Raw genomic sequence first — 72,089 nt, 5'->3', positions numbered from 1 at the left:
TTATGAAAAGCCTGCCATTTTTATACGACACAGGGTGCCCATCAATTGCCCTTCCTGTAGCTATAGCAACTTGCTAATCTAATTATGTTCATAGTTCTTTTAACAGGCCAAATTATGATTGTATGTACTAGAACAATTGGGCGCAATCTGACAGACGTCTCCAGAATTCCTGCTCAGTCCTTTAACAGCAAGCAGCTAGTTCCATATTAAGAGAGGGCTTGCCAAATGAGCAAGTGGGCAACCAACATAACTTACGTAGCTACCTGGACCTTCAAGTGAATGCCTTGCACAAGGCCATAATAGTCAAGTTCCTACAACAAACATCTCATGTAGGGCTGCCAACCTCCAAGTGAGAGCCTGGAGATCTCTCATAGTTACAACTGATCCAGTGGCATAGCTGCGATGGGGACATCCAGGAACAGCCACGCTGACCACCCCCGTTGAGTCACAGGGGGAGGAAAATTGCCACCCCACATTTCTGGCCTGGTTGGGGCCAGGCCACCCAGAGGGGGCAGCTGCAGGGCGGAGCAGCCAGGCCCCATCTGGGCAGGCTTCTCAGCCCATAGGCTGGGTTGGCTGCTGCCTGAGGAGCAGGCGAGTCAGAGAGCAGCCAGGCCCTTCCCTGCCTTCTCCCCCAAGAAATCTCAGACCAGTAGAGCATCTCTGTGGGCCCTCCCCTGCTTTTCCCCCTGCTTCACAAGAAGCCCAGGCCCATAGATCAGGTCTGCGGGCCCTTCACTGCCTCCCCACCCAAGGAAGATCGGGCCTGTGGAACTGCTCCAAGGGTCTTCCCCTGCTCCCCCCAAGGAAATCCGGGCCTGCAGAGCAGCTCCATGGCCCTCCCCTTCCTCCCCCCTTCCAAGGAAGCCCTTCACTTGACAAGGTTGTTGTGAGGATAAGATAGTGATGAGGAGAATGATGAAAACTGCTTTGGGTCCAAACTGTGGGGAAAGTTCAGGTATTAATAAATTCTATACTTTACTTTTTGGGACACAGTTACATGCAGCTCTCCCCTTTCTCACCATTAAATTCAAGAACCTGAAGCCAGTAAACACAGTACAAGTTTCTAACTATTTTTTCATGTTTTATTAGTAATAACTACCAGTATATAACATTACTGAGTCTTGGACAGGGCTTCCTGACCATTTTCCACAGCTTATCAGCTGCAGAAGATAATGAAGTTTTTTTTAATGTTAAGGAAAATTAAATGCTTAGACTTTGATTACAGGAAGAGTGCTAGAACTTCCTACCGTGCATTTTTGCTGATTGTCTAGGAATGGAAATTTACCCCTTGAAAATTAATTTGATTGTCTCACACTCTGCTTTCTTATGATGAAAATGCATTTCAAAGTAGGACAATATACCGGATGTCTATCTTGACTGGCTTTTGATGCACTTAAGGTGGATGTTATGTAGAGCTGCATCATGTGTACTACAATCGACTGCAAATATGCACAAAGAAATACTGTCTGCTTTGAGCTGATTGATCAGGCTGAGATTCTAGAAACACCCACATATCCTTGAGCTAAATAAGCCTATGTATACCGTTGTTTTGTTAGAATGGAGATCTACAAGTTTTGTTTTATTCAACCAGCGTTGTAACTATCTAATTTAGAAAATTCTATTTGCTTGTTATGGCTTAGATCCAGTGTTCTGCAAGCAGAGTTGTGCTTGAGCAAGTGGGCTTTCTCATCAACTTTTTCATATAGCAGGTCCCTATATGTACTTGAAACAGTACATGACTGATATAGTCATGCAAATGAACTGATATAGATGCATGATGTACTGACAAGATCATCCAAGGCTCGTGGTGGTTCCACAACAATAGCTACAAGCCAAAGGCTTGTATAAATGGCTCTGTGTTGTGCTTCCAATGCTGGGGGGCAGTTGGGGTGCTGGATATAACACCATAAAACATTTTCACAGCAGTAATAAAACATTTTGAAAGCATTTTAAGTCATATGACACTTAAAACACTTTAAAGCGTTAAAACAGTATTCAACAAATATTTCCGCTATGTGGCATGGACCATTGCTGTGTTCAGATTTGTGAGTTGGAGCATGTTCTATAATGTGATGGTGACTTTGAGATGACTTGGTGCAAAAAATTGTTCTTTGGTCATGATGGGGGTGGCGGCTGCCCATGCGGGGGGAGTGCAAAACTCAAATTTTGCCCTGGGCTCCATTCTCCCTAGCTATGTCTCTGAACTGATCCCTAGACTAAGTTGATCAGTTCCCCTGGTTGCTTTGGAGGGCAGACTCTATGGCATTATACTCAGTGAGGTTACTCCCCACCACAACCTTTCAACTCTACAAATCGCCAAGAATTTTCTAACTTGAATCTAGAAACCCTAACTTCATGCTACATTCAAAGGAAGTGTGCCCCAAAGGGAGTCTGCCCTAGACCTTATAGAATGTGAACTGGCTTAATTCCAGTTTTAATAAGAATGTGTCAACTTAATCCTAGTATTAGTTTACACAGTTTTCTTCAGTTTCTCATTTTCCTTCAACCCTGCTCAACATTGTGTACCCGGTTCTGCATATTTGTTAAAGAAAAAAAAAACATCAAGAATGCCTAATACTTCAGCTCCACTTTGGAAACAGACTAATTTATCTTCCGTATCCAAAATCTGGGGAAGAAATTTAGATGACAGTTTTAGAAGCAACATTACATTGTATCTGTAAATCCAAGACTGCAGAAGGATCACGAGTCAGTTTGCTTGCAAAAAGTGAAGGCTTTCAAAAAAAAATTGGGCCTTTTACAGCAATACATTTTATCTGTTCCTTTTTATCTCTCAGGGAAAATGCTGTTACTTTAAACTCGCCTCACATTCTGTAAACCACGAAGGAAGCAAACAGTTATTTTCAGCAAATTTGTTCCTGCTTTATCCCTGGCACGCATGCTTAAATCTGAGGTGTAACTAAATGCTGCAGCCTGCTTTTGGCTGCATAAATGACGCATGTGCTCGAAACTTTAAGTCAAGCAATATGTTATATTGGGCCTGTTTTGTATTTACCATCTCTTTGCTCTTCCCTTTCATACTTAGCAAGGCAGGTTCTGCAAAGGTGGCAAGAAAAACCACATTTTCAGTGCATCAATAGAAGATCTCAAGTTTGTTCATTAGGTCATTGCAAACTAAAGCTCTGTCATTTTTCTAACAGGAATGTACATGTATAGACAATTATGGACCTGTTAATAAAAGTTGGAAATTTTACACCAAATGGTGAAATTTATTTTAATCTACAAACATAATTATGTCCATGTTTTGGAAATGGAAAGCAAGATTGTGTCCAAGGCTGCATCCACCTGTTGTTGGATATTGTGGTATTGTTGCAGTATCACAATAATCTGCAACTGGATAATCCCATCAGTACAAACCAATCCAGTTACAAATAACTGATATAGATGTATGATAATGTTTCACATGGAAAGGGGGCTTCAGCCTTTTCTCTGTGATATTTTCCTGACCTGAAATTGTCCCAGGGGCAATATTTGGCCACTGGAGAAACTCCATGTCTATCTCAGGGCACATGTACATTCCCCCTACAGCCGAACAGCTAATCCTAGACCATTCCTGTCTGAGAAAACCATGAAGAAGGCAAGGTGGAAGCCCCCTCTCCATGCACAATGCATTAATGATCTGAGTCGGGAACACCACTGTGCAGAAACTGAGGAAAACTTGAGACTCATATCTGACTGTGAAGACCTTAGACCCAACCAGGGGACTCTGCAATAAATGAAGCAGGTATCATTCATGACATACAAATACTTTGTTCACTGTGGGTTACCCAGTTCTGTTACTCTTGGGCAGCAATGACAGTTAGCACCCCTTATCTGGCATTCTTCAGAATCCTTGAATCCTCGGCTCTGACACTGAAAATGATGGTAGTAATGGGACTTTTGGGACAATGAAGAAATCAATGCTGAGATCCTGCTACCATTTGATCCTAAGTACTAAGTACCATGTCGGAGTCCCACTGCCTATCAAACAAACAAACAAACAAAACCTTTATTAGACATAAAACCACTGCCTATCAAATCATGGCTCTTTTGGAGTATGGTTTCCTTCTGATGATGATTCGACCCATTTGGTAATAGCCACTAGCCTTGAAGACTTAAAGAAAATGGCTGAACAAATTTATGGAGGCTAGATCTATCAACAATTATTAGGTATAGAGTCAAATAAAACATCTGTGTTTAAAGAATGTGTGTCTATATTTATACTGGATACTTCATACAACAATGAATAATCAGAATGATCAAGTTCCATTTTTAAGGGCAGAATTATATATTATAGACTCAGGCTGTTTCCACACAGCCAGAAGCAGTGGCATCCCACTGGCTTAAATGAAGCCGGTGGGGCGTTGGGACTGCTCGCACGGTCCCGCACGGGCAGCCATGCCGCTGCCGCTGCCCGCAGGGGCGGCTCCACATGGTGCAGCCGAGGGTGTGTACAAGGGACTTACCTTGCTGTCTCATTCAGCGTCAGAGGGCAGCGTGGGCGTGTCTTTGCAGCCACCCAGAGCTGAACAAGATGGCAAGGCTTTGCACACACCGGAGGGGCCGAAAGCAGCGCCTTCATGCCGGGGCTGTTCGCCACTTTGCAAAAACCTCACTTGTTTAGCTGCTCCAGCGTGGCCAGGATGGCGCTGCTACGTTTTTTCTGTCCCTAGGATGCTGTTATTTGGCCGTGTGGAAACAGCCTCAGAACAGTCATTACCATGGCTGCCTCATTGTTTCTCTTTCATTGCCCACAAGTTTAACATAATAGTCCATCCACAAGTTACAGCAAACATATGTGTAGCATGCACATTAGATATTTATTTAAAGGTTCATTGGCTAATTTTCATATTACATTCTGTGCACGTACCACCGAACATGTGATGTAAACTCCATATTTACCCAGGTTTTGTTCACAAAATGCATGCATGTTGGCTTTCTTATATACCAATGTAAGCATGGATGTGCAAGTTGTATGTTCATTCATATGAGAGAGGGCTGATGTATGACATAATAATTTTTTCCACACAAGATACCATGAAAATAAAATACACAGGTGAGGGTGGGAGTTGCTGATACTTTTAGATAATCGAGTCATTTAGAATACTTTGATTGTGGTGTGTTTCTTGGTTACCTGGAAAATTGTGATGTTGTATTTCATATAGTTTCAGGTCAATAAAAGAATAAACATGAACCTGAGACTTCCAACTGTCAAGGGAGATGATTATCCCTTGAAATTTCCTGAAGGCAACAATGGATGAGGATCTGGTTGGTAAACTGAATGTTTTTTCCAGATGAATGTGGGGGGTGGACTGTACTTTATAGGCTTTTCTCTCCAGACCTCTGTCCAGTGGTTGAAAAACTGCAGCTGGCAGATTGAGTCATAGCTAATAAGACTGTTTAATTGATAACCGTGAAAGCAAAGGAATCTTTGGAGACCAGAAACAGGAAACATCTTACAACTGGAGCTTAGCTCCTGACAGGCTCAGGGAGAGGAAAGAGAATGATCTGAAGCTGAAAGCTCCGGTTGCAACCAAAAACGGATAACAAAGAATCTAAAGAAGTCCTGCACAGAAGAAGTACAACACTGTATTTAGGGCATTAGGAAACTGAGGTCAGTATGAAAAGAAATCCCGGTGTTCCTCACCTGGCTTAAACTGACATCTTAGGAAGTCCATTGTGACAAAAACAGTGACATTTGTGGAAGAAGGTTTTCTGCAGTTGCAAAAGGTCTTGCTGTTGCCTTCCCATGACCTTTGGAACTAAACTAAGAATGATTTGTTTCTCAATTTTAACATATTCTGTAGGTTATGTTAGGGATGAACTTGATATTAAGCAGCAAACTCTGGATTCCTAATGCTGTTTGCAAAATCAAGGTAGGGGATAATTGCCGGGTAGATAATACAAAGTGAGAGAATACTTAAAACTATTATATGTATGTGTTCGTATTGCTTTGAGTGAGCCATCAAGAGCTAATTTCTGTTTTCCAGTCAGTGTGTATCAGAATTCTCTTAGAAAGATCTCTCTCTCTCTCTCTCTCTCTCTCTCTTTCCCCCCCCCCCCCCCGCAGTGGCGTAGGAGGTTAAGAGCTCATGTATCTAATCTGGAGGAACCGGGTTTGATTCCCCGCTTTGCTGCCTGAGTTGTGGAGGCTTATCTGGGGAATTCAGATTAGCCTGTACACTCCCACACATGCCAGCTGGGTGACCTTGGGCTAGTCACAGCTTCTTGGAGCTCTCTCAGCCCCACCTACCTTACAGGGTGTTTGTTGTGAGGGGGAAGGGCAAGGAGATTGTAAGCCCCTTTGAGTCTCCTGCAGGAGAGAAAGGGGGGGGGGGAATAAATCCAAACTCCTCCTCCTCCTCCTCCTCCTCCTCCTCCTCCTCCTCTTCTTCTTCTTCTTCTTCTTCTTCTTCTTCTTCTTCTTCTTCTTCTTCTTCTTCTTCTTCTTCTTCTTCTTCTTCTTCTTCTTCTTCTTCTTCTTCTTCTTCTTCTTCTTCTTCTTCTGCCCCACCCCTCTCTCTCTCAGCTAGAAGCAACAAAGAGGTGTGTAGCTGAAGCTGACAGTGTCCTGTATTGGTTATAGAGCAGGGTAAGTAAGCTAGCTCCTATCCATCTTACCTCAAGATGTTACAAAAACTTTCCAGATGGCCACTTTCAATCTGCATGTGTTTTTCTCCTGGCTTTTTTTCTCCACTTGATCAGGAACTGAGTCTTGGGACCAAGCTGGGAAAAATGCCACGTATGAGTGCACCCGCCATACATTGGCAGGTAGTCATACATACAGATGTGCTTGAAAAGAGGATCTCAGCTGGGAATCTTGATAGAAAGGTAGCAGGTAATCCTTCAGGTACCTTTGCCCAGACCATTTAGGGCCTTATCGGTTAGAACTGGTCCTTTGAATTGTATTTGGAAGCAGATAAGTAGCTACTTCCTTGGCAATGCCCACTCCAAATGTGGCATCTGGAGGCAACATAGGCTTTGGGATCCTTTTTCCACTCCTGTGTTTGGTAATAAAGCAACTTGCAATCATATCAATAAATGGGTGCATATTATGAGAGCTTATAACTTGGTACCATCAACCCATAATCAGTTGTCAGAATTATAACACAGTCTTAATTCTTCATTTTAAAAATTCCTTGTTAGTAATTCTCATATTTTTGAAGAAGAAGAAAAAAAGAAAGAAATGTGTTTAGGGCTGCCAGGTCCCTCTGGCTGCCAGAGGGATAGACTGTTAGGGTTGCCAGATACAAGTTGGGAAACTCATGGAGGTGTGGGGCTGGAGCCTGGGGAGCACAAGATTCTCAGTGGGGCCCAGTGCCATAGAGTCCACCCTCCAGAGCATCCATTTTCTCCAGAGGAACTGATCTCTGTAGTCTAGAGATGAGCCATAATTCCAGGGGATCGTCAGCTCCCACCTGGAGCTGGCATCCCTATGTTTCACACAGTCAAATGAGCTTTGTCAATCACAAGGAAAGCTAGGTCAAGATAGCCATTGAATGTAATGCTTGCACAGTTTTTCTCATTAAGGGATATGTCAAAAGACCTTTATTCAACTTTTCTTCTTCCTTGGTTCTCTTTTCACTGGTCAGGCTTTGACCACAGTCCGCTTTTTCAGATCAGCTTTTCCTTGGCTCTTTTCCCTCAATGGCGTTCACAACACTGCCGTGCAACTTCTCACTAGCTTTTTTTTAAAAAAAATTCATCCAGGTTGACATTGGAACAACAACCTATTCTGATAGATTCATTCCATACTGCAGAAAATTATTCATAGCATTGTTTGCATCCAGTGAATTTTCCTTTGAAAGCAATTCACATTTGAATGAGTTAATATTTAAAATGTACAATATGGACCCTCAGCGATGTGTTTTTGCAAGGTGGTGCATTCATCCAATTCATTGTTTTATTATTCCTTTAGTAGGTACATGGTCTTGCAAAGGTAGATAGTTTACAATGAACCACTACATTTTCAAATTGCCTGGCATACAAGGTGTGAAATACCAAAGGCAAGCAAAATTACAAAGGAAAACTAATTTTAAACTTTCAGAAGTTTCAACTATGAGCTTTGATTTGCCTAAGAGCACAAATTCATGAGATTACTTCTCAAATATGCAACAGTGGACTCCTTAATCAAATCCAGGGGTTCATACCAGTTTTTAGGGGAAAAAATGTCTTAGGGGCAGTTGCTCAGATGAAGGTCAGATTCTCCCTATATTCTGCAGGGTCAGGAATAAGTCAGTCCAACACTATTTAAAAAGTATTCATTAATATAGGACCAAGTTACAAATTGGGAATGGGGTCTGCGAACTAATACTAGACCATTGATGGTCAGAAAAAAGGCAGTAGGCAACAAGAAATAATTGGGTTGTGGGGCAAAATGACAGATAGGGACACTTAACAGAATGATAATCTGTATAAACAAAAGGCCAGAGGTGGAGTTTCCATGGGGCCGCCTATGGACAAACACCCCGGGTGGCTGCCATTCACGTCACATGGGGGGTGGAAAATTGCCCTCACACCCCTCCTCCTTCCCTCCTTGGCCTGGCCCCACCCCACCAGACTGCTCATTTAGCTGCTGGGCGCCTTTCGGCCCTGCCTTGTCAGGCCCGACCCTGCCAGGCTGCTCTGGACCACCACTGCCTAAGGTAAGTGCAGAGGTAGATAGTTTACCCTAAAGGGGGGGGGTGCAAGAAGGCCCTCTCTCACCCCAAGCTCCCTGGGCTGCAGAAGGCTCAGAGAAAGCACCCCCCATCCCCAATGAAGCTGGGCCATGGAGAGCCCAGCGAGAGCTTCCCGCCCCTCCGCCTTCAAACTTAGTGAGCTGCCAAGATGTGCTGGTGATTTTGGGGTGACCAAGTGCAAAAATCACAAGGATCCATGAGGATCTATGTGTTTTAACCACATTTTGTGCTACTGTGGTGCCACGATGCATGGTATGCAGGATTATTATGTTTGGACATGTATCTAGGAGTATGAATTGTGATGTGCAGATGATTTGGGGATGACCAAGTAGAAAAATCATGTGAATCCACAAGGATCCATGCTTTTCAAGCAGGTTTTTGTGCTACTGCAACACCAAGAAGCATGGGATGTATGACTGTTTTATTCAGACATTTGGCTAATGGCTGGGGTTGTGATGTTCTGGTGATTTTGGGATGACTTAGTGCAAAAATCATCAGGATCTGTGTTTTTCAAGCAGGTTTTTGTGCCACTGCGGTGCCACAGAGCATGGGATGTGTGATTGTTTTGGTGGTGCCTGTAGACTAAGACAATTTTCTATAGTTTCATGGTGGTTTCATTTCATTCCAATGCAAAAATCGTATGAATTCATGAGGATCCATTTAAAATAATTTGGATCCGGCTTTTACCTAGATTGGTGAGTTGGAGCAAGTTCTATAATGTGATGGTGTCTTTGAGATGACCTGGTGCAAAAAAACTTTGTTTGGTCACGGTGGGGGAAGGTGGCTGCTCATACGGAGGGGGGGGGGCTCAGATTTTGCCCCGGGATCCATTTTTCCTATCTATTCCTCTGCAAAAGACCATGGGGAAACGAAGCAAAGCAAAGCAAGAGAATCAAATGCTTCTCAAGTGTGGGGTAAGTAGTGCATACATAAATGGCCCTTGTTTTTATATTAATGCTCAAGATCACATTCCAGTTGTTAAACACAGCTTCCAGTAGCCTCGATTTGCCTCAGGACCATGCAGACAAAGGAAACACCTTTCAGCCTTTACTCACCTTTGCTAAGCTTTGTCGTTAGCATGTTAAAGCAGAAAAGATATACACTTTAAACACACACTCAACAGCGGAGTCCAATTGGAGAGAAGCTGTGGCTCAGTGTTAGACCATCTGTTTGGCATGCAGAAAGTCCCAGAGTTGACTCCTGTCATCTCCAGTTCAAAAGATCAGACAGGAAGTGATGTGAAAGACCTCCGCTTCAGACATTGAAAAGCCACTGCCAGTCAGAGCAAACAATATTGGTTGGATGGACCAAATGGTCCGATTCGGAATAAGGCAACTTCATGTGTGTTCAGGCAGCAAAACCAAGTGAAGGTTAAATCTTTTCTCCCTTTCCTTGCTGGTGCAAACTGAGGCTTCCTGAGACTGGGAATGATTTTTGCCTCATCTGTTTCAGCCTAGAGAGCTGAAAGCATAGCTGCAAAACTGCAGTAGCCAAAAGGTCTGTCAAAATGTTTGAAGCCAAGTGAGCAAAACAGAGCTGTGTCTCACTTTCCTGGCAGTTGCTTTGGCTGCAGTAGCTTACATTTATTCTCACAGTGTTACAGCTAAAGTTTAAGAATGGGGTGCCAATTAGCAGCCCAAATATTCTCTAACCCTGAAAAAAGACATATGTATATTTATGATAGACTGTGCCTAGTGAGGCAATGTGATTTCCTACTGGATTTCCTACTGACTGTTATAGAATATTTTTTTTTTAAAAAAACCTCTTCTTCTATGAATATCTTATTAACCATCTTAATCTATTAAATGATTAAAACAAACAAATCCCTATTAGCATGTGGTTTTTACTGGAGCAAGGCATCTTTTGTTTACACCACAGCAAAAACACAATAACCAGCTCAGTGTAAATCAAAATTAAGACTAACAGACTTTATGCCCGACTGTTCAGCGGATTCAGCTGCCAAATGGCTTGAACAGTTGAGCACTGCAACAACTGTTTTATTTCTCTGCGTATTAATGGGTGTTTATCTTTGTAAGGCTTTTCCCAAGTGTTGAACAATCATTGTGCTTTGGATGAGTATCTTCCTAATTGTGAAACTGCAAACACCACAAGTGGAAGAGAATCAAGTGATAACTGCACTTTATAGCCTAGTACAATGGCTGTTTCTCTCATTCATCCTATGTTAATGACTGCCTAAGTGCTAGTGGGAATCTTTATTATTTGGCTGACTTAAAAAGAGTTCCCAAGACAGAGCTTTTCAGATTCATTACATGCAACTTCACCAACTCAACTAAGCCATTGTATTTTCTTTCAGAAATGTTTATATGAAGAATTAAAATGTTCATACAGTGCTGAGTGGACATGTCACATTCATCATTATCTATCCATCTATATATATAAGCGAATTCCACTCACTGACTCACTCGCCAACAGAACTCAAAAACTGCTGAACCTATGTACTTGAAATTTGTCACACCGGCTCCTCATGTGCTCAAGGAGCTCAATAAGAAAGGATTTCCAAAAATTTTGAATTCGAGATATTAGCTATTTACTGTTTTTCCTATTCATCTCTGCCTGTCTGCCTGAACATTCCGTGGATGACAGTTGAGCACCAAGGCACTTCAGCTGGCTTCCCAGTTCCTCTGATGAGTCACTCACTCTAACAGTGATTGGTACTCTGCATTTACATCTACAGCTTCCTGTCACAGGACTTTTCAGTGACGGCCACATTGCTGCTCTAACTCCATTATCCCCATCGACCAGCTGTGGTACTGCCCATTAAACAGGCATGCTTGATCCACTGGTATGATGCCTTAAATACATACAGCAACTTACACATTGCACTACATACAGACAGTGCCAGAAAGCTGCTGCAAAATATGCAAAACCCACCCCGCCACTCCACAGGTACAAGCTACATGTCACCCCTCTGTTCACAAACACACTGTACAGAACTATGCTGACTATCACTCTGAAATTCACAGAGACACCACTCTCACCAACACGTAGCGAACCACGGGTGCCCTGCTATCCAACAGCAACCTGTTCCTTCTGCTGCAACTGCTACAGGGGGACTCAACAAATTCATGCAGATGCTGTGATCACCAACATGTAGCGATTCACAGGGGCCCTGTCTAACACCGCGCTCCTCAGCACGTAGGAACCTGTTCCTTCTGCTGAAACCGCTAAAGGGAGAACATGCTCCACTGCTGCGCCACCTGCCTTCTAACACAGCACTCCTCAACACATAGGCTGTGCTGAAGCATGCGCACTGTCACCCTGAAATTCACACACATCCTATGTGGGAGCATGCTGAATGTCACCCTCAGGACAACAGACAAGTGAAAGAGAGCAATTTCATGCCAACATTCAAAGTGCACGGACAGGTCTACCACAGGACAGGAAGCCTCAAACCGGGACTCCAGCACCATGACTGCACCATGGCTCACACAGGAGGTATCGAGGCCCTATGTAGGACAGTCCAAGATATTACTGGCCGCAACTGTCTTACGGGTGGAGTTCTTTGCATTTCTTATGGGTTGAGTATTTGCATTTCTGTGTTCCGCTTTTCTCAACTCCCCGTAGCAAAGCGTGGGCACCCTGCTAGTTATCTATATATTTATAACTCAGATGTAACCCACATTTGTGGATATCTACATCCACAAATTGGGGCCACACTGTTACTGAACAGATTTTCCTGCACACTTGGTCGACCCTTGGGTTTGCAGAAAAATCTGAAATCATTAAAATATATTGGGAGTTTAAATTATCCCCCCTCCCCCCAAAAAAAGAGTTGTCTGTACATGTATAGATAATGCAGTTGCCTTCTTTGGAGCTGGTGGCATTGATATCTGAGAGGCAGTCTGGACCCAGTGGTGGTGGTGGATTCTGAAAGCCTCTCTAGACACAGCCACATATGTGGTAGATGCTGGGAGTCACTCCAGACCTGTATCAGCTCCCAAACACTGCTATAACTGCTGGGCCCAGAGGCCTCAAACTGCTTCTGGCTTAGCAACGCAACTCATAAACTAAGTTAAGAGGGAAAAGAGTTAAGAGGGAAAAGAGATATGGGATGTCCCAGGTTGGCCTCACCCAATGCCCTAGACTTGGCTGCCTCCACAGACCTTAAGACATGGAACCCCTCAGTGGCCATTGCTGGGCAAACACCATTCTACACTTGGGCTCTTTCCGCACGAGTGGAATAGAGCACCCCAGGGATGGCAAAAACGCCCCTTTTGAACCTCGCTTCCTGAGCAAGGTTTTTCAAAAGGGGCGCCTTCCAGCCCTTCCCTCCTCCCTTCCCCAGCTGGCTTACCTGCTCCTGCTGGCTCCCATTGTGTTGTGGAGGCCAGGGGACATGCCCCCCCTGGCCCCCGTGTCCAGCGCCATCACTCTGGCATGGGGGGCATTTCCTCTGGCCTCCACAATGCGACGGGAGCCAGCAGGAGCAGGTAAGCTGGTTGGGGAAGGCGTAACCTGTGTGACTTCCCTGCGCCCCTACCAGGACTGTCTGTGCGAATGGTCTTGGTGGGGTGCATCAGCATTGTTTATTCCGACGCACCCCCACTCAGTGCCCATGTGGAAAGGGCCTTGGTTTTCCTGACAAAAGGCAAAGGGAGAGGGCAAAGCCATTTGAGTGAGAACCACTGGCGTTCCTGCCTAGGGACATGGAGTACCCCTTGTCCCCAGGCGCATCGATTGAGGTCACGTGGGGGGCGCCAAAACATCCTCCTACACAGGGAGGGATTGAGCAAGCCCTAGCTAGCAGGCACTGAAGCAGCCAACTGCTCCCAGTGCCTGTCGTGAGGCCCCGCCTCACCCTCTGTCAATGGGGTGGCCTGGAGTGTCCAGGAGGAGGGGGAGAAGGTCCCACACTGGGCTCCCAGGGAGCAGGACTGGGGAGCCTCCGCCTCCCCCTCCCTCCTAAACCCCAGCATGCCTTATTCGGGCCTTTTAAAATGAAGTGTGGCATTGCACTCAGAAGCCTTCTCCCCGGCAGCCGTGGCTCTGGCTATGAGCACTGAGGAAAAGGTGCGAAGCTCAGCAGGGGAGCCCAGAAGCAGCAACAGAACTGAAGATGATGCTGACGTTTGGGCTTGGTAAACCTTCCAAGATGGGGGGGGGTGGACTTGTGAGAGAGATTTACATGCTTAAGAAGTTAAGTCCCACTTGCACGGGCTGGGGGCTGTTTCTGAGGCTAGCGGCCTACCGCACAGGGTTGGTGTGAGGACACAATAAGGAGAAGTAGTGTGATGAGAGCCATGCACCTGTTTTGCTGGGGGTAGGAGGTGATTTGTGTGAGAGATGATGCTGACGTTTGCTTGGTAAACCTTCAGATGGGGGGTGACTTGTGAGAGATTTACATGCTTAAAAGTTAATTCCCACTTGCACTGCCTTGGAGCTCTTTCTGAGGCTAACAACCTACCTCATAGGGTTGGCGTGAGGACACAATTAGGAAAGAGAGTTGGTGCAGAGAAAGCCATGTATGTTTTGCTGGTGGTGGGAGGTGTTTTGTGAGCTGGTGCAAAAAATCATTGTTTGGTCGTTGTGGGGGAGGGTGGTCATCCATACCTGGGGTGGGGGGGCACCAAACTCAGATTTTGTCCCCGGGCTCCAGTTTGCCTAGATTTGCCCCTGGTGAGAACTCATTTGGCAGCAACTACCAGGTGACTTGATACCACATCACTTTCATGACTCATCTGGGCCTGGTTGCTTGCTGCTGTTCAGTATCAACATTCTAGCTGGTTCTGTATTAAATGCACAAAAGTATAAAACTCAGAATCTTACTCCTTGATTGTATCAGGACTTTTTCTATAATCTTTACTGAAGTGCACATGCACATTGATAATGTGTGTAGGGATGTATGTGGGTTAAAGGTAAATGCGCAGAAAAGATATAATCCAATCAGTGGCAAAACTGAACATGACCTTACTTCAAAATTAACTGTAGAAATTGTCTTAGCTAAACTAGAATTCAGAATGAGTCGAATGCAGGACAGAATAACCCATCACAAGAATAAAGAAACAAATCTGCAAAATAACATTTGAGGCTTGTCACCCATAAGAAGTTCCATTAAGGCAATAGTACACTGAATTCAGTTATTTTAGGATTGCACTCCAACAAAACAAAGTTAATCATACAAGTCTTTATATGTTTGAATGTATTGACTTGTTATCTGCACAATGGGATTAGTAGAAAGGTCTTAGTGCCACACAGATTGGCACACTTTCAGTGATCCTGGGGTTACATCTAGATGTCACAAGATTTGATTAGATATAGCCAGGGTTTTAACAAAAGTACTAGATCTCTCCTGCATAAGATAATGGATTCTACAGGCTTCAGTTGCTATGTGAGAACAGGGAAGAATTGTTTCATTCTACATGACAGAAAAAGGGTGGGGGTTGCCACAAACTCTTCAGCTTAATGATTTCAAGGCCTCTCACACAAACACAAAAACCAGAAGAAAAACAGAATAAGCTTTATTTGAGGTTTCTGAAGAGTTAAACCAACTAACCTCGATATTTTTAAAAATAGTTTTCTGGGAAAAAGCTTGATTAAATGTGTGATGACAATTTTAGGCATCCTGTTAAGAAGGACATTTTTAAATTGTAGCTTTCTTTTATATGCATAATTTCCTTATTATGCTGTATTAGCGACACAGCAGTTTGCTTTTGATATTTTATTTACATGCTTCCATACGATAAGGATGATGTATAGGGTAATAATTGAAGACAACACTGGCAAATTGCTGAGTCTTCAACATATACCATTAAGAAAGGTATAATAGAGGGATGAAATATAGAATGCCCTGAAACAGGAGTTTACAGCTTTCCTTAACAGAAATTGACAGGATGCATCAGTTCAAAGAAGTCAGATTCTTAAAATTACATACATTCCCTGCATGCCCGGATTGGATAGGTATTTGGGGCAAATGCTCATAGGGCTGACTTATTCCTTTTCCTGCTTATTTTTCCAATAACTCTTTAATATGATTTTCTCTTCTAAATGCCAGCTGTATGAACTGGGCAGAGAAACATTTATGACATTTTTGCGCACTTATTTAAAAATGCAACCTGGCTCTGCCTTCTGATATTAAGGAGGAGGAAGCTTTAAGGCAAAAGTGCCAAGGTCTCTGGTAGCCTGACCACAGGGAAGAAGCATCAGTTTGTGTCCATCAACGTCAAACTCTATATTACAGTGTTACATTGGTTGAATCTTTGTTCTTCAGCTTTACTTTCAGGTAGTCACAGTGTCATCCAAAGTTGAGTGGCACCCTTCTGAGCTCATTGGCACCAGTGGCCTCAGCCTCCAGTATCAACTTCAAAACTACTGTACATCTGTAAATCTGATTAGCAGCTGCTCAGGAGAGGCAGTACTGAGTGATCACAGTTCTCAGTAATAGAATATTTGCCAACTGAACTATTCCCCATGACTGGACACTGCAAAATCAGCAAAGTACAGAGAAGCAGCCTTTTGTGATTCTGAGAGGTGTGCAACAGAGTCCCTGTGCATTTTAGGGCTTTTTCCCATATGATCTCTAATGTGAGAATCTGTGCAGTTACTCCAGTCTGCTCCCATTTAAACTGAAACAACTCTGCACAGGATCACACTGTGAAGTCATATTCATGTGCATATTATGTGAATATTTTTAACTTTGTAATTTCTTTAATGACTGGATTTGCAATCTCGGGGTTGGATCAATTTCTTGAGTTGTCTGCAATCAGGTGCACTCTGGCACATCAGTGAAGACCTTGCAGCATGTTCTAGGTTAGAATTAATGCCAGAACATTTGTGTGCTTGGGCATGTAGATTTAAAAAAATCAAAGAAATAAGCACAAGTAGCAAGGTGTGAGGCACGGAAATAGATTCAAAAATTAATGTTGGATAAATTCTCACTTTTTATGCAGGGCAACTAGGCCCAGAATAGGGGAAATGTGGAACCATGGAAGAACAGTAATTTCTGTACGCTTTAAAATCATTTTGAGGCAGGAAATAAACCATTTTTCTGTACAGTTGTGAATTGTTTCCGCCCAAAAATATTTTATTTGCAACCTCATCATGTTTTAAATGATTTCCCTTTGAAAACACTGCCATCCCTGCACTTCCTCATGGGTGCCATTTTGTAAGCTCACTTTTTACCATTCACCCATTTTTGGAACATTTTAGAGCATTTGAGCATAGTTTGTTCAACTAGGGGAGGCTAATTTTTGAAGGAGGGACTGTAGAAGGTACAGAGAATTGTAGCACCTGCTGTAAACACTGAAAAAGTGATACCACTTAACAAACTCAAAATAAAAGACAAAAATCACAAAATGGTGGCCAGGAATCATTTGGAGTAGATGAGTGTGGACATACATTTTTGTAAAGGGTGAGACTGAAAATGTTTTAGAAACTTTTGGGGGGATTTTTGTGGAAAGGCCCTAGAACATGGGACAGTATGCTCACTCTTAATTGTAATTTTACACGTGTGTACATTAGTGTCTCAAACCAGCTTATAGAATGCTCTTACATTCAATGAGACTTTAGCGGAAGAAAATGAGTTCATTAATTTTATTTTCCAAGCAGTTAAAGAAAATGGGTGATCTAAGGGTTACTGCAATGGTCCTCTGGACTAAAGGACATCGTTGGGATTCTTCTATGGCTGAGTCGTGAGAAAAACAACTGCTACAAGGCTATTGATAAGTTTATCATGGGTTGCTGAAAGGTGCAAAGAACTTTAGAAGATTATCCAGAGAGACAGGAGAAGTAGAGCTGGCTGTTCAAAGCTTCACAGCTGCCCTTCCTTTGAACTTGCCCTTCACCCTTGTGGAGTCAGCAGTGTTTGTGTGACCTAACATTTTTGTGAGCATCTTCCTCTTCATTATCATTATTGATTTTAGTAGTTACATCCGGACTTTATTTGTCACTCAAGAAATTAGGATGCTGTACATGAGCCAGGCCCATTTTTTAAACTTTACATTAGAGAAACTCTGATGAACAACATCAAGTCTGTATCAAAACTGAGCAGTAGTCCAGCTCTTCTTGGTCTATTCAGTGATCTGCGTCTCTGATTTGCAGCTAATTTTACAAGATGTCAACTCTGAGGAGAGGTGAGTTGAAGGGTGAGAATCTGCCTTATTCCCAGGTTCCCAAACTCAAGTGCTGCTGTTGAAATCCCTGTTTCTTTCTCTCTACACAATTGTTTCATCACTTAGTGTCAGTCAGTCAGTCAAGTATTTATTGTTTGAGCCATTGGCTATAACAACACAGAGATGCATGCAGTGGACAATTGGGGCAGATAGTATTCCTCTGGGAGTCAGAACTGACCCTCAATCAACAATTCCTACTTCATGTACTTTCCTTATTCTAGATAAGCAAATTCAGATGAAGTCACCAACCCCTGTGATGCCCTTTTCCCTTCAGGTAGGGTATAAATCCAAACTCTTCCTCTTCTTCATATGATAGAACCAGTAGTACAAGAAGGAAAGCAAGAGCTCAGCCAGAGGAGAAGCAGCCAAGCTACAGCAGACTTGGGAAGGGGGTGGAGCAGAATGGAAGCCAGCAATGAAGAGGGGAGGAGCCAGAGGCACAGCCAGTAGTCCGGGAATCCTTGCAGGTTCCCTTTTTGTATCTGCTGACTGTTATTGCTATCTAAGTTTAAAGATTCATATACTGAAATTGGCAACCAAAAATTGTCAATCATCATTTATTATTAAGTCAGCTATCAAAAAGCATTTAATTTGTGTTTCTGGAAACCCACCAATATTTTATTACAGTGTTGGCTATCTGTTCCACCAATTATGAGAGGGTTTATTTTGTCATTATTATTCTTTTCCTAGACCAAAGAGGAAATGTGGAAGGTTGCTAGATGTGATCATAGCAGTTGCAGGCAGACATCTATCTTGCAAACTGAAAAAAAAATCATTTGTTATCAAACTCTCTCTGTTTGTGGGAGGTGATATACAGTCTCAAGATCTCTGTCTATGACATACTGACAACCTTCCATTACTTGAAGCCTTTTTCAGACACCCTTGAAGACAACAGTGGCAAATTGATAGCAGCAGTCTGCCAGCAGGAAAGGAGCTACTTAATGCATTCCTTTCAGGTTTTGAAGAATGAAAGAGACTGTATGCAGAAGAGAGCTGGTTAGGAGGCTAGCTAGTTGTTGAGTGGGGTTGAATTGCCATTCCAGTGGGTGGGTTGGATAAGATATGCCCCCATGAACTCCCCACCCTGTGGAACCCCAGCTTCTTGCCACAGCCTTCTGCAATGGGATATGCATGGGCAAAAGCCACGTGGAATAGATTTTATAATAAGTAGGGGGATTAGGTGAGACTGAGTGACTGATTACACACGCGAGGTTCTTGCAACTTTAAAGAGAACTAGCTTGGGAGTCTTTGTTTTAGGGCATGTTTGGCATGATTACCCACTGCCCTGTTTGCAATGGGGCAGGCAGTACCCATTCTGTCAAAGTAGTGCGAACCTGCTGAATCCCACCACTGGTTTAAATTACAGGTGGAAAGGTACAGGCTGGTTATTAGGGAAAAAATAATAGTAAGGGCAGTTCAGCAGTGGATTTAACTGTCTAGGAAAGTTGTGAGGGAGGGGGGTGAGGGAGGGGAGGGGGCCCAGCATCTGGACATGGCCCACCCACCCAACCGGAAAGAGCGGAGGAGGGGGGAGGGGTGGCATGCAAGGGAAGGGAAGAAAGGGGTAGCATGCAAGGAAGGGAGAGGGAGGGCTTTTTGCTTGCATCCATGAGGGGTGATGTTTTGTGGACATGCGAGCTTTAATATTTAATGTAGTCTTTAATTTTTATCTTTAATCTTATAGGTTAATAGATCAATAGATCAATCTATTGATAGTTCAATATAGTGACATTAAAAAGGCAAACTATCAGAGGCAAAGCTACCAGGGGATGGTCGGGCATGCATTGCACCAGGCACGCACATGGGGGGCACGGAAAATCACCCCTTGCCCCTGCAGCACCCAAGGTTTCATGGAAAGTGTAGTTCCCACCAAGCCATTTTCAGCCTGAAGGGAACAGGCAACTTCTCCAGCCTGCACTGTTTTACTAAGGTAAGTGTGGGGTGTGGGGGCAGGGGCAGGGGCAGGGGCAGGGGCCGGGCACCGCGGGGGGGGGGGCAGAAAACACAGAGTGCGCACCAGGTGCAGTATGGCCCAGCTACCCCTCTGCGAACTATTAAAGGAAAATCTTGAGTATGGCATATGTACACTTTTCCTGAATACTGATTGTCTTTTATGGCAGGATGTGTGTGTGTGTGTGTGTGTGTGTGTGTGTGTGTGTGTGTGAGGGAATGTGAGGGAGGGGGAGTAATGGCAGTGTACAAACTGCAAAACCACATAAGGACAATGTGAGCTGTCATTTACTAAGCTTCCCAGGTTCACAGCTGTCTGCTCCTGATGTGCTGTAAACCCAAGCATCAAGACTTTTCCCGGTATGGTCTAGAATCACTGATTGCTTGTGTATAAAACTATGAGGCTGGAGATGTTTGTTGATCAAATGCAAGGGCAAATTGGATGACTAGTCTTATTATTTTTAAATTTTTAAGTAGTATTTTCGATTTATCAATATATCAATTTGGCTGTTTAATTTTTTTAATGTAAAGATCTAAAGATATGCAAGAGCTGGGAGGCCAAAGGCCATAAAAGTTATATGACAGGACAAGAAGATGGAAGGAGTCAGCAACAGGGGCAATGCAAGGGAGTGGGGGGCAGTAAGTCTAGGTGGGCTGGCTGAGGGTGGAGGGAAGAGGTCCAGGGCAAAGCTGTGCCCACTGGCAAATTTGTCCCACACTGGCAATGAAGCAAAAATAAAATCGTACTATAAGTGGATTAACTTATAAGTGGAAAGTGAAAGCAGGGCTAGAGGAAATAAGTCCATGCAAGAAATCTTACTACAGCAGACATTTGCCTCTACCATGCAGCAAATACCTTGTGTGTCATTGGTCAGTGAAAAAAGTGGCTGGATTTAACCCCCACATTATCCGGTTTCGAGTCCCTTGGAAGAAGGTTATGCAGAATGGCAGACACTTGATCTTCCAAACTAGTACTTCCAAATGTATAGTCTGGGGAGAGGAAGAAATAAGACCTTCTTTTATCTTCTGTGCAGGGAGAACTATAGAACATAACTACCTTGTAAATAGATCCTTTAAAAACCTGGGCTCCTGGAAAACATTTTGTTTATTGCTGCAGCTAACTCCCTTTCTTCACCATTATTTCCAAACCCATTCTCACATTATAGGAATGCCAAGAGATAAATAAAAGCTCAAACTGCTCTATAGAAATATAAATTCAATGAAGAAATGGCCTCTGAGACAGCAGTGAATTATTCATTCTCATTCCTCTCTTATTTCCTGTTACTGATTAATTCCTTTGGGTGCAGCTGCTTAAGTCTCCAGCAGTGGGACCACAGTTGTGCTTGTAGACAACTATGTGCCTTGTGTTTTCCAACTGCACTCACTGTGTTAATTTATACTTCTGCTTTTTTTTTTAAGATGGGGAAAAAACAAATGAAAAGATATAACAGGTGCCATATTGCTTTCGGAACATCCATTAACAGTGAGCACCATGAGAATATAGAAAGGAAAGAAAAATACAAAACAGATCCACCCAATTGCTCTTACAACCATAACAAGCCTCTATCACACACATATGTGTACCAAAAGAATTCTAATAGCACTTGAAGATGAACAGATTTATTGTGACATAAACCAGCAAGAACTACCGTCTACTTTATCAGATGAGTGGTAGTCCCCAAATGCCATAATAAGTCTGTTCTTTAAAAGGCCTGCAAGCCGACTCCTTAAGTTTAGCAGCAGCAGACTACAACTTTGAAATTTGCTAACTCACACATTTGCTTATTATTATTCCTCTTTTTCAACAATTCTGTGATTTTAAGGAGCCCAACTAGTATTTTACTTTCCACTCAGCACCATGTGGTGGTTGAGAGTGGACTGTAATCTGGAGAACCGGTTTTGATTCCCCACTCTTCCACAGGAGCAGCGGACTCTTACCTGGTGAACCAGGTTCGTTTCCCCACTCATCCACATGAAGCTTGCTGGGTGACCTTGGACTAGTCTGTTGAGAAAAGAGGAAGGCAAGGAGTTTGTAAGCCATTTCAAAACTCGTGGTTGAGAAAAGCAGGGTATAAATCTGAACTCTTCTTCTTCACTACATACCAGTAAACAGTGGTATGGGGAGGGCAGACAGGGGGCTGATTGAGCTGGTGGGAGGCCCACCACTTTTCCTGCCTTCTCTTCCCTCACCACTCACCTTTCACTTCTGCTGCCAGGCCAGTCTTTGCTTTGGTGTTTGGGGTGGAAGAGGATGGGGGAGTGGGAAGGGTGCTGCCTGGACTGGTGGGGAGGGTAGCTTGGCACCCATGCCCTATCAGGCCCAGCTTGGTGTTGGGGGGAGAGGGCATGTGGAGGAGTGGGGAGGCTTGGGCAGGGCCAGCAGGTCAGCTTGCTGTTTGTGGGCAGAGGGTAGAATGGAGAGACTTGGGGCTGGGGGAGGGTGAAATGGGGAAGTTTGGGGAGGGTCGAATAGGGAGCGGGGAGGCTTTGGGCCAGGCTGACAAGGCAACATACAGTAACCTGGCACTGCCCTTCCAACCCAGTTTGCTGTTTGGGGGCTGGGAAAATAGTTGGAATACAAGGGACTCACTTCCAATCAATAGGCACACAGTGAGTCCTGCATGCCCATTGGTTGGAAATGAGTCAAATTAGGATAGGTATTATATTGTGATGATGATAGTACCATCAGAAAAAGCTAATAGCTGAAGTCACATCTTGCATTCATCTTTGCATGCCTTTCTCCAGTGGGATCATCGTTTCGCTCATGGTGCCGTAGATAAAATCCACCTGACATTGGGTGGGAAGACTTCTTGATGTTGATTTTGATCTTACAAGGTGGGAGGAATGGCATTTTTTTTATAGTTCAAGCACCTTTTCAATAGTTCAATCACTCTGGAGGATTTAAAATTAAGTTATATGATCATTGCATTATGTTTTAGAAAACACATCCTGAAGAACCGCAAATATAAGGAGTTGCCTTGGGAGGATGGTTCTCTGGGTTTACTCTAATGGTGAGGCAAACCAATTTCCACAATTTTTATGTTTTTTATTATTCCAATTTTTCCAGACATCCATTGAGCAATTAGGACACAACCAAAACTTCAAACTCCCTCTCCCTAATATTTTGAGAGTTGTTAAAAAAAATCATAGAGCAATTTCCTGCTGAGCCCCTTCCAATCTTCCAAGCTGTGGATAAGAATGGGGCTGTGTAAATGAAAGCCACGATGTTGGTAAGTCTACTTATTATCAAATGAGAGCTTTTATAGAGACTTCATTTGTGTTCACTTTGGATTTAAAAGATTATTTCCATCCACTGGCAGCTTTTGGACATTATGTGATAACTATAAACAGTGTGCAGATGTGAAGAGCAATTGCCAGAAGTCTAAAAACAAAACAAGAAAAAAAATTCTCCTCAAACAGTAGAAGCTGGTCTTGTCTAGTTTGATCAGGAGGAGGTTGACAGTAGACCAGCAGGAAAGATCCATTTTTTTTCTGACAGGGAATATATTCGTTTGAAAACTCTTTCTATTTATGATCCTTTGAAACACATACACACAGCTGTAGCCAAGAAGTTTTGTGTCTATAGAGAAAGACACTGATGGGTGAGTGTGACTGAGTAAAAGTGGAAAAAGAAGCAAGCACCCTGTTGGTCTACAGTCCAGAAAGAAATCACCCACCATTGCTAGTACTGCTCCAACATAGCTGTGCTACAACAGCCACTCCGACCCAGAAAGTTCTGCCTTCATAAACTGTCATTTGCTTATGCATTTTCCTGATATGAAAGATTTCACTGGATGATATGTGTGCAATAGCAGAAAGGATCTCTTTGTCTTATTGTTGTGTTACAATTTTAGTATGTCATTTGTTTGTAGTTCTGTTAGCTTCTTTGAATATTGCTTTGCAGAAGAAAAGCAGCATGACAGCATTAAAATAAATAGAACATGGATTCCTGAACACAGTTGGGCTACCTGGCTCTATATGGACATCAATCAACCAGATTCTGGAACAACTCTTTGTCCTATCTCATTTCTGACAGTTTCAGACCTGTAGGGACGAAAGTTCAGTTGGATAGAACAGAATGTGAAGGAAAGATAAGTAAAAGGTATCAGGAGACATCTGTCAGGATCCAACAGTTTTAATGGCCACAAAGCTTTTTGTGAACAAAGGTTCTCCACCACAACAGTGCTGTGGAATATGCTGCCCGTGTTCTAGATCATAAGAACTGGATTCACTTCCTCCCCACTTCCTCCCCACATTATTGCCATTCTGAAATTGTAAACAGCTTTGAGTGCCAAGAAAAGGCAGGAATGTTATCTCCCAGAGAGGCAGCAATTCCTCACAGACAATCACACAAACAGAAATGTGATCTATGAAGAAATAAATGTTATGCTTTCTTGGACCACTCAATTGCTGCTTGGAACAAGATATTAGTATTATTACACTTCAGTTTATAAAGTTAAAATTTATGCAGTTATTCATAATTTCACAAGAAACACTTCCTATAAAAGACAGCACTCATTTTATTTGTTGATTTGGATGTATTTGTTGATTTGCATGTATTTTAATACACAAGATAGATAGCAGCAGCCCTCATAGTTGTATCATAGTTGTATCAGTACCAAATGTTTGTTTTTCACTAGTAGAAGCAGGTATTTTACAGTAGGCATTTATACTATAACAGTCACTGTAACTAGGGAACACTGATGACTTGGATCCACACATATCGTTTCGCAAAAGTTTTACTTGTAACATTGCAAAGCCTGTCATTTTCATTCTGGAAGCAGACCAATTTTCACATACTTAATCTGGAAAGGCACAGTGGCAAAAGTCTTTACATTTAACATGAGGGAAAAAATGAACTCCTTCCAGTGGTTATTCCTTTCTTCAGAAGCTATTCTTTGGGGAACACAGCTAAACACTAAGGAACACATACATTTATTCTATGTAATTATGAATAGATAGTCTGGTACAGTGCAGAGGATTCTGGATACATTCCATTGCATTCAGTAATGCAAGTCTCACTTTTCAGGTAGCCTTTGTTTTTGAACAGCTTTGTATAATGGTACCCCTGTCTGACAATGAAGCTCCTAAACGTTTTGATTACTAATGCTGCTGATGCTGCTACAAGACCTTGCCAATCCATTGCCACTTATCACATGGGACATAAAAAGATGAGAGAAACAAACCAGAAGGTAACAATAGAAATAAATGTCTAGAAGCTATACAGTTTCAATAACTCCTGCAGGTTGTTCCTGTCAAATGCTTTGTCCCTGTATCAGGTCTTTGAAAAGACTGAGATATTGCAAGAAGCACATTGCAATATCTCAATGTCTATTTATACTTTTCTGGACCAAGCTGATCCTTGTTCAGGGAACCAGTTTGACTAGTCACCAGTCACAGAATTAACAGGGTTGCACTCTCACATCCATCTCCTGTTACATGTCATCCTCGACAGTGACCAAGGTTGTTTCAGTCCCATAACCAGGTCTGAAATCAGATTGGAATGGATTCAAATGATCCACTTTGCTCAGGAATCCCTGAGGTTGGTTGATCAGCACTCATTCAATCATCTTGTTCAAAAATGGCACGTTTGGGATTAGATGGTAGTTATTCAGCTGTCCTGGATACAGATTAGGTTTCTTTAGGGGTTGACACACCACATCGCATTTCAAGCAGAAACAAGTTCCCCGTTTCCCAAGGAGGCATTTACTATCTCCCAGACACAATCCACCCACCTCTCCTTACAGATTTAAGGAGCTAGAAGGCGGCAAGGGATGTGCCAACAGATGGTAAGTCTCAAACTTTCAAAAATCTTGTCCATATCTTCAGACTGCACAAAGGTATTCCACTCAACTGGAGAAATTGGCCCCCTGGATCCTATTGCAGCTAATGTAGATTTCAAATTGTAATATATGCAGGATACTTTATATGCAATATATTTTATCCACCAAGTGCTAAACAAAATTATTGCAGAGGGCTGCAGAGCAGTTTACCTCCTCCTGTTGGTTGGATGCCAATAGGTCTTTGACCACCCAGAAGAGTTCTGCCAGTGTACACTGGGTGGATTCAAAGGTGGAGAAATATGGTTTCTTTGCCACAGAGTATAATTCAAAATGAGCCCTAGCCTGGCTGCCTGGGCCTTGTTGAATTCATCTTGAGTTTCTCCATTGTGGCTCTAGCCCTGTCTCCTATCTTTTAATTGCCCACAGCTTCTCAGTAAACCCAGGCTGCCTGGGTTCTCAGATCTGAGAGAAAGTACCTAGGAGTGATTTGGTCAGTTGCCCAGGCCATTTTCCAATTCCAGAGGCCTTCCAGGTAATTAACAGGAGTACCTATCAATTCAGCAGCAAAAACCCCTAATGCCATCTGAAAACCTATTCGATCCATCAGGCTATGGGAGCAGATAATCTCAATTGAGACAAATTCACCAGAGACAGCATCTGTTTTATAAATGTAGCTTAACTGTGGTATAAGAAAGTTAGGGGAAAATACAGCCAACTCTTCACTGCATATCCAAATCCAGTGTGTGTGGAAGGGAGCAAAAGATATGTGCATCTAAAATATGCATCTGAAATTATTATTTGAAGTAGTAAACTGTTTTAATTTCTATTTTTTTTGTTGTCTTCTGCTTTATCCCTCTCCAAAGTCTACCTTCGATAAATAACGGCACTTGAATCAACAAGGCCTGTAATTGCGACAGAGGGCAGGGCACGTGGTGAACTCTGGGTAAGGAACATGTGTGACCCTGGGCAGCCAAACAACTGAGCCTGACCACCCGGCAATGTCATGCGTCACGCATGGGGCAATGGGTGGAGCACACTCCCTATATATTAGGCAGCACATGGTTGCTTCAGCCTCTTTTGGCACCTTTAGCAAACTGACCCACCCTCCCTCCCTTTTTAGGGACAGGGTTTTCAATGGTGCTGCTATTCAGTTGCAGTCCTGGCGGCTTGGGCAGAGGAGTTCATCCTGTTGGGGAGGCCGAAATCACATGACAGACCTCCCCACGGTTGGAGGCCTCCAACGGAGGCTTGGGGTCGGTCGGGCTCATGGAGAATGCTGCGGAGACCTCTGCAGGCGAGCCTGACACCCCAGCAGTTAGGGGGCCTCAAAGGGCGAACCCCCGATGGCCTGGTACCTCTCTGTCCTCCCCAATTGGGATTGGGGCTGTTGCTGTCCGGCTGTAAGATGCGCTCCTCTTGCTCGCCCAGCTTCAGCATTAATAAAGGGCTGTGGCCCAATTTAATCCAGAACATGTCCTGTGGTTATTTACCTAAGAAAGATCTGCACATCTGCCCACAAATCTTAAGCATCAAGAATATTGTTAGACACCATAAAATATAAGTGTATAAAACAAATAGCCGTGTTACTGGAAAGTTGTCCTTATTTATTTTCGCCCTGAATTGCTGTTGTGAAGGGGAATCCCAGTTCATATTTAATTAAACTGTATGTTCTTCTTCCAAAGAGCACTCATGGGTAAAGTGCCGAGGAAACAGAGGATCTGCAGACTGCTTTGCATAAAACATCCATAACTGAATATTGGAAAGGCTCAAATGCCAAATGACTGTTACTGAGTAAATGTTAATTGGTGTTTTTGCCAAAGTTTCTTTTGTCTTAAAGGGTCACAGGGGCTTTACAGGTGTAATTGTCATAGCACTGGAATCATTCGTAAATAAAACTTCATCAAACCCTTCAATAAATCCATCCAAAATTAATGGAAGCTGCATTAACCTAATTCTTTTCTCCACAGCGGTTTGGGGATTGCTTCCATAGTTTGCAGTCTTAAATATCACAGTGCATTTTGAAATCTTTATGAAAATGATGTTCCAAGAAGGGTAACAGGAGATTTACTATATACTTACATTGTTAAGTATACAAGATCACAATGAAAGTTTATCTGTTGGCCAACATAAAAAGACAACATTCCGAGTCCTCTTAAGGACAGCAGTACATGCTCCTGATAACCAAGGAAGACCAAAGACTGAAAACCAAGTCAGACATTGCTGTGAATGACCCTGTCTCCTTCTCAGTTTCTAACAAGTTTCTCTCAGAACCTTTCTGCATAGATTCCATACATGAGGGTTTCATTCTTAAGTCTAATACACACAGAAAAATAAAAAAAATCTTTGAGTATCCCACACAGATGGAAGAAGTCAACTGATTTGTGTGACTTTCCAACACTTGATTCTCTCTACCCTTAGAAGTGTGGTATGAGAGGTTATAAGAATATGGGAAGATGTTTTGGTTCCAAACAGCAAATAACAGAAAATAATGGAATTAGATTTACACAAGAAGGAAGGCTGATCAATGTGGCACATCTGCCCAGATTTTATCTCAGGCAAGAAGGGGGAATCTGTGAATGGATAAGGAATTGTTCTATATAATCATGTTTATTATCTAATTACTATTGAGTGATATGCATCACTTCCTGCTCAACCATGAAGGATGGCACTTGCTAAGCCTAATCTCTGCTTAGCTGCACACTTTTTTTCCTACATGTGCACAGTATAGTTCTTGTGCCTTTTGATGTGACCATTTTTATTCTGCCTGGGTTTTTTTTTTTGCCTAGCTTTACCATTGGTTTCATGTCCGCAGTCTCCCTGTACAAGACAAGAAACAGCAGTACATAGATTCAACTAGATTTTTATTCTTGGCTGATCTATAGAATTAAAACATCAATCATAAGTACAGATATGGGGATTAGCAAATTAGGAATGAAAGAAAGAGACAGCGGGCTGGATCCAGTGCAAGATTTCTACAACTGTTGTGCAAGTGGGAATGAGAGAAAAAAGATCATAGCAGCCACTTACACTAACTCAAACACTGCATTCCTATTTGCCTTTCTGCTCTCACAAGATATTGTGCAACCAGTTTCTGGGCACTATAAGGTCTGGGAGCAAAGTTGTAGGTAATGCACAAGATATTGTGTAAGTGGACCTGCTCTTAGGGCCAAACAAAATAATACTTTTTTAAAAAAAATGGGTCTAGCTTCTTTGGAGACAACTTGTGTTCCTTGCAGGCACACAACAGCTGCCAGGAATGGCTTTTTAAAAAAAGTGCACAAATGGGCATAAAAATGCTGTGGGTGAGGAAGGGCCCCTGCCAACCCACACGTGGTTATCCTGTGTGAAAACCACACTGGAGGAAGTTATCTCCCCAATATTGCTGTTCAGTTTGTACAGATACTTTGAGTGAGAAGTAAAATCAGGGAAATAACACTCTGTCAAGTGTGGTCTTTGCATATCAAAGTGGTTAGGGGAGAAGGAGAGGCAGGAGCTCCCCCCCCTGCCCTGAAGCACTGCTCTGAGCCCATTTGAGCTTCTTTTTTTCTATTAGAAGCTGTTCCCTGAAACTGCTGCGAGGAACATGAGTTGGGTCCGAGGAACCTGGAACCAACTCTTTAAAACAGTAATTTTAAATTTGACCCTAAGTCCATCTATATTTCCACTTGCGCATTGCTGCATCCTGGCCAGAAATTCAAAGCACTAATAGTGTTACCGTACCCTAGTGAAGGGAGAGAGGAGGAAGCTGAGTGGGAAGAGAAGCAAGGAGCAATGCAGAAAAAGAGTGAGAGTACAAGAGATTATAACTACCAATCATGGAATCCAGTGAGAATACATATAAGTATAAGGGGCAGCAAGTGTATCCAGAGGAATAACAGCAGGGTCACAGGTTCAGTATCAGGCGGGGCTTCACGTAACTTCACAAAACCAGGCTTTCGGTGAGTCTGGCCATGGATTGGCTGCCCCCTTGTGAGGCCCTGCCATAGTTTGATATCTCTGGCAGTGCCCGCACTGGCTTCATCTTTGGGCGTTGCCAGCCCCTCCCAGTCTTAAGACCAGCCTTAAGACCAGGTGCCACCAATATGGGTTAGACTGTTATTATTGGAATTGATATGCTGCATATTGAACTTTAAATGTTTTTAGATGTTTTTAAGTAATGTATTGGTCTTTATTGTATTGTGAACCGCCTAGAGCCTTTTGGGGATGAGGCAGTCTACGAAATCTAATAAATAATAATTATTATTATAACACAAGAAGTTTGGGGGAAGCTGGCCTAAGCCAACTTTGGGGCAATGTTTTAAGGTTGATTGGGCAAGTGGGTGGGACAAGAAAAATTATTCTGCCTTATTCTGCTAAGCAGTTCCATTTTCATGTAGTTAGGTATGGTCTCTCATTTCCCCTTCCAATCCTACCTGGCCAACGATTTTACCTTTCTGCTTTGTTATGTGCAACATGGAAGGATAAAGTCACCACAATTGTCCTAATATGGAAAATCTCAGGTGACATGCTAACAATTAGTATTTGTAGTAATTGTCTGTATAAAAGTATTTAGCCACAACAAGTAATTATGAATCAGGTCAATGCGAAATTGTTGGCTGAATTACACAGAGTTCAAGAGCAAATTCACTGAACAGCATGCTGTATGAAATTTCTCAGTACAGGTCGCCCCTCGGTTGTAGTCAGAATTCCCTAAATCAGTGCCTAAAATAATAGAATGGAGTTGTGGCCTAGATTTTAAATAAGCAGGAAGAAAATCCACAGCTATATTCTATTTTTAACATGCTTTCCCTCAGGACAGATTGCACCCTGGTTTCCTCACGCAGTGAAAGGGAGGGTAGCCATTCCAGGATGACAAGCATAACAAACTATCAGCAGCACATGAAACATTTTCACAGCTGGGAGCCATCTGGAATGTGTCCTCCAATGCCTTTCATTGTCTCCTAATTGCATCTGTATGAAAAGTGGAAAGGGACATTCCTACTGGGGAAATCTTAGCACAGCTAGTCACACAGTCCAGCCAGTTTTGAGACACTGATTACAACCTGTAATTTTTAGCAGGGTGCAGCCGGAGAGTCTGTTTGTAAGATTTGTAAGATCATATAGTACAGCGAGGCAGCGAGTACAACTGTTTGTAAGATCATATAGTACAGCGAGGCAGCTAAATATCAGCAGCTATAATAGAGAGAAGCCCACTGAAAACTGTCTGCTTGGACTCTCTTCTCATTTTGCCATGTATTATGCAGGGTGTCTATACCCAGTTTATGTGTGGCCACATTTTTGAGAATGATAGTGCAAATAAGTGATCATGTTCTACTAAAGATTCATTAATATTATGTGTAAAGATGCTGGAACACACAATTTTGTACGCTTCATTTAATATCTGAATTGCATAAATAAATGCTAATCATTGTTTGGAACAAATAATTTAACCTTAGCAGACTGACACCCTTCTAAGTCCACTGAAGTCAATGGTTTTAGAAAGGTATAACTGCTTAAGACTGCAGTATAAAAACACTATAATCTCTCTGGCCCTTTCCGCACGGGCCAAAAGTGGCAGTGGTGGGCTGATAAAACAGCGTTTTGGCGGGGACTGCTCGCACAGGTGCCGCTGCCTAATGGCTGCAGCGGCTCCCGGCTCCCGCCAAAATGGTGTTTTTGAATCTCGCTCAGGGAGCAAGGTATTTTGGAAACACCGGCTTCCATTCGGTGCCATGCAAATGGCGCCGGGGGGAAGCCGACATTTCTCTCCCAGCCCTCCCAAATGCTCCTTACCTCCAGTCGCTGTCTACTGCATTGTGCAGGCCAGGAGACATGCCCCCGGCCTCATTCTCCAGCGTTGTCGCTCTGGCAAGGAGGGGCATGTCCCCTGGCCTCCACAATGCAAAAGAAGGCGACCGGAGGTAAGGAGCGTTTGGGAGTGGCGCAGCCTGTGCAAAGGCTGCACCGCCTCCGCTGCTTCCAGCGGGACCGTCCATGCAAACGGTCCTGCGGGGGTGCGCCGGCATAAACTATGCCGACGGACCCCCCCCCCAGTGCCCGTGTGGAAAGGGCCTCTGAGTCTTCTGGAAATCTGGTTTGCAATGCCTCTGTGTATGTATTAAAGGAAGAAAAACACTTGTTTTCTTTTTCATTTCCCATGTTGTCATTGGTTCACCTCCTTTTACTTTCTGTTTGTGATCTTCTGTTGCTTTCATGGCAGTATATACAATTTTTACATTATTTATTCCCAGCTGAGCCAAGAAAGAGAAACATGTGGAAAGAAAAATGCACAGGTCTCTTCCTCACAAAGGAGAAACTAAATCAAAACAGGATAGCTCATATAATCAGTCAGGTCCTAGTTTTGGTATCCCCATATTCATGTTCCTTTTTGCTTCCATGTTAAGTTTCCAAACTAGGTTATTAAGATTATTGCTCTTCTGTCCATTTCAGAGAGTAATTCTATATACCATGATTCTCACCATCATAATTTCCACATGCTCTTTAACGGATCACAGATGATGGACAGCATTGTTATTCATGAAAAATCCAATCTGGAGTTGCATACCACTGAATAGTCAAGCTGAACCCCCTGGAAAGGAAACCTAAACCTAGTTTCTAATACCTTAATTGGCCTATTTGTTTAACATTTCTGTAGTCATTAGCTATGGTTTTACATGAACACATACTGAACTACTGAATCAGACTATTGCTCTATCAGGGTTAGTATTGCCTACTCTTACTGGCAGCATCTTTCTAGGATTTCTGACAAAGGTCTCTCACATCACCTGCATCCTTTTCTTTTAGCTACTAATCCCAGGAATCTGGGACCTTCTCCACACCATGTCGATAATCTACCACAAAGTCACCTTCCTCTGTGTCCTAAATTTTCTGTTTTCTATGACAATCAAATAATATATTTTTAATAATATATTTTTTCTATGACAATCAAATAATATATTTATAAGAAACTCAGGAGACATAGAATAAGTCCTAGGTTGCAAATACTAGACAAATTAATTCTGCCACACATGAATTCTCCTCAGGAGACATACAAGAATATTCTGCCTTCCTTTTTTTCCTGAGTAAAAACATTGGGAGGGAATTCAAATATAACATAAATACAAAGAAAATCAATTGTTCATTTTCTCTCCTTTTGGTAAGCTCCCAGGACCATATCCATATTCTAGTATGCAGTATCTGCATGAGATTGCTTATTTGTCAATAATTCATATTTTGGAGTAGAGTCTGTGTTAAACAGGGATTACAGGATTACATAAGACTGCCTCTTAAGGCAGGTCAAGAGGTTCAGCATCAGAACAGAATTTAATTAGCAGTTCCTAAAAAGCTCTCTCTTGAAATGGGAGCTTTCCCTGAGGGATACACAAATGGTTTGATGGAGCTTGGTAAACTTACCATGACAGGGAAAAAAGTCTGAAAAAGAACTCAATGACTCATATTTATATTCTACCCTTTCTTTGGGAACTACAACATTTCTGTCAGCTTAGATTGAGGGAGAGGGCCTAAGTTACGCGTATGTATTGAAAGACCCTAGCTAAGATGTAGGTAGCATGTTCATTCATACATGTGGGATGCCTTTTTATTGTTAACTACAAAAGGGGAAGTGGGATACTATTTCCTTCAGTCAAAAAAAAGGGCTTGAATTTAGGCCTCAAGGCTAAATTAGTTGGCTGTTGTGGTGTCCCTAATTTCTGACAGCCAATGATGGTTTTGAAGACAACACTGTAAATGAAGATGGTTATCTGAGAAAACCCTGACTTTCTCCTCAATGTTTTCAGGACCTCAGAACACATTATCTCTACCCATAAAATAGATTAGAGAGTCGTAAACCAAATATACTTTCTTATAATGATTATTGTGTGTGTGTGAGGGGGGGGGGGATTTTCAGTTATCATATACTGCAACTGAAGTGAAAGAAACATAGGGGTTATTTTCCTAATGTTTGCACCTTTAGTCCTGAGATGAATACCTTTCAGGAGATAGAGAAAACAATATCCTTAAGACGTGTTTTGATAGGCAGCTGCTGACACATTTTTTTAGTCCTGGCTTCCAGACCTACATCTCCCCATAACTCTGCCAGTAACAAAACATCTGTCTTTATTGCACTTATTGACATTGTGCTTTCCTTTTTTCTGGCAGATTAGTTGTACCCAAAGAGGAAATCCTTAGGCTTTTAAAAGTAAAGTAACTGTACAAATAGGAGTGTAGATGGTGGTGGATTCCACGCAGGCCAAATATCACAGATATAGGGCAGCATATAAACCATTTTTGTGAGGGACTTTGCACAGGTCCCATCCAGTGGTGGGATTCAAATAATTTAACAACCAGTTACGGTGGTGGGATTCAAATAATTTAACAGCTGGTTGTTTACAAGCACCATTTTAACAACCGGTTCTGCTGAAGTGGTGTGAACCTGATGAATCCCACCACTGGTCCCATCCCCAAAATGAGTCTGAACCACTTTAGTTCTCTCACTCCAGGATATTTGAAAATTGCTAAACTAGCAATTGGAAAATCCCAGGTGTGAGATGCTTGTTAGGGCTCGCAACCTTAAACCAAGAAATGGACTCTGAAGTATTGATAAGTAGCATTCATTGAAAAGGTATCAAAGTACCATACTTGGCAAAGTCAGTTCTGACAAAGCTGGCATTCAAAGTACCCTTTATCCCCTGTTGAAAGACCCCCTCCCATTTTCCCAAGAGGTTGTGAAAAACAGTTCAGTAACACTTATTTAGCATTTACAGAACAAATTAAGAAAACAAGATATAATACAAGGTTAGACTTGGCAAAAACATTGAAAGTAATTTCTGTACGCACAAAACTTTCAAAAGAAATTTGCGGGTGGATTGGTGGCCCTCCCGCTCGGACATGCTTCCCCCAAAGAAACTACCGACACAATTTTAAAGTGGATAAGTAAATGGCCATAGCCAAAGAACTTTATTAACAGAAAGCATAGGAAGTATAGATGGCGCAGCATGGGGGGTGATCCAAGCCTCTGGGCAGCACAAGTGCTGACCCCAGGGCAAACGGATTCCTCAGCCCGGTGCTGGAGGGATAAAACAGGCGAAAGATTGGAGTGAGACAATGTCCAGTCCAGCGAAATGCCCATGACTGGAGGCCCCATCCAACTTACGCTAAGGGAGCAAACTTCTCAGCCCCCCGCGGGGCGTCCCTTCCTTGAGCTTGCTCCACCCCCACCTCTTAAGGAGGTGTGCCAAAACAGGGGAGCTCCCCCAGCTCCCCTTTCCATCAGATCATCCCCCATGCGCAACCCGGCAATGGCTATGACAAAACAAGTAAACTACAACCCAACAAAGCAGGGACCGGGTGGGAGGGAAAACCGTCTTCTTGCCAGGCTCCGAATGGGGCCTGGCCATGAGGCAGGGCCTTTTAAAGGCTCTGCCCTGCCCCTTTGACTGACGCTCTCTCGCTTGACGCGAGAGCCGCCAGTCACAGCGACAACCGCTCGGCTGGCCCTCCCAACAGGCCAGCCGACGTCGCTGCCGCCAACCGCGCATGCGCCCGACCCAGCGCGCATGCGCAGAAGCCTTCCGCCGACCGGCCGCATCGACAGCCGGGCAGCAGCTTCCCTCCTCGGGCCCCACCCCCGCAATGGCGGCCGTGGTAAGGCGCGGCCGCGCTTTAGCTACAGCTTCAGATATCTCAACTTCTGAGCTACTAAGCAGATTAATCATTTTTATATTGTCAGAAAAGGTCTCAAACTCAACTGGAAACAGTGTAGCAAAATCAGGCCTAATATTATTATATCTAGAAGAAAAGTAATGTGATCAAGGGAGTCGACTACTGATGAGCAATGAGGAATTGATATTCCAGCTCAAACAATCTGCGTTTTAATTGTTGGGATATTTCTGAAGCAGTAAGCATGAGTAAGGAATCCCATGCAAAACCCAGGGATGAAGTCTTGGCTTCAATGCAAGACCACCAATCAGAAGCCCTTCGGGGATCGGGCGGTATAGAAATTGAACGAATGAATAAATGAATGAATGAATGAATGAATGAATGAATGAATGAATGAATGAATAAATAAATAAATAAATAAATAAATAAATAAATAAAATAAGCTTGAAGGTTGTGCATTGCAAGTGACGTCAAACTGTGAGGATCTGAGTGGAAGCAAAGGAGCAGCCAAAATTTAAAGGTTGTGACCCAGATTCTAAGAAATGCTGTCCCGCCTCTAAACAAAGAACAGCATACAGGACACATTGAGGGGCTCCAAAAATTTTGTAAAGGAAACCAGACTAGATGCATTCAAGAGAGGGCTACCATGTATGGATCCATATTGGGAAAAACAGTCTTTGGAGCTGAGGCGCCCCAAGGTTGGCAGCAGATAGCAAGAGAAAGCTTCCTACCCTACAAAATAACAGATGTAATACAGTTCTCATGGGACAAAGGTACCAGGGGAAGCCTAGTTGTCTACAAAGCGTGTGAAGCCATAAAGTAGAGATCAAGGAAAGAATACACAATGGCAGTAGATACATATAGCAGGTTGGTTACATATATCTTTCTAGCAGCATTAATTTGCTATTTTAAGCAGTTACACTGACTTGTGAATGTATCTCAATCACCTAGATAGCATCCCCCTGACACTGCTCCTGCCAAACTCCCAGGCAGAAGATGCTTTTGTTTCTCATGTCCTCTGAATTGGAGCTTCCATTGGGGGCCATCATTGCAGGAGGCACTAATGATGCTAAAATTACAGCAGAGTGGGTGCTGCCTGTAAAGAACCTCCAGGTTTCAAGCAAAGTGGACCAAGATGTCAAATGTGATGGGCCGCTGAATAAGCTGACTCTAGCTCTTTATTTTCCTACCCACAGTACTAGCAAAGAACAAGAAAGTCCCACCCCACTCCACCCTACCCCACACAGGTGGGTGCAAAGGAAAACAGGTGATCTCTATAGCTTGTCTACAAAAGTAATTGGCTGGGAGTGCTCCATAAGCCTCTCTTGCAAGGATCTCATTGGAAGGGAGAAATAACAATGCCCAGGAAATCAGTGGAATCAAAGAAAAACCCAAATGATGCTGCTTTGCTGGTAAGCACTCAAACTAAAAATAAATACAGACTGTCTGGGGAAGCTTTTCGTTGTTGTTGTTATACCCACAACCTTGTATTTTTACTACCATTCTGGGAAATCACTGTACTGACCTGGATCAGCAATTTCCATGCGTATCTTTGACTCAGCAATTTCATTATGCATGCCCCTATACCAAACCACAGAACTCCAAACACAAGTCCTTCCTGCTACCTTTTATAAAGGCTGCTGAAAGTTTGGAGCCAAAGAAAGCAAGGAAGACCAAGTGGACAAGGATCAACTTATGGTCCATGGCATTGTAGAGTTTGAGGAAGATGGTAAAAGCCTTCATTCTTGGCAGACACTGATAATAACGTTTTTGTTGGTGGAGGAAATCAAGGTAATTTCTGCCAGTTTCATCCTTCCACTGTAGCTATTACCCCTCCATGCCCTGTTCTTGTAGATCTACTGGCTTCCAGCAGCATAATCTTCAGGAGCACAGAAAGCTGCCGTATTATGCTGCTGGGAGTTGAAGAAGTTTAATCTTAAAAGACTTTGCTTGAACTATTTGCAGTGTAATCCTAAGCACACATACTCAGAAGTAAATTCCATTGAGTTCAATAACAGTCACTTTCAAGTAAGTGTGCAAAGATCCAAGTAAGTATCCAAGACAAAGCCTCTGACATCTTTATCTTACTTTTATGAAAGTCAGTGTGGGAAAATGTGCCTTCAGGAGGAGCGAACCTGATCATTGAAATCCATGGGGGATTTTTTCTCACTTGTACTCAACTGTTCTCCCCCCTAATTCAGACAGGCACTGACCTGAAGCCAGATCAGAGTTCTCTATCTGTTTCTCAACTCATATCATTTTAATTCCATGTGTAACTAATGGAGTAGATAGAACTTACTGGCTCCCAGGGAACCATTCTCAATCTTGCTGTCAAGCCTAGTTCATGTACATGATATGACAGTCTTTGCTAAAAGGTCTTTATCTGACTGTATTTACTTCATAATACATAACAGCATTTTTCTCCTCCCCCCCCCCCCCCCTTCCTCGCTCTCCATCTCAGACTATACATCAATGTTGTAGTTTCTGACTGCCCATTTCTGGTGAATACTAGCAGATGCTGCCAAGAATTCTCTACCTGGCCATGTTTGTTGGGTATTTTAAAAAGCTTCAGATCTAACTGTTTGGGATTTGACAGCAACATTCAATCCACCAGCATTCCAGTGTGGGAATGTTATTCTCCACAGCCACAGGTTTACACCACCTAAAGTGTGACATAAGCCTGTTAGGCTATGGAATGATTTGGGCAACAGGAGGGTTTAAAAATTTTCCTACTTTCTGCACTGCCCAACATCTCTTTGGAGGTGACTAAGGCCCTTTCCACACAGGCCAATAAATTTGGGACAACAACAGGTTTAATCCAGTGTGTGTGTGTGTTGGGGAGAGGATTTGCATGGTTCCCGCTCCTAAACCAGGCCTGCACTGTGTTTCTCCCCCCCCCCAATCAGAGATTTTTGTGATTCTTTTGTTTTAACACCCACCACAGCCGAGCGAACGGCTATGGCTGTGAGATGCATTTGAACAAGAGAATTGTGAAAATTATGATTGACAAAAAACCATTCCCTGGCTCCCATCTGTGGACCCATACAGGGGAAACAGGCCATATCATGGCCTGGGGGGTTGGTCCAGCTGTGCTTCACAGGCAGGCAGGGAAAAAAGATGCACCTTCATGCGAAGGCACATGCCCCAACCAACACACTGGCTGTCCATGAGACAGCTGGCTGTGCAAACGGGTTGGGGAGAGGGTGGGTTCATATAACCTGCCTTTCCCCTGCTTTTATTGGCCCATGCAGAAAGGACCATAGCACTTTGCCATGCCGCCTCTGGCCACTGCAGTGCTCCCCCTGTCTGGATTAATTTGCCTTGTGTGCTGTGGGGATGACCCATATAGATCTTGTGTGCCATGACCTATGTACAACTTGCACAGAAGAGTGAACCCTCTACCACTTGATTTAGTTATCTTTTCCTTGCCGGTGTAGGTAGCAAGCTGCCATTTCTGCTGAAGGGAGTAATGCATTCTACCTCTTCTATTTTCTAGAAATATGAAACCATGATTTATGAAGGATTGTGACTATTAAATTCGATGGGGACTTTAATTATCATTTTAGCCTAACAAATTGAATTGTGTGCATCTTTCTGATGAATTCTCAGTAGAAAAAATGTGTTTTCTTTCCTTTGCAGAAAGAAAAGAATTCATCTCACCTGTATTGGATACATATGCACAACTGGGCATTCCTTGCCAATCAGACACTGGATCCTGTTTTTATAGGCTTCCCTGTCTCTGAGTTCTTCCCAGGAGCTGCAATAAACAGATACCATTTTAAATCTAATGATTTTTAAAGAATAATTTGAGCAGATGTTGACTGTCTCCTATGTGCACAAGAGCCCCACATAATGCCTTAATGTCTCTTCTGACTTGCAACATTCTCTGCAGGATGCAGCATAATTTCATCTAATTGGAAAGGATGCGTGTTCATTTCTGTTTTATTTTATAAGCTGAAGTCTACAAAGCATGGAAGTGAAGTTCCAGAGCCAAAGAGAGCCATGCCCACTTCCCAGCTTCCACAACCCCAATGAGGTCACACACTTACCTTCAGGTTCTTTTACTTCTCCTTCAGGATGAGAACCATGGCACACCATCCTGCTACTCATTTTTGGGGTTGCCCCTAAAACATTTTTTAAAGCACACAACTTACAACATAGAGGTGGATTCAGCACAGGCCTCAAGAGCAGCAGTGCACCCCTTGGTCTGTTTGCACACTTCCGTGTGTGTGCCCCTGGAGCCCCTGTGGCTCGTGGAGCCACCTTTAGATGGGGCCTGCTGCTTCCCCCCCTTATTGCCTGCGTCACTCTACAGAGATGTGGGGACATGCCCCCACGTCCCTTGCAACGCCTCGGAGATGGAGGACAGGAAGCGTCTCCTCTGCAGAGCAATGCAGGCAACAGGAGGTAAGAGGGGGGAAAGCGGTGCAGGGGAAAATGGCACCTTCCACTCGGTGCTGTTAGCTCAGCATTGGGTGGATACCATCATTTTTTAAAAGACTCACTAATCCAGCAAGTCACAAAAACCACCGTTGTGGGGGGAATAGGCTGCTGCAGCTGTGCTCTAGCAGCTGCAGTGGTGCAAAGTCTTTACCCACAATGACATTTTTACCAGCGGCACACTGGTCTTTGTGGCCCGTGCAGAATCTGCCAGAGAGTGACAAACAGGAGCTCAGAAACCTGGCTATGAGCTGGATTGCTTGACATGCTGAGTGTGACAAAGTGAGAAGTGTTGCTGTGTCTCTTCAATTGAAGTAATGGTCTTAAAATATTTTACTTTGGCTATATTTGGACACCTAGCATGCTGTAGCGGCTATTGTGTTGGATTAGGATCTGGGATACCCATGTTCAAAGGCCCATTCTGCTGTGGAAGTTTGCTGTAGGATCTTGAGCCAGTCACTCATCCTAATTTGTTGTGAGGATAAATTGAGTAGGGAAGAGGTGCCATGGTGCCATAGATTATCTGCTTGGTACACAGAAGGTCCCAGATTTAATTCTTGGCATCTCTGGTTGAAAGGATCAAATAAGAGGTGATGTGAAGGACTCTTATCTGAGACAACAGAGAGCCATTGCCAATGTGAGTCAACATGACTGACTTGGGTGGACCAATGACCTGATTCAGTATAAGGCAGTTTCTTGTGTGGATTTTACAAGCCAAAACGCATGGTTTACTTAAATAAATACAATATATAATTGACAAAAGTTAGCTCATTTTCACAAGTGGCTATATTTTATTCAAAAAATTAAAAATTAGGAGGGGGCTGCTCATATCTGGTAGGCTGCTTGGCTGGGTGGGATAGGATTACACGGCCTGTACTAAATTAAGCTCTTTACTATGGAATCTGAAGAGAAGAAACGGAATATTGAGTGACCGTATTTTTCAATGCATATGCTAATAGGAACTCATTTTGTACTTTAAATGGATTGGCAAGGTGTTTTCTAGCCATGAAATATTTCATTGCCCAAAATTTCTTTTGGCTCATTTTTTGTAGGCACAAATACAGTTATAGGAAAGTACTAGTACTTTTTTTAATCATTTATAAAAACTGAAATGCAGCATATGTGGTAGTATTATATAGACCCCTTGGTGATCTTCTTGAAATATGAAATAACTGTAAATTATTTTACCTAAAATGACAAGCACAGAACACAAATGGAAACATGCAAAGGTCTAGAGCCATGAGTTTTGTGGATAAGCAAAAATAGGCAAGAAATCACTTTCAGACAAGTTATTATTTTGGAGACTCACTTAATGTTTCCGTAGCCCCACTGAGTTCACAGTGTTCACAGTAGGGCTGCCAGGTCTGAGTGAGGAAATTCTTGGAGATTTGAGGGTATATCCTGGAGAGGGTAAGGTAGTGACCTCAGCAAGGTATAGAGTTCACCCACCAAAGCAGCCATTTTCTTCTGGAGGACTGATCTCTGTAATCTGGAGATCAGTTGTAATTAAAGGAAACCTCCATGACCCATCTGGAAGTAGTCAAACCTGGTTTGTAGCCATACCAATCTGTAAAGTACAAACAGATCTGAAACCAATTTACCTTCAGTTGTTGATTTCAAAGACCCCGGGAAACAGTTGTATTGAGAAAGTGCCAAACGAGCTGGATATGGTGCCACAGCTGCACTGCCCCGCCATTCCCAAAGGGAATTTCCTGCAGTGTGGGGAGGCAAAGAACACAAAAAGCTGCCTGAAAGCCCCACTGGGTTTAATGGACTTACACCACCGAAAAGGTGAACTTAACACCAAAAAGCTGGCATAAGTCCACAACTCCAGCTGCCGACGTAATGGGAGCAATGGCTGGGTGGAAGCCAACTACAGTCAGCTCCTCCTCTGGTCATGCACCTGAACCACTTCTGCTACACCAGCAGCGGAAGTGCAGGGACACTGGACCTGTATTCAGGACTGCATCCCACTGGTATGGAGGCCCACAGTAACTAACCACTGTGGGAATCTGCCCCTCTGCTGGGGCAAGTCCTGGCATAGCCCCACGCAACTCCCAGCAGTGGATTTGATCCCCCACCCCTTTGGATGGGGCTGATAGAATGTCAAGATTCTTTGAATGGAAACCAGAAAATTGAAAAAAAAGTTTTAAAACTGTTTTAAATTTGTACTGTAGACACACTTTGACTACCTAGTTACGGAGTGGCCTTCTTCAAATAGAGGAAGGAGTTTATTCCCCTATGATCAGGTATAAAATCAAGAGAAATTATGACTGAACGATAAACACAGGACCAACATCCAGTTATCTAAAATGTCACAAGCTGCAGTAAGAATAGCTACAGAAGAGAACATTTAAACAACTCCCATAAAAATACCCAAATGCCAAACTGAGAAATTTCATGGGTCAAAAACCCCAGCAATTATTCTCCGAGGAAAGGTGATGGTGACCTATGAAAAGTAAAGTTAGCAAATTCCTTGTGCTGCACTTCATGTGTCAAAATTGTGTTAGGCAGATGCTTTCTTTGGGTAACACTGACAGATGGTTAAATTGGGGTATGCTATGTGAAAAACTCTTTGAAAAATTGCTACCCTAATACTATGTGATTGACAATATAGTGGGGTAATATAGCAGATGGAAGGCAGGTTATGAGGGAAAAGAAACCATTTAAGAAGTTATACACATTATTTTGCGGTGGAAAAGTGAGAATGCAATGCATGGTGATGCCAAATGATGTAGGTAGTAAACTGTTTGGGACTGTCTTGATACCCCCACTAATCAGTCATGTTCCTATTAATTTCTGCACCCCACTCATTTCTAATAGGTCTGTTTCACATGCAACTTCTTTCATTGCACATGAGCTCTAGTGTGTACTTATTATGTGTCTAGAACTGAATATGTGGAAATGAGTGTACTCTCACAATAATATCTATATCATGCTGCCTTTAAATTTATGAAAAAATATGTTTTAATTTTATTACATTTGCTCTTCCTGCACTGCTGGGCTACTGGAATCGGTTTACTTCTGGCCCTTTGTAGCATTTCAGGGAAGAATCCTACCATGAAATATACTAGTAAGTTACATATCTAGTCTGCATCTCAGGTGACCTTTAGACTTATTATCAATGTCCACTTTGATAACTTTCAAGAAACTTCTGTTCTTTACGATAATGAGAAGGATCGTGGATCAGTGACAGAGCACATAATTCTCATGCAGTAGAGTAATAACATAAGAGCTGCTGTACAGATTCAGATTAATGGCCTACGTGGTCCAGCATCCCGTTTCTCTGAGCAATCAGATGCCTCTTGAGTGTTGTTGTTCTCAGTGCTGGTATTCAAACTGTAACTGCCCCTGAACATGAAGTAATTGTGGCTAATAGCCCTAGTCACCATTGATAGACCTTTCCTCCATGAACATGTCTAAATGTGTGTACTCACACAATAACATCTATCATACAGCCTTTAAATATCTGAAGAACATTTTAATTACATTTACACCTCATCTTTCTTTCATCGTGGAATTCAAGGCGGTGTTTCCTATCCAGGCACTGACCACATCTAGATCTTTATAGCTTCAATGAGGTTGCTGTGGAAAGTGTCTTCAGCTCTAGACTTCATTACAAGCCAGCATCTGTACCAGACTCTACCACTTGTGTCTTCAAATAGGCCAATGCAGGCTAACAATAATATTTTTATTGTAACAGTAGCTCTATTAAATGCACCTTCAGAGTACAACCAGCAATGGATGAATGACAAGAAAATACAGTTAGGAATTTTTTTTTTTAATAAGCATGGTAATGTCTATACATGGATATGCTAGAAGACCAACATGAGAAGAAGGTCGTCTTGATTATTTTTCATACATACATTTTACATGAAAAAGCTCTATGACATCAGTTAGTTGATGTGGTGAACTGAGGTATGCAAATGATTTGCTACATGGATCATTAATATAATTTTATGTGCAGTTTCCACATGGCCACTATTTCATACTTAGTAGAGCCAAGTTGAGAGTCAGGGACATTCCAACAGCCCTGGAATAAGCTGGCTATTGTCATCATTGTCACAATAAAGGTCTGAGCTGAGCAGCCCTTCGTTCATTGCTGGGCTACTGGACTCAGTTTTCCTCAGGCCCTACTTGTAGCACCCCACGGATGAATTCTACCATAAAATATACTAGTAAGTTGCATAGCTAGTTTGCATCTCATGCAACCTTTGAAGTTTGATCCATTTCCGACACCTAGCAAGGTGATGATCCAAAATGTGCATGTTAGTAGTGGGTGAGTGACCTTTCTCTGCACAATATATCTATGCCATTGTGAAGTGAGCTTGTAGGATGAAGCCTATAGTAGGCCAATCTACTTTTCCATTTCTGGAGGAACAGAATAATATGCCATCAGCAACACTTCATGTTACTTTAGATGCATGGTAAGGGGCAGTATCCACCTGCTCTTCCACCTTGCAAGGAATCTCCACCTATTCCTTCAACATATTTGTCAGATGGCTGCCAAAATCCAGGTCTGAAGCCAACACTTTTGAAACCCAAGTCTGATTTGGTACACTCTAGGTTTATTCAGCTTTTACTTGAGAGGCAATGTATAGCCTGTTATATGACATCTGTTTTCCCTTCCTGTGAATTACAATCTGCATTTGTAAAGCACCGCTCGATATAGACCTGAAAACAAAGGAAGTATTTTAAGGCATTTAGACAGACGGTGGTATAGTGTGTGTTTAATAAATTGTGAGTTATCCAATTGGGATTCCCAAGTGCTGTGTCACTCTGCCAAACTAAAAAGCACATCAGGACGTGAAAAACCTATTTTTGAATGCCAGACTAAAATAAAAGGGAGCCCTGGGAAATAAAAAATCTGAAATAAGAAGTCTGACATAATATTTACCTGGATTTTATACTCAGGTGCTTTGGTTGTGCAGAAATTCATCTAAGCTATTTTAGGAAGAGTTTCAAGTTTGGTTTGTAATACAGTATGTTTAGAATCTGATGGAGACAATCTCTCTCTTTTATTTACATTTCTAAGCAGTAGAATTTTGTTTGGCTAAGACCCTACAAATTAGTTATGTCAAGAAGCAAGTTATTTCATTTGGCATTAAACTTCTCATTTCACAATATTGTATGAGTGCTACAACTTAATAACACTGATTTTCCTACTGACTGGTTCCTGACCAGCAACAGTCTTTTAGTAAATGGACTTTTTTAGAGTTAGATGAGTATTTTTTTTTTAGTACAGATCAGATATTTGGCACCCTCATGAAGATAGTATTACATGGAGGTTTCATGGAACTATTTGATACCCTAGAACTGTAGGACAACTCTGAAAGTATAGAAGACTGGTGCATTTCTTTTTTTTAAATTAATTATAGTAATTGTGAAAAAGGGTATTCCAAAGCTAAACAGCAATAATAATTTAAAAATTCAACCCATTATTTTTGGGGGGTGTCAGTCTTGTCTTTCTCTGACTCTTCTTTTACAAGGTATGGTAGCTACCATTTTCTCAACAAGTGCATAAGCTATGTTCCTCAAGGGGAGCAGGTAATGAGATGCTATGAGCTTTCTTGAAGGACATGGGGTACAACTTTACTTTTGGGTGTCCTCCCAATGTCTGCACTGTTGTGCTAAATTTCCCCTTGCAGTCTCTGCTTGCCTGCTGCTTTCCAAACTTTATCCCTTGTCCAGGCAAGTCTTCCTCATTGTCCTCTTCTTGATGCCTGCCTGCCCAAACACTTTGCCCTCCTTGTGCCACCAAATGCCTCTTCCTTGAGCTACTGTCCTTCCAGATACTTGGCTGCAGTGCCACATTCTCTCACTGCATGCTGTTGTCTGTGTTGCTGTGTGTTTGGAATCTTTCCTATCAATGCTCCCATAAACTTCAATCTTAAACAAGGATGCATTTCACCGCTTCAAAAAAAAAGGCTCTTCTGTCTGAAAATGTAGGTATACTTAGGAGAGTTCTACAGTCCCCTTAAACTTGGTCAAGTTTGGATCAAAACCCATGAAGATAGAGATCTTTAAAAAGTGTATGTGTATCTTCTATTACAATCAATAGGAAATAATAACAAAGGAAAAAATATGAAAATGAAGCAATAATAGTGAAGTGCACAGTAATGAAACAAAACTGTACAAAACAATCCAATAACAGATTAGATAATAACAAAAAACCCAAAACAAAGCAAACTCTCATGCACAAGTTTAAGACAGGGGCCTTGTATCCTTTGGAATCCGAAGGAGGTGGGCTCAGTTTACTAAGAAGTCAGAGGGAAATGCTTGGTACCCCATGAAAGGCAGATTGTGGTTCAGTCACCGCTCTCTTGCCTGGGTTTTAAGTATAACCCCATGCTACTTGCTCATTATTTGGACAGTGATGATAGACGCTTGATGAAAAATGAACACTGGGATAGTAATGACTGACAAACCCCCCCCCCACTTTGAATGTGTCTGTAGTCCACAATATCAACACAGAGCTGAATTATTTGTGCTCTTTGAATTAGCACAAAAATTGTATGCTATTTGACAAGTAACAGTTGCAACCATGTATTGACAGGGAGATTTCAGATACATCTACAATGGAACTAAAACTAAAGAGAAATAAAACAGGGGGGAAACTCACATGAGCTAAATAGTAATGATTTCATACACTCTGGCAAAAATGGCAACACAGTAAGTTTCTGAGGGAATGTCTACTCCTTACTATGTATGTAAGTGCAATCAGTTTGCAATTGACTTGTGGTGACCCTCAAGGGAAGTGAGAAGCTGAGATTGTTTGACATTGTCTTCCTCTTCAAAGTTTTTTTGGTGGTCTCCCATCCATGTACCAACCCTACTTGGCTTTCAAATCTGACAAAATTTGGTTTTATATTGCCTTCCCTCTCATACATCTGACTTTATGGCCCCCTCTCTAACAAGTGAGGCCCTGGTCAGAATACTGGATTGACACCCACAAATTTGTCTTCATTTATTTTTCTGGTGTTGTCCATAAGCCTCCATTTGAGTCTCTCTCTCTCTCCATTTTGATGCTAAGATCAGCTTCTCCCTCTCTGTCACATTGGGTCAAAAAACAGGATTTCTGGCCATTTTCATGAACAATGGCAGAGTAAGTAACATTGCATCTAACTCAACTAAGATAATTGGAGTTGAGCACAGATTTCTCTAAGAGAAGCTTACCTTGTCAAAGTGTCTGGCCACTGGATTATTAATTGAGGGATCTCAGTAATTCATTAGTGTGTCTTTAGCCACAAAAAAGATCTATTGCATTGGCATTTATCAAAAAATCTCTCTTGGCTCAAATTGATCTAATTTAGATCCCTTTACCTACCATTCTTATGATTAGACAAAAGCTTTTCCAACACTCTTCATTAGTTTCAGTTCATATTCTGGATTATTCAGTTAATTTTGCCATACAAAAAGTGTTCTTTCATTTTAACTTCCCAATTCTCTTTAGCAGCAACTCTTTAAAATTTCCATTTAAAGGCATTAATTACACTTGCTACCATTGGTAAATAAATTCATATTGAAATTATCTATGGCCATTTCCGCACGGGCGGAATATGGCAGCCTGGGGACGGCAAAAACACCATTCCCAGGCCGCCATTCGCACAGGGGGCACAGCTGCTTCGCAGCCGCGCCGCCCTCGCGCTGCCTGCCCGGCGCCGAGGCGGCGTTTCCAGAGTGCGCTGGGAAGCGCACTTTTCTGAAAATGCTGGCTGGAAGCTGCTGCCGTGCAAACGGCAGTGGCTTCCCGGCGATTCACCCCCCCACTCCCTCCCTTCACTTACCAGCTCTCCGGCCCTCCGGCGCATCGCCGGGGCCTGGGGACACGCCCCCCTGCTCTGCAACACGGAAGTAGGCGTGCAGGGCAGGGGAAGCGTGTCCCCAGGCCCCAGAGACACGCCGGAGGGCCGGAGAGCAGGTAAGTCGACCGGGCGACGGCGCCCAGCGGTGTCGTCGTCCCGGTTCTTTCTGGAACCGTCCATGCGGATGGTCCCAGCGTCGTCGGGTCAGCGTCGGAAACGCCAACCCAAGCCCTTCTGCCTCCGTGTGGAAAGGGCCTATGTTAGAGAGATATACATTAATTTGTGCTCTTAAACATCAAAATCGTAATAATTAGATAAAAACTTATTCTTAAAGAATGTCAAGTACCATTCACATAGGGAAGAACAAAGAAAAGAAGATAAATGAAATAAACTATCATACTCATATAATTCGTTCATATTGAGATTATATATCATTATCTATATGTATTTTTAAAATTTTAATAGAGATTAATAGCCAAATTTTAAATATCTTCTAACATAAGAAAAAATAAGATTTTTTTCATGACATTTCCAGCAGTAACTCCAATATTTTTTATCCTTTTTCTTGCAATCTTTTAAGTTAATGATCTTTAAAATATCCTGGTTTTTTTCTCTGGCAAATGTTCTTGAAATTTCAAAAGAATCAATGTATCTTCTTCCAGTTTCCTGGTGGGTGATCTTTTATATTTATTAGTGGCTTTTAGGTGAGTTCTACTTGTCTTCCCCTGCTCCAATCCCTGCCGATGGCTCTTATCCCAAATACTCCAATTAGATACTATGGGAGATTGGAGGAAAGTGTCAAATAGTATTCTGCAACAGGAAATAGTAAAATTGGGGCAGGGCTTTTTTGCATGAATGGAAGTGTCTTCTGGTCATATTGCAGGTCCATTAGATTCAAAGCGTACTATCCAGGTAATATTCCAGTCCCATGCAGAGTTAGGATTTTTACAGCCAATTGATTTAAATAGTTGGGCAGGAACTAAACCCATGTTTTACTGAAGTCCATCCAGTTTATTCTCCTCTGGTAAGCATTCTGTATTTTCATTCATCTTCATTTTTTTCACTACTTGAAATACTTGGACTGTCACTCGTATCCAGGAAACATTATGCTTATTCCGGGTGACACAAGTATTAACTAACTGAAACACCGAGAGTTACTGAAAATCATTTTTCTTTTTGCCCAACAACAACATAAAGTCCTCATTTGCTTTTACAGTCACAAACTCTCCTGTAGCAGATTTGTTATATAGTATGATCATTATATTAAAGCATTCATTGTCCTGTCCTATATAAACTGTTCCACGTATGAGATTCTCCAGCGACCAAATCCTCCTTTGCTGGCCCCTCCATACACAAGAGCTTACCTGAACATTAAAATTGGGTCCAGACACAAATTGTATCCTGTCCATGGTTTATTTAAGAAGTCCAAATGCACTTTTTGTCATCAGATCTCATATTACTTTGGTTAAATGCTGTCCCAGATTTCTGACCCGGGCAAACTTCAATGGAAATAATCTATACTCTATCCAATCTGAAATGGGTGTAATGCATGAGATCCTGCCAAGTCTATACAAAACTTTTGTTTTGGATTGTGTGACACTGAAAAAGAGCCATAAAACTGAATCATTTTTAGCATTGCTTAAAATAATATTGCCTTGATTGGCTTAGATTTTGAGAGAAAGAAATGTATTTTAGAACCAGCTGGTGATAGTTAAAGATGTTACAGAACACCTGCAAATTCAAAGCTGCTTTTGGATCATGTCCCTGTGCTTATTTTTGCTCTTTCTATGACATGACATCACTGCTTTTCCCTCAAGGCCAGCAACCAATGACGTGAGGTCACAGCAGGGCAATTCATAATGCAATGACATCACACTTTATGCTACATATGCCTAGATGTTGTGAACAAGTCTTAGCAATGACATGAAGTCTATCACATTTTCTGTGCTGCTTGTCATTACTGACTTTAGGATGCTTGAATGAAGGCCGTTTCTCTGACTCCCACTTGCTACATATCTTTCTAGCCTCATGCAAATGTGCACTGGCCAGTTTTGAAAGTTGCAGTTAGTGCAAGATGACTGCAAAGATTTCAGGAACAAAATCTGTGGCACAGTAAGCCTCTGATTGCCTATTACAAATGCTGCTTGTCCATAAGGATTCTTCATGTGTCAAGGAAGTCTAAAGTCAGGGCAAGCAGCAGGCAAGGGTATGGTCAGGCAGTCCAAAGTCAAGGCACAGGCAGGAGATTAGGCAGGCTGAGAGCAGTCAGTCTGAGGAAGACCAGGCAGGTGGAGTTTACCAGGAAGTACACTTGTTGCACCCCAGCAGAGCCAAGACCTAGACAGGATTTATAAAAGGCCCCTTCCACATACGCAAAATAATGCGTTTTCAAACCACTTTCACAACTGTTTGCAAGTGGATTTTGCCATTCCGCACAGCTTCAAAGAGCACTGAAAGCAGTTTGAAAGTGCATTATTCTGCATGTGCGGAATGAGCCTAAGAGATTCTGGCTAATGAGGCAACTTCCTAGGTAAGAGGAGTGAAGCTTCATTACTTACTCTGCTTACTCTGATGCCTGATGCCTTTTCCAAGAAGATTCCAGTATAAGAAGGCAGGCAGACTGGGATTAAAATAATTCAAGTACGGGAACGCAATGAGATAAGATGAGAGAGGCAGTAGTGTTTAGTTCTCCTCGTCTTTGCACTCTGTTTTTGTTTTGCTTGAAAATGGAAACACCCCCTCTCCACTCGAAAATCCTAGGAAAGGCGGGGGGGAGAATCACTTCCATGCCAAGTCATGCATCTCAAGTGAGAAACATAATTGCCTCTGAAACTGGGACACATTCATCTATTTGCCTGAAAATTGGCAGAAGAGAGTAGTATAATGAAGGATATGAGGCCAGAGCATTTCATCCCAATTGGAAAGAGAATAACAACAGCAGCAAAAAGTTATAACTGGAAAGTTGTTTCCCGCTAAAACAAATGGAAACAAATAACAAATTAGGTTGTGGTGGGTGGGAGCAAGAATTCAAGTAGCTATCATAAACAAAAAAAATCACAGAAGAAGATAGTCTGTATAGGTCCCAAGTCTGCACCCCTTTGAACAAAGGAAGTTGCGTGCGGAGGTGTGTAAACTTGCTGCATTAATACAGACAACAAATTGTTTGTTGGAAATGAAGTTGGCCGCAGCCCAAATTTATTTAACAACATATATATAACCACCATGAAGCTGGGCGAGCATAACCAAGCAGATCCTCTGAAGATGCCAGCCACAGATGCAGGCGAAACGTGGGGAGAGAATGCTGCTAGAACATGGCCATACAGCCTGGAAACCACACAGCACCCAAAACATAACCAAGCACATCCTGGCCCCCAGGCAGCAACGCTGAACCTGGTTATAGGGCAGCCCCCAGCTGACCCCTCAGGCCCTTCGGACAGATAACACTGTCTGGCACATCCCCCAAGGGTACAAAAACAGGAAGTTACTAGATGTCACTTAGACGCAAACCCAAATTGTGACACCCCTTCCTGCCATGTAGCGAGCTCTTGGCGCAGCCCCAAGGCTTGCCCTGTCAAGCTCTAGCACTACCTTGGACATCCTAAGGAGGCCCCCCAATCCGGGAAGGTCCGGCATGCAAGCTACTGCCTTCCCCTAATAGGATGTGCTGTTATGCCCAATGCCCCAGCGAACTGTGACAAACATAGTATAACATGCAAACTTACTTAACCATAACCCAGGGAAGGTGGGAGGGTCCTTTTGCTTCCCTGCTTTGCAAAGAGGATGTCCCCCGGCGGGGTCAGCCTTTTAAAGGCTTGCCTAGACCCTGTCACGTGCCGGTACCCGGCCACGTGATAAGTCCCCGCCGGCAACCAAGGGGAGGAAGCATTTCGCTCCTACCGCCCCCCCGCTGCAACGGCGCCTCCAGGGCAATACCTGGGGCGCGTTTTGTCCTCAGGGTGGTGGATTAAAATCACAGGCTATGCAAGGAGATAAGAATGTTGTGATGACTCGTGGCCAGCTGTTGGTGATGTACACTAAAGAGTTAAATGACCTAGAAGCCTATCTTCCATCTGAAAGAAATACTAGTCTGACAGGGCAAACATATTACATTAATGTTGCCTCTTCTCACACTTCTCAGCTTGCTGAGATTCTGGCTGGAATATTCAAATGATGGTCCTTATAGCCCCTGCAACGTTGTAGCATATAGGAGCAACAGTTCTGAGCAACTAGCAGAGCAATCCTATGGTGTGTTACTCTAGCTGAATTAAATGAGTATACGCTGCCCTAATTCTGTATGTGGGGTATTCAATTTGGAATTCCTGGGTGAAACTATTTACATAAAAACCACTGCTTTGGGCCTTTACTGTGATTTTCCAGAATTGTCACATAAATCCTGGATTTTTAGGCACTATGAAAAATGAACCCTTCCACTGAAAATTCTGTGTAGTTTTTCATATTCAGGCACTTACAATCAGCAGGGGTCTGCTTGTCTTTAATTTTCTGAATTTCCCAGGCAGTGGCCCAGGGTAAGTTGCTCTTGGCTGAATTAAATCTCATTCGGGGTCTGGCAGAGCTGTGGGCTTTGCTTGCTGGTTCTTTCTTCCCTCTTTTGTGAGGGGTAAGATCCTTTTTCCTCAACAAGCAGGATGGCCAGGTCCACCTTGTTCAGGCACCTGTAATATTGGACCCCTTGGTCTAATTCTGTTGAAACTTGAATGTTTAGTGGAAAGGCAGTACTATGTTCTCTGCAATTTTTTCTGTCATTTGGTTAAACAACATCTAGTTCACCCACCCCAAAAATCCTACATAGGGAACAATGTCTGAGATGTTATTCTCCATTCTTCATTTTGTGAAAAGAAACAGACATCAGACCACAACAAGGAAGAATGGAAAATGCGGACTTTTCAGAAGAAAAGTGTTTTTAAATGGTTAGTCACTATAACAGTAGAATAACAAAATGAATATTGACAGGATCTTTTGTTTTTTTAATGCCAGTGGTCAGCAACATTTCCCCACAATATGAATCAGTGGAGAAAACTGAGCTTATTCTGTGAGGCAGCTACTGCAGGGATCTGTAAAACTGAAGGCTTCTGTTCAATCTGTTTGAAACTTCTGACAGGGTTTCTTTAGATTAGAAAATGGTCTATGATCTATGTCAATTTGGTGCCATCATCTATTAAGCAAATGCCCTAGACCCTCAAATTGGTTCCTCATTGAAAACAATGGTCTCAAAACTCTGAAAAGCTACACAGATTCAAATCCAAAACCAGTAATCCAAAACTACCCCAAAATTAACCTATCATGACACCCTCTCTCTCCTCCTCCCTGCCCTCACAAATCTTGGACCAGAAATTGTAGTGACATTTTTCTCAGAACACACCTGTAATTGTTCTGTAATGGCTGCAATTGTTCTTTGTATTGGTTGAAGTCCCCTGAAATTAATTTGGAAAGGAATTTTATGCCCTTTAATAGAATCTCCAAATCTAGCACCCAGGAAAAATCTTGATTCACCTGATAGGGGTTGGTAAATGGGAGGAGCCTTGCTTCAATGGTACAACACCTGTCTTGCATCTCAAAGCTCCTAGTTTAATCCATGGAATTTCCAATTAAATAATCTCAGGAAGCAGTATTGGGGAAGGTTTTTTCTCCTGAGGAATCCCTACTAGTCAGAGTAGACAGTATTGGACTAGATGGACAACTGGTTTATCTCAGTGCAGAGGGTTTCATATATTTATTTAAATGGGAAAGGAAAGGAAATGGGAAAAGAAATGGGAATAGGAAAGGAAAGGAGTGCTGCAGAACATATCACAATATGTGAAGATATTCTTTGCTATACATTTTCCTTTTTTTCAAGCAGACAAACGAATGGCATTCTTTATTAAAATGCAGAAGGGGATCAGGGCATGCACGAACATGGCAATCCTAGAAACACTTTTCTGGCAGCAAGCCCCATTGCATAGATCTGAGTAGGACTTTGCCAAGACCTGCTTAGGAATTCACTGTAAGAGTCCCATGCAGAGAGAGGACTAGAAATAAATAAAGGAGAGAGAAACACAAATTATCTTTTCAGTGCCACCTGAAGCAGAGGGGTGCCACCCCAGGCACCGTAAGTTACACCCTTCTAAGTCCTTTGAAATCATGAAAGTCAAATAGGGACCCTCTGCATGCCATGCAGATGTGCTACCACTGGGCCCCATTGCATGGTATTTCTAACTGACATTTGGGGATGCATACTATGCTACCATATCCCTAGTGTTGCAGATTCAGCAATGTTCATGCAGCATGTCTGTGGCCTGAGGGCTTGGTATGAGGGCTTAGAATGTTCGTGCAGATGGCCAGAGATGAGCAGTAAAAACAGTAAATAGGTAATACTGTTAGGTAATACAAGTGGAAGTGAAACACATACACACTTTGCCGTGTGAGACGTCAGGTGGGGTTCCCCCCCCCCACACACATGCAGGTAACTTTCACTCTCTGTGCCTCACCCACTGCTACCACACAATACACATCCAGCTCATCCTCACACCTCACTCTGCCCTCCCTCACATCCAACCACCACTTACCCACTTCCTCACTCATATTTGCCACAGCTCTCTTTTACTAAAAGTGAGCTGGAGTTTGCCTTTTTCTTCTAAGAAAATCCGCAGGGTGGGGGCAAACCAACACTACTGTCTCCGCTTCTTTTGCACATGGCCCTTTAAGAACCCAGGGAGCTGGCCTCGATCTGAACGCCTAACCACCCTGCCTCTGCTGCCTGACTGGGATAGCCTCCTTGCCCCAGTTCTGCCTTACCCAAGCCCGGACTGTGCATGTCAACCAGCCTCACTGACAGCGGAATTCTCACTCTGGACAGTTCCGTTGTGGAATGGAAAGGGTTACCTTATACTAAAAAAAAACAAGACAGCACCATATAACAATGTGAATTGAAAAGGGAAAGAGGGATTCCATTTGACCACCCCAAAAGGCTATGCTGCGGGTCATTGGACCTGCAAGGACATCTGTGTGGGTTGCGAACTGTGATGAGAAGGACAATTGCCACAGCAACGCGTGGCCGGGCCCTGCTGGTATTACATAAAGGTATGCTAGGAAGGGCCAGTGTAATCTTCTTTGGAGGTGCTTGATCTTGAGAAAAGTTTCTGTTAGAGTGTCGAATGTGATTTTTTAAAAAAACATCAAATCAGAACATTGCTATCTGGATTGATTGTTTATATAATTATGGGACATTTTCCTAACACACCCCTTTCCCCCTTCCCTAACACACCTTGCAGGTAACTCACAATGAATGCCTACACAGCAAAATTCGAAAATAACTATACATGAATCACACTAAATGTAATACCCCAGTATTAACAACAACAGCCTAGTCCACAGTAAAACCAAATTAGATGGACAATGTCAACAGACTTAGAATGTGTAACTGTGTTCAGGGCGGATTCTTCCCAGAAATCCCTGAATCAAGAAAATGAATACTCAAGATCAATTAAAAAATTGAATGCCTTGGTGTCTGTGTTACGTAAGCACGAGGGAACTTTACCAAAGTCTTGGTGAACCTTTTTCAACATTCTCTGAATCACAGAATCATTGATGTAGGTCTCTGTGACACTTTTGAACCTATCTTCCACTCTGTCTGTGGTCTTGGCAGCTTTGGAGGAAAAATGAAGAGGGTGTTCTGCTCTGCAAAGCTTGTGAAACTTAAAGTGAAGGTATGTACTTGAAAAATTATCATTCGTTCCATGTCATGATGTCAGAAAGAACAGGATTAGTATGTTCATTAAATGTAAGGAGTGTGTTTATTGTACTGGAAAAACAAATAGGAGAAATCCCTGTTTTCATTGTCAGATCAGCCATCAGATGCACATTATTTCCAATGGAGAAATGGCAGGGTTTCTGGAGCTGCTGTTATTTTTCACCAAATTCTGAAATGTCAGTGACTCAAGTATTTCCTCACTATAAACAACATCCCCCTCCCTAGGTTAAAGTGAGTTGAAGGGTTCAAATTTTATAGTGTCCTGAAAAGGAGCCACAGACAGCATGTTCTTGTTGTCTGGGGGCAGGGATGTGGCTTGTTTTTCAAAGTGGCTATTTTTTTCACCAAATGGCACAAACATTTTAGCAAACCTAGTCTTCCCTCTCTGCCCAGTTTCAAGCAGATGAAGGGGTCATGTTTCACAGCATGTTGAAGAAGTGCCCCTAGCCATCCTTCTCTTCGTTTGGGGGAAAATGATTTCTGAAGCACCAAAAAGAAGCAAAAAGAAACAATAGTTAAAATAAGTTGAGTTGTATATTAATAACAACACAGTAACTTCTCCTTTCCAGTCCACCCAACACAAGGATGCTTCCTTTGCCCTCCACAGCTCTCCCCCTCAAAAGCTAGCTACAATTAGGGAAGTGTAGCTTTAAAAACTGTATTTTTTTCTGATATGGACATCAGAAATTTGAAAAAAAAATCAGTATTCCAAGTTTCTCTGTGCATGGCTGTGAAGTCATTTAATTTTACCTTCATGTGCTTTCAACAATAAAGATTTTCAAAGGAAGGGGCTGTTGTGATTGGTGGTGTCATTGGTGGCATCACAGCACCTCTTTCATGTGAGGGAAAGGGATAGAGACTTTTTTTGTCCAATGAAAACTGGGGATTTAGAGAAACTTTTAAGCCTTTTGGTACAATACTCCAATAATGTGAGCCATATATTTTTTTTAAAAATAATCTCTTTCTCTCCCATTCTTTGAAATTGCATCTTGTTATACTGAGTCTCAGTGTCTCCCATTCATGTTATTGTTCAAGTTCCACCCATTTAGCTTTATCAACAGTCTATAATAAATATTTTAAAAAGTGGGAGTCCAGGTGAAACAATAGAACCATGGATACCCCTGTTTAGATCCCCACTCTGCCACAAAACTCATTGCTGTGATAACTCATTATGTGTTTAATGAACCTCACAGGCTTGTTATCAAGTTGAAATGGAAGAAAAACCCTGACCACCTTAGAGGCAAATAGGTTAAAAATGTCGTAGACAGAATCTTCCAAACCTGTCTCTGACTTTAAGCCAAACTCCCCGCAGAATATTACCACAAATGAAAAACCTGCACAGTAATATTATGGAGATAGATGGGACTTTATTTGCGGGCACAGCCCCATTAGTGTCAAGCTGCCAGCCACCCTCCTGATTATCAAGCCATTTTTCATTTTAATGTTTCATTGCTGAAAGCTTATTGTATGAACAATGATATGAGTAATGAACATCCAGGCAGACAGTTGCAGAATCAATATCGTTTATCTGATTCTGATTGCTGTGTTTTTTTCAGCAGACATTTAGAAACTCAGTCTTCAAACAAAACTCAGAATGCCAAGTTTCTGTTAATTTGAAACAATTTATCTTAATTAGTATGGAGAGTTGTTCTAAGAAGAAATAAATTATTTCAGCCCCACACCAGTTAAGTTTCTAAAATAGTAATGCTGATCTAAAGCAAATGGCAAGAGGAGCATTCAAAGGTGAGGGAGGAAACCTCTTCTGCTTGGATCGTTTCAAGATGGCCAGGCACTGCAGGTGACACAGCTCAACGTTTTAAAATACCATGTACCCTCTAGAACATTCTATTCAGACAGTGAAAGTATGTGCCTGCACATTCATGCGCCTCAGTGCTCATTAACTTTTAATAAGCAAAAGTCGAAGTCACACATGCCCCTTGGTGCTGTGTTTTCTGCCTACATGTTGTACACATTGCATTGCATTATTTTCCCCCCGTTTTAGATTTAACAAGGAATCGATGAAATCTGTGAACTGAATCATGAATGTTTCTCTGACTATACTAGCCCAGTCTCACCAGTTCTGAAAAGGTAAACAGGGTCAGCCCTAATTAGTGCTTGAACTTGAAATACTTTATTGGCATATTAAACAAATTCATATCCACAAAAGATATGGATAAAAATAAGGTATAAACACAGAGAGGAAAAAAATTGAAATAAAATTAATAACTTATTCAAGGAATACATTTAAAAGAAACATCTCCATTTAGTTGGGCTTCATTTTTAGTATTAGTGTGAAAAACTTAGCTACCAAGCTGGTGATTTTTGGATCTTTATCAGATAATAGAAATAGGAGTTGTTTCTTTTGATCCATGTTAGTTAAGGATGTACTGAGACATACTGCAGCATCAATTAATTTATCATGCAGATCCCTATAGTGATGGCAATCAAAAAGTATGTGAGAGGGTCAGCCCTAATTAGTACTTGGATGAGAGACCACCAAGGAAGTCCAGGGTTGCTATGTGCAACCAGCCAATGGCAACATATGAGGTTGTCATAGGTTGGCTGTGACTTGATGGCAATTTCCACCACCACCATGTTGGCCATCAACAAACAACTGGTGCAATCCTGCTTCATTCAAATTCCTTGTGCCTGTCTATGGATTTTTTTTTTAAAAAAAATGAACCCCCTTTCCAGCTCATTAAAACCACAAAACACTTTTTATTGTCTTATTTGCAGTTTTCCATCCATTTAAATGACTAACATGTATTTCAAATATTATTGGAAGCACTGAATTAGTGGGCTTCATCCTTCATTAGTAGTTAAAAGTCTCATTGAGAGGCATGTGTCTACACAGTAAATATCTGTTTTAGACCAGCAACTGTTTGTCTTTCTCTGCCTGCCCAAACCTGTTTTAGATTTGGTAAAATAGATTCATAAAAAGTACTAGTAGGATGCAGCACAAAACTAACATTGTTTTTCTAGATGTCCAATAGTTTCCTGAATTATTGTAAATTCTGGTGAAGGTGAAGGAGAGAACAGTGAGGAAATAAATAGAGTCTTCTTCCATGATCTGTGCTTTGGGAATAAAACTGAATTCTAAGTATAGCCTATTACTGTAATTAGAGATACACCAAAAGATTTGGGGGAAAATGTTCCCAGCAGAACAAGTTAAGCAATTAACCACTGACAATTATTCAGTAATCTTTGACGTTACCAGTAATTATTTTAATGCAGCCAGGCTGCACGCACAGCTTAGCAAAAAAACAAACAAAAACAAATTATGTCCACTTCTTCAGTTAGAAACTTGCATAATGGCTTAGTCTGTGCAGTTCAGCTTTAACTCTGGAGAAGGAAGTTATTCTTCTTCAGATCCGTTCTTGAGATGGGTGGAGTGCAGTCCATGGCAAATGGGTTAATCCAAAAAAGCCATTCTGAACTTTCTTGTGTAGGCCAGTTGGGCACAATTATTTTACAAGAGACCTTTGTCAGAGAACATTGAATGCAGCCAGAGAATCAAAATCAAAAGAGTTTGCAAGAGGTAATACCAAAGGTATGATTCAGCTGAAGTTAATTGGTTTAAATACAGATGGAAAAGAACATGTCAGCCTATTAACCACAAATGCCTTTCTTTGCATGTACACAGGGTGAGAGCACATTGGAAGCAGAGACTGATGATACCTTTCCAGTCTATGGTCACATGCCACAATCCATGTGAAGGATCCATCTCCTTTCATTTGAAAGAACTGGTCAATTGTTTTATCAGTAAGCCAAAAGATATGGACCAGATAGCAATTTGCATGCAGATATCTGCATGGGCGTCCTCTTCTTTTTTCTGCATATACTGAGACCCTGCAGAATATTGTAAGTGAAGCAACTCAGATATCTAGTGCATGTGGATGTAGCTGTCTGCACTGGGGCCTCTGACTAGAAGAAACATAGTGCTAACTGTATTAAATCTACAAGAGAAGGAATGGGAGCTGAGGAGGAGTCAATTCAACTACAACTCAGTGGTCACATATTTTTAAACTAGACAATTGTCTGAAAGCCCAACCATTTCAAGACTACGTAAACAACATTTAAATATAGCTTCCTAGCTCCTTTTTGTTTGTTTTCCCTCCACTATGTGTTCCCACTATGGAATTCTCTAATGCTGCCTTTGGCACCTCTTTAGCAGATTAAATGTAGTAGAGATAACTTCCCTATATTAGCCAAATCCTAGCCCATCACATCAAAAGCAAACATAGTTGATGCTGCCAGATTTTTACTGGAAAAGGCCACATTTTCAGCATTTACATCAGAAACACATTAACAATTTCCAAGTTTGACTGGGAACTTAAGAGTTGGCTCCCCCCACCCCTTTTGGAAACTGCCTAGGAAGATACCAGTTATATATTAATGACCATCTGGAAAGAATTCAAGGTTTCAAACAACAACAGCAACAAAAGAACAATTGGGGGGGGGGGCAACAGTTTAGAACTCTCCATAGTTCAGTTGGTAAGTAGGTTGGGAATCAGAAATGTGATAAGCTTTCACATTACTTTCTTAGATATTATGACAGTGATACATCTCATTGCTGGTGCTGGAGCAACTTCAGGGCTTTCTGGAGGACGCATCGGCCTTCGATCCCTTCCAGTCCGGCTTCCGTGCTGGGCATGGGACGGAGACTGTTCTCGTCGCTGTCACAGATACGCTCCGTATGCAGCTTGACCGAGGCGGATCGGCGCTGCTGGTATTATTGGATCTTACCGCAGCGTTTGATGTGGTCGACCATGACCTTTTGACCCACCGCCTGGCTGCTTCCGGAGTGCGGGGCACTGTCCTTCAATGGATTGCCTCGTTTCTCTGGGACCGGGGTCAGCAAGTGTGGTGTGGGGACCGGGCCTCCCAACGGTGCCCACTTCACTGTGGGGTGCCTCAGGGAGCGCTGTTGTCCCTGCTGTTATTTAACATCTACATGCGACCCCTTGCTCAGCTGGTACGGAGCTTTGGGCTGGTGTGCCACCAATATGCTGATGACACCCAGCTCATTCTGTCGATGGAGGGAGCGGGTCACAGCCTCCTGCAAAGCCTCTACAGCACTGTTTGGGAGGCGGTAGCTGGTTGGTTGAAGCTTAGAGCAGGTTAAAACTGAATCCAACGAAGACGAGGAGATTCTCTGGCTAGGCCGTGGGGGGGGCGGGTGAGAGGATTTCCAGCACGCCAGTGTGTAGAGGGTCTCATTGGCACCGACCCCTTCCATCCGCAGCCGGGGGGTCCACCTGGATTCGTCTCTTTCAATAGAGACCCAGGTGGCCCATGTAACCCGGGTTGCGTTTTTTCATCTTCGACAAGCCCGGCGACTGGCCCCCTTCCTCTCCCAGGCGGACCTGGCCACTGTAATCCATGCAACGGTCACCTCCAGGCTAGACTATTGCAACTCGCTCTACGCTGGCCTTCCCTTGCGGCTGATCCGGAAATTGAAACTGGTCTAACATGCGGCGGCTCGTTTGCTCACGGGAGGTGCCTTCAGAGACCACATCATGCCCGTGTTGCATCGCTTGCATTGGCTCCCAGTTGAGTTCCGGATTGTCTTCAAGGTATTGGTGCTAACCTTTAAGGCCTTACGTGGTCTGGGACCTTCGTATCTGAGAGACTGTCTGGCCCCATATGTCCCATGTCGGCCTCTGCGTTCGGCAGAGGCCAATCTGCTCGTGATCCCCGCCCTCTATGATGCGGCTGGCCTCCACTAGGGCCAGGGCATTTACAGCCCTGGCCCCTGCCTGGTGGAATGCTCTCCCCACAGCTGTTCGGGCCCTGTGGGACCTTAACGAGTTCCGCAGGGCCTGTAAGACTGAGTTATTCCGCCGGGCCTTTGGAGAGTCCAGCCGCTGATAGGGTGCCTGGAAACAACTAAAGCCCGCTGTTCCCTTATGTAGGGATTTTAATAGCTGGATGCCATCTTTATTTTAACTGATATAGAAACTGAATGCTGCTTTTAAACTGTTTTAATTCTTAATATATCCACTGTCTTGTTTAATGTTGTGAACCGCCCTGAGCCCTCCGGGGGAGGGCGGTATAAAAGTGGAATAATAAATAAATTGCGTTCTTGTCTTTGATTGTTATTTTACATTATTTTACATCTATTTATTGCCGTTTCATTTCATCTTTCCTGCATGAGGTTTAGGGCTGCCAGGTAATGAGTAGGAGGGTTGGTAGGTTAGGCTCAGAGACAGAGTGATCCGACCCCACACACCTGAACTGGGCCCAAACCCGAACTGGGGCCGAATTTTTTTCCAATCTACCAACCCTAAATCCACTTAGAACTCCTCGGACAATAAATCCGATGTACTGCTGAAAAAAATAAGTACCCTTTGAAGTCTAAAAATATTTGTTGAATAGTGAAATAATTTAACTTGAACTGGAAAGCCAATTTTTAATTTGTATCATGTTTCTAGCCTATCAACTTTATTTCACTGAATTAAAATCCCACACAACTTTTTAAAATGCCTCAGAGCTAATTAATTTTCGGTGTATTCAACTGTTATAAAAGTGAATTTGACTGCAAGCTGAAACAATGAAGGAGGGGCATTTTTAATTTTTAAAAAGTGCAGAAAGAAGGAGCCAAAGTTTAACAACAGAGTGTATATCTTATTTATGTAGGTAATTTACATTTCCATTAGCAGATAAATTTGAAGTTATGTGTTAAAAGAAAATATTTCACTAGAGGTTGAAAAAGGACAGCAACAAAATGGAACTGAAGACAGAGGCTGTTGTTTGTAGAACTTGGCACTGATCAAATTCTTTTGAATCGGTTTTGTTGCCTGCATCAGTAGGATAAGCCAGAGGTACAAAATGGCCTCTATTAGTAATGTGATTTTTGGACTTTTTACTTTCAGGATATTCTAAACATTGGCTGTTTTGCCACAACACAAATAAAACATTTTGAGGCTGGAATATAAAACGTTTCCTGCATAGCTTTAAGGCCAAAACATTTTGGAAACATTTTATTTCCTCCCCCAACAGTTTATTTTAGAAACACTAGTGATCTTTTTTCCTGAAACAGTTTCAAAACATTTCCTTCTTGCTGTGCAGAGATCAGAAAATGTTTTATTTCTCCTGCTCAATTTTTAAAGCTCTCACTAATTTTTCCACTCCTTGCCACCCGCCATTTTCTGCTGCTTCAATTTGATTCTTCGTGCTGTCTGCCATTTGGTGAATTGTCCTATGGACATTTTGTCATGTAGCATCATGAGTGCCCATCATTTCTATCATTGCTGTGCACCAGTACGCTCAGTATTGCCTGCCGATTACTCAAACATGTCATTTTTCTTTTTTTCCCCTGTGAGGTATTTTTGAAGCTACAGAGACATGATATGAGACTTGACAATATGCACAGATTTCAAGCCTCCATATCTTTGAAAATACCTCACGAGTGGGGGGGAGCCAGAAAGAACGGTTTTTGCTGGAAAAACTTTACTCTTTTGCACTATGCAGACAAAAAAAACCCCAAAACAGTTCTTTTCAAAACATTTGCAAAATGTTTTAAATGTTCTGTGCAGAAAAAAACCATCGGCTTGCCTGACATAGAATATTTGTTTATTTGTTTATTTATTTGATTTCTATCCCAATTTATTTATTTCAATAGTTTATTTCTATCAAATGAAGCCCAGCGCGGGTTATAACAATATTTGGGGTTTGATGTGTGGTGGACTGTTATTCAACTTTAAAAACCTGTGACTGCTGAGGGAATTATTTGATCTTTGTTGACAATTTGTTATTTTGGCTTTTAGTTTTGTTTTTGGTACGATTTTGAGCTCTGCTGTTTCCTTTATAATACTAATCTGTAAATAGCATTACTATATCTAGCGTACAGTCTTTTTCTCTGCTGTGATCTAGCAGTTCTAGCTTGGTATGGTAACTGCAGTTAGTGGAAGTATGCTCTAGGCCAGGGGTAGGGAACCTGTGGCTCGAGAGCCGCATGCGGCTCTTCTGCCCTTGCACTGTGGCTCCATGAGCCGAGCCGCCGTCGCCATCCTTGCCCGCCCTGCAGGCAGCAGGGTGGACGCATCCATGCGCTTCTCAGAATGAGCGGAGTAAAAGGTAAAAAAAAAACCCTATATATATAGTGTTATCTTTATTTTAAATGTCAAAAATTATTTGCGGCTCCAAGTGTTTTCTTTTCCTGTGGAAAACGGGTCCAAATGGCTCTTTGAGTGTTAAAGGTTCCCTACCCCTGCTCTAGGCTTTGTTATCTGTAAGTAGCTTATGTTGTTCTCCAGCTGCAACCTTTTATTTTGGCCTCCAACAAAGTTAGTTGAAACTTCAGGTTATCTTTGTATGAAGCCAGTACTTATTTACCTGCCTTTGGTCACGCTGAGTGGAAAAACAATTGAGTTGAAAAATGGATTAAATATGTGAAAAAGGATTAAATACGTATAATAAACCAATACCAAAGACTGAATAGTTCTGCTAAACTTCACAATGCCCTTCAACAATTGAGCATGCCCAGAACATACACTGCATTGGCGGTACTTGGTAAGATATTACGGATAGTGGTGAGAAACTAGGGTTCCCGGTTGTGGGTTAATAGTGGGCAATTGCCCATCAGTTTCTGCCACCACTTGCTGACACTTAGCTGGTTGGTGAGCAGATGCAAGCTGGTCAAAAGGGAGGAACTATCCACATCTCTGTGCAATAACAGCATTTTTGGCATGATGTGAAACCACTGGCATCACACCAAGGGGACACTCTATCACTTTCCCCAAAACGAAACCATTGACAAAGTGTCCCCCAGTATTATGGTAACACTTTTGCATCATCTCATATGTGACATATCATGCACGGATGCAGATATCCTTGTGCCCACCTCCTCAAAACTCCTATCTATTGCCAGGAGGAACCTCACAACCCTATGAGTAACCTATCGTTCAGGGACATTTGTTTGCTGCTCCTTGATCTTATCATTGAGGAATCTCTGATGAGCTTGTAAGGAATCACTAGAACATGGTTTGAAAGGTACAAAACTATATGACTGCAACAATGAATGACTTGAGAAAGAGAGCTGCTGCAAGTCAGCATGGTCACCATTGCCGACTAGGAAGGGCACTGAAAAGAGGCCCTGCCATGCCTGCTCTTAGAAGGGCAGAAGACAGGTAGTGGCCATGTCCATCGTGGGCAACAACGTCATGGCACCAGTGTGGAGTCATGATGTCATCAAGAGGGGTGGTTGGGGGCCTTTATAAGGCTTCACTCAGCCCTTGTCCCCTCCTCCCTGAGCAGAACGGTGATGAGTTTCCCACCCACCTCTTCCTTTCAGACAATGTTAATGCATGTGTTTGCTGTCATTGTCGAGTCAGTGGTTGGCGCATGGGAACTGATCTGATGGCAAAGTGATTTGGGGAGCTGACCCTCTTTGGTGGAACCTCCTAAAGAGGTTTGGGGTGGAGTAAGCTGTGGGTCAGGACACCCAGGTGGGGGCTGCTGAGGCTTGTGCCTCTTAGCCGTAAAATGGTTCTTCAGAAAGGGGCCTGCCACTATCACTGCACTGCGTAAAATGGATCTCCAGAAAGAGGCCTTCCAACCGGCTTCCACTCTTCTAACACCTTGGTATGCAAGGTTAAAAGTTTGGTTTCACTGTGGGACAGCACTCAGGCTGCCCAGTGTACAGATCAGATCCCATGCTACGCCTTATGCTTCTTTTCATCCTTTGTCAATAAAACAGTTTTGGCTATGGCCAAAATTTTACCCACAGAGAGGAGTGCTGTGTCGTTAATTTTGGTTGGGGACTCTGAGCAGTATTGGTCCCGCCCCCGGGTGGCAAAAGATCCTGCAAGCCTACCGAGAGATTCCTGAGTGTGTCCCCTAGAACATCTTCCAGAATCCTCTGCAACACTCTGGAATTCCATGGCAGATGCCCATTTTACACATCAACACTGTTCTCAGCTTGAGTGAATGGAAAAACAAGCTTGTTAAATAAATAAGTCAGACTGTAATGGAGCATTTGGTTGACAGCTCTGTTTTAACTTTGAGGTTAAACTGTTGATGAGGAATTGTGAGTGGGCCAAGATGCTTATAATTTATGTGACAATACATTCTAGATGAAGTATTTTGCCAGTTTTCAAGTGAAAATTTACTTCTGTTGCTGGTTTCATAGCAACAGGTTAAAAGAAGTTGGACCTATTATATCTCTGGAGGTAAGACTGTTATATTAGGGTATATATGAAACAAAGATGTACAAACCTTGGTAAAGACTTGCTCTGTTGAAGCATCCACCTTTTGGAACCCTGAGCTTCTGGGGTAGTTGAAACAATCAGTAATCATATGCAGCATTGTAGTTATAACACAGCAACAGCTTTGAGCAAGAAGGCAAAGCAGGGGAAATTTGTCCTGCTTCATTATATGATTTTTTTTGTTTCTTTGTAAACAGCTTCTGAGTCCCCAGTAAAAGCAGAATGGAAATTCTTAAATAAATAAGGCAAATAAAGGAAATTGAATTGTCTCCCTTATTACCAATATGTATAGAATAGCTTGTGTTATACATTGGGGTTCCATAATCCTAGAAATCTTCTAACCAAACCATCTGGGATGTTGGAAACAGATGTGCTGTACTGTAGTCGACCCACGTGGTCAGCGCAAGAACGAGACGAGACGCGGAGATAACATCTGGTGGAGATCGCCAGCAGCGGGAGCGCGGAGGTCCGTGTTCCTAGCGAATCTCCCGCGTGCTGGTTCCTGGCACCTTTTATTAAGATTCTAATGGGGGCGTGTAGAGGGGTGGGATGGGAGAGTCCGGGAGAGCGGGAGAGCGGGAGATCATCATGTGATGCATGATCTCACCTGGCTGCTACGTGCGGAGAAGAGCGTAAGCGTCTGGGCCTAATCCTCACCTGGGGGCAGATCATTGTCCCTTTGTCTGGGACGCCCGGTGACTGAGCCAGATAGTTCATGACCCGTGACTCATACGGGGTTGAGGAGTGGGGGTGCGGTGCGACCAGAAGGCCGTAGGTCCGTTGGTGTGCCAACGTTCTACCACGGTGCTGCTGGGTCAGCAGTGCATTACTACACTGTACAGAGTCTGGGATTCAGTTCCAGCTCTGCCGTGCCCTAGGCAGCCAAAAGGGATTGGATCCAATCTAAATTTTCTGACAGTGGAATGGAACTTTCTTGCCTTACTACTCCCACTGTGACCCATGCATCTCTACAAAACTGGCTCCAGGGAGACTGGAGGGCCTTCAGGAATCACATCCAACAGCAAGGGGCAATTTGTGGAAATAGCTCCTTCCTTGTTGTTAGCAGCAAATTTAGTGTAAATCTGACCCAAGCACTACAGGGAGGCCCAGCAGCAAAGCAAAAGGATAATTCGTATGATTATCTTCATCCCACTACTTGATATAACCTCACTTTTTCTTATTTTATTTCTGCTGACTGAAAAAATGTCTATTTTTTTTATTTTACATCCCTTCAGGGTGAATCAGGCCTGGCATATTTGAACTTTCACTACATTTTCTGTTTCCCTGCATGGTGTTTTATATATAAGGTATATACTTTTCAGTGTTGTATATCAATCAGTGATGTACAGTACAAAATAGATGGGAGACACTCACAGAAGGACTCAAAGTGGAGGAGAAGTCCCATTTTCACATCTCCCCATGCAAGCCTTGATTTCTTACCATTTGGGGCTTTCCTTCCACATCCTCAAACTGTCCTTTCTGTCTTTTCTATCCCTTTGAGCTCCTTGTTTTTGCCTCCCCACACAAACTCAATCTCCTGCTCTTCATGCCCTCCTCACTGCTGCCATGGGGCCATTACGGAGTGCTGCAACTTGGACTTAGTGGCTTTTGCAATAAACCTTTTTGGGGAAGCAATTGCACCAAGTCACAAGGTTTTTTAAAGTCATGGGCTGGACCCATACATCATCACATAAAAGAAGAAGAGTTGATTTTTATACTCCACTTTTCTCTGCCATAAGGAGTCTCAAAGTGGCTTATAATAACCCTCCCTTTACCCCTCACAACAGGCATCTTGTAAGGTAGGTGGGCTAAGAGAGTTCTGAGAGAACTGAAACTAGCCCAAGGTCACTCAGCATATGGGGGAGTGGGGAATTATATCCAGATAGAGTCTCCAGATGGAGTCTGCTGCTCTTAACCTATATTGTAACTTTTTGCCTCTTGAAGTGCATTATTATAGTAGCATGGTAGTTAGTGATGTCTTGATCTAACCTTAGTCCCAAAGCAGAAGAGAACTTGAGAGAGAGAGAGAGAGAGGATTATATGATGATGGAATGACTTCTGTTCTGCTATAATGCTATAATTAATAATCCCAACATTAGCAAGTGGTCTTTTCAAATAGTAAGGGTTAAAAAAAATCTCCAAGTTTCCTATTTTTAACTTTTCTTTCATCTTTTTTTAGCTGTGTTATCTACATAACTTGCCATGCCATTATTCAGAAGTTGTGCAATTGCTCAGTGACCTCATTAACATTCTTATCTCTTCACTGGAACATTGTATGTATGAAGCCTGCCTGGTTATTATCTTTGCCTCCCCAGAGCTTAAGGCATTCCTATCTTAGCCACATATGTCTCAGGAACAGCTGTTATCTGTGGTCTGCATGTGCTAGGTATCTGACACTTGTGACATGTACAAGGTTTCAACAGGCCACAAGAATAAGCAGTCCTCGCTTTAACTGAAAATATGAAGTGCTAGCGAAAAATGTAACCTAGACACCATCTTTGAAGAGATGGAAAAATGTAAAAAGGTTATGGCATTTCCATTGGTCATAATTTCAGCTATAAAACCAGAGGCTTGATCCATTTTCACTTACTGATCCTGTGGTGGGATTTAGACAAAGGAAATTGCCATATTAGATTGCATTTATAAGGCCTTTTAAACATTTCCTGTGTGTAAAAAATGATCTTCCTCTGTAAAGGAGATAAATAGTATAGATTACAAGAAATAGCTTAGGTAATGAGAAGGACAAATGGGTTTAATTAAAGTAGCTGGTATAACATACACTAATCGGAATAATGATGATGTTCTCACAACTACTAAGCATGCTTGGCTGCCACAAACACTGAGACATCTGAAAATCTTCTATTTCTGCAGTAGACATTTAAGTGTATGTAGATGTATATGAAAGTATGCATGGTATGAAGTGTGTTCAATACTCCAGTGACCCAACAATGGATGAATTAATGTCAAAGAAAGATGCTTGGCCAATGTGCACCAGTGGGAACAACCATACATGTATGATCAACTGGAATGTCCTTTGTACTTTAGGTATAAAAATAAACTCAACTATTTGATGTTTGAAGCTGAAATATTAAAAGCCTTTGAATTCAGTGTGCTATAGTCAGCCCATAACTGCTTATGGGTATGAAATAGTTTACATTAGCCTTCATTCAAAGTTAGTTGTGCAACATTTTAAATTGATCTTATGACCATTTATCTCACAAGGGTGATAAAATGAATACGACATTAAGGTACGTAATAACTATTGCCTGTTAAATATAGAGTTGCAAAAATGATCACTAATGCCTAATCAACTTTGGATACCCTTAAGAAATCTACACAGCAGTTTCAGTTTTCAAAGCGAATCTGACAAACAAAATAACATTGTGAAATATGGTAGCAATGCATATGGCATTGAGATCAATCAGAAAACTCTCATTTACTATGCACTGATAGAAACTCAATATTTGTATGGAGTTATTTGTTCTTATTAGACCTCCAGAAGCTTTTTTCTCAAGGAAATATCTTCATTTCAAAAGGAATTCTTGTAATTTCTGCCTGAAATGTTGAAGTTAGTGAAACCTCACTTCCTAATATTTTGCAGTTAATTCTACCTTTTGTGGTGGCCATTTTGTAGTTGTATCAAAGGTACCCACTGGTTCAAAAAAGTTAGTTACCCCTACTCTAGCTCTGCTTCCCTCTGATATAAAGTCCAAAGTTGGTATGTACCCGTTTGTCTTCCCACACAAATCTTTTAAAACCTGGTCTGGGGTGTGCCTAGTAACCTCTAATTACCCAGAAGTCCAGTAAGGGTGTGGCAAGTTCCATGAGAGACCAATGGTGGCTTTAGAGCAACCCCTTTGTTGTTCTGAAAGTGGCTCTAACAAACAGCTGATTGACTGATGGCTGTCAAAAGGCCTGGTGACATTGACTGGCTGACTTTTAAAGGGCCAGCCATCAATGATCCCCTGGCTTGCATGTGTCATATGGGTTCACAGCCTAGTAGATACTGGATTTGGGGAAGGAGGATATCAAGGAGGTCTGGGATCATCATGTCATCCTCAACAGCCAGTTATATTTTGCAGACAATTTTTCAAGGCAGCTCCATGTACAGGAAGCTGTAGTAACCAATTATAGGTGTTACAAGAACTGTGAGGCCCTTTCCGCATGGGCCATATACAGCATCCCAGGGATGGCAAAAATGCCGTCCCTGGGAGACCGTTCACACAGGACACGTTGCTGCTTCACAGCAGCGCCGTCCTGGCTTTCCCCGGGTGGCATGAAGCTGCCCCTGAAAATCTCATTGAGCGAGGTTTCGAACCGCACCACCGGGAAGATGCTGTGTTCCCCTTCGGCTCCACTCACCATCTTGTGCAGCGTCCCTCTGGAGGGCTGTAGAGACTCACCCACGCTGCCCTCCCACCTCTGGAGGTCACAGGGCAGTGTGGGCGGGTCCCTGCAGTCCTCCAGAGCGATGCTGGATGGGATAGTGAGTGGAGGGGGCGACCGGAGGCGACTCCATACAGAGCCGCTTCTCCGGCTGAGGGGGAAGTGCTGGCCGCTCGCACGCTAAATTGGCGCTGATCAAATAATTCATATTCTGAGTAGATCTGTTTAGCAACATTTTCTTAGCTGCCTCCATCACAAGGAATAGCAGTCTCCAAGAATTATCTTCAGAGTGAACTGCCACATATTTTTGTATGACTGTTTTAAGATTCTTGAATATTGCAAACAAGTTAACTGCAAACATCAATGATCTAAAAGCATCTTGAGTCATAAATTGACTGCTCTCTCGATCATTTCTTTGTGGCTGTAGTTTTGCACTTTATTTGGGGTTTCATAACTCCTACTGACCTTAACAGAACTGAAGCTACCTAATGACATATAGGATTGCAGCTGCTGAAACTGGAAGTTGTTTTTTCCCTAATGAAGCTCCTTTCCAGAAATATAAATGACATATTGGAAGGCTTTCTGTTTGTTTAACAAGCTGGCAACTCAGTCTGTTAGTCCTGTAAGTTTCTTCACAGCGCACCACACTTGCATGATTGCTTAATACCGTGGAACTAAGGCGGCAGCATCTATTCAGAGTGACATCTCCAGCACCCTTAGAGATGGGCTACAAAGCAATTGTTATTAGCGTACAAAGAAAGGAAGCAAAGCTGAAAAGCTCCTCGCTGACAAATTGCACTCTACTCTGTGCGTTCATCATCCCTTATTTAATAACTTGTTCAGTACCAACATCCTGGGAAGAAGAGCAGCAGTCTTCCAGTCCGAACAGCTCCCCCCACTTCAAAGTAAACTTGCCTTTGGGTTTCATTTGAAAATGAATGCTGAAATCCCTGGCACGCTGTGACTAAATGAACATTAGTAATGCCAGATAATAATTAGGGAGAGATTTAAGAAAAAAAATGCAAGGGGCAAAAATGTGCATGAAAACAAGGATCATTTGGGAAAGACAGTTGACATGAGGAACTGGGTTCAAACAACCACCCCCATCCCTGTTCTGTGAAGTGGGAGCAGCTTCCAAGCAATAGCAGAACTCAGAAAGCCTTTTATGTAGATTATGCATTTAGATGAATTGCAAGATAAATATTCAGTAAGCTTGCAACATTTTTGGTGCAAATGTATGACTCATGACTTGAGCTATTTGGAATTGTCCTCACGTAGGCTGCAGAGTCAAATGTAGTGCACGTAACTTCTAGCTGCCTAATTGGAAAGACAGAAGAATTTAATGGGAGAAGGTTGTTTATGCCTTAAAATCAATGTTTTGTTTTGGTTTTGGGTATATTTGAAGCCCAGCCAACATGATAGCCAATTGATAGCCAACTGAAAGCTAGAATTACTGGAGAAAGTGTTGGTCAGGACTACAGTATCTTGCTGGGTGGCCTTGGGTTAAATCACACACTCTTATTCTAACCTACATCTCAGGGCTGACGTGAGGATAAAAATGGAGGAGGGGAAAATGATGCAATCTACCTTGGCATTCCATTGGGGAACAAGATGGAGTTGAAATGAAGTAAATAAATAAATCTGATGTGATATTTGAAACCCCCAATCAGAATCATGGTATCTTCAGTTAAAGATTCTCAGTGCTGGGAAGGACCTTTGTTTGAGGTCTTGGGGACACACTGGCCCATTCTTCACAGCACAAATAAGACAACCTGGAGACATATTTTTAAAAAGCCACCTCCTCATGGACAAAAAAAGATATCAGAGGGGAAAGAGGCTTTTCCCCCCGCCACCAGCCATTTCCACCCACCTGAGTTTCAAGCTCTTGTGCCCAGCGTTTTATGGTCAGTCTGTAGTGATTCTCCATTCCTGCCACCATTTGCTGAAGGGTTCCCCAGGATGTTTGCTGAAGGTTTCCCCAGGACATTTGCTCTGCAGGCTCCGCTCCCAGGCACTTTTTCAGCCCCAAAAGTACTTGGGTGTACTCAGCACGTCCTGCCAGTTCCAGCAATATATAGTTTCCCCTTTTTATTTTCAGAGTTGTCTTTGAAAACAGGCAAACATGATATGAAAATCGGAATGGATTTTGAAATTGTTTCTGCATGTCTTCGAAGACATCTCTTTGAAAATAAAAAAGGGGAAACTATACATTGCCAGAATCGGCAGGGCAAGCTGAGTACAACCATGTACTTTTTGAGCTGAAATGGTGTCCAGCATTGGAGTTTGCAGAGCAAATATCCTAAGGAAATATTCAGCAAATTGCTT

The 72,089-nt window shown here is 42.6% G+C and overlaps 1 long non-coding RNA gene across 1 annotated transcript; it reads right to left on the bottom strand.

Annotated features, from left to right (window-relative positions):
- Nucleotides 1–18,430: 18,430 nt before the first annotated feature.
- Nucleotides 18,431–50,083, bottom strand: LOC125440313. Its single transcript, XR_007245668.1, has 5 exons — nt 49,991–50,083; nt 38,839–38,935; nt 21,698–21,761; nt 20,616–20,749; nt 18,431–18,569 (listed from the first exon to the last, which is right to left on the bottom strand). It is a non-coding gene; the product is annotated as an uncharacterized LOC125440313 (long non-coding RNA).
- Between the last annotated feature and the right edge of the window lie 22,006 nt (nt 50,084–72,089).

This window comes from Sphaerodactylus townsendi, linkage group LG10 (genome assembly GCF_021028975.2).
Source record: "Sphaerodactylus townsendi isolate TG3544 linkage group LG10, MPM_Stown_v2.3, whole genome shotgun sequence".
Lineage (NCBI taxonomy): Eukaryota > Metazoa > Chordata > Lepidosauria > Squamata > Sphaerodactylidae > Sphaerodactylus > Sphaerodactylus townsendi.
The sequence above is the reverse complement of the archived record's forward strand: the minus strand, read 5'-3'. Positions and strand labels throughout refer to the sequence as shown.